This window comes from Adiantum capillus-veneris, chromosome 2, assembly GCF_014529385.1.
Source record: "Adiantum capillus-veneris isolate H3 chromosome 2, ASM1452938v2, whole genome shotgun sequence".
NCBI lineage: Eukaryota > Viridiplantae > Streptophyta > Polypodiopsida > Polypodiales > Pteridaceae > Adiantum > Adiantum capillus-veneris.
This window is the reverse complement of record NC_140932.1, coordinates 19,732,553-19,804,641: the sequence shown is the minus strand read 5'-3', so window position 1 is coordinate 19,804,641 and position 72,089 is coordinate 19,732,553.

The following is a 72,089-nucleotide window of genomic DNA, read 5'->3' as shown; positions in this document are numbered from 1 at the left end:
TTTAGAAAAGTAGACAAGTCTAACTCTTCTTGATTCCTATCATTTTCATTTGATGAAACATTATTAGCTTTTAAAGACTCTTTGACATAAATCATGTACGCAGAAACTGAGCTCTTCATTGATTTATCAAAATAAAGAGGATTTACAAGTGGAATAGTGCGACCACGCTCACTAGCATCTATATACATTTTCTTTCCCATGTAGGTGAAGTAAATTCTCTGTTTAGGGAACTTCATGTTGGCAGCCATGCGATCAAACCATGGTGCCCCTAGGATAACATCCTGATGTTGGAGAGGAGAGATGAAGAAGTCTTCTTTGTCGACATAGCTTTGGACATGAAGCCTCAACTTACCAATCAAGGGAGTAACGGAGGCTTGTTGTCCCTTGAAAGCTGCATCAGCTGTTTCTATATCCCCCATCTCAAAAGCTTGAATGCCCAACTTGGTGGCCAACTCTATTGATACAAAGTTGAGAGTAGAGCCAGGGTCAAACAAGATAAAGGCATCATTCTCTCTTACCTTTCCCCAAGCATAGGAGAGTGATGATCCTTTGCAATGAGCATCCTCTTTTGGAGCTTCGATGGTGGAAGCCCTAGGAGTCTCATTGCGAGTATTCTTCTTGGGGCAAGAACAATAGCCATGTCCTTGCTCCCCACACTTGAAACATTTATGGTCCTTGCGAAAAGCTTCAAGCTCTTCAGGAGAGAGTTTGTTTTTACCTTTGTAAACTCCCTTCTCCTTGGACCGATTGTTGTTGTTGTTATTGTTGTTGTTGGAAGTGCCTTGGGAATTATTTTGAGAATTGGATTTCCCCTTTGCATCATTTTTATCTTTGTTTTCCATGGGCTTGACATTATGTCTAGCCCCTTGATGGAAATTGATGTGTGAAGCAACCATGGTGTGATGGATTACTTCGGTAATAGTACCAGGCCGTTGAGAGTTGATGTATTCGGCCATCTCTTCAAGTAATCCCGCACAAAATTGTTGTCTTTGCTCGGCAAAGTCTATCTTTTGAAAGATAGTAGCTTTGAGATGTAAATCCCAAAACTTGTCTACATACTTGTTGATAGACTCATGAGAGAGAAGCTTCAAGCCGCGCCATTCGGTAAGAACTTTATCTTTAGTATCGCTTGGAAGAAATTGCTTCATGATGGAAACTCGTAGAGTTTTCCATGTCTTTGGGGCTTCTCCATTGCCACGAAGGCTAGCCCACCATTGACGAGCTGATTTTTGGAACTACATAGCTACATGGCGTAGCTTGGAGGACTCTGTGAAGCCCTCGTCCCCAAAGGTCGCATCAAATTTCTGGATGAAGGCCAACACTTTGTCGGTAGCACCAAAGGTGCCATCGTAGGTGAGAAAAGAGATACTCTTTCCTCCCTCCTTGAACTTCTTTAGCTTTTGTGACCTTCGCCATGCAGGAAATGATTTGCGATGTCCTCCCCTCTTGTAATCTCTAGGAGAATAGCCATAACTTTCATCGGAAGAGGAGGAAGGTGAAGAAGAAGGAGAAGAGGGTGACCTCTTCCTAGCCCTTTTCTTCCTTTGTTCCTTCTCTTGCCTTTCAGAGTGATGAGGAGAAGGACTATAGGTTGCTCTTTTCCTCTTGGGAGGAGTAGGCGATCGTCTAGACCGCCGTCTTCGTGGAGCCACCTCTTCAGAAGAACTTACACTTTCATTGCTTTCTTTCTCTTTGGATTCCTCCTCTCGAATGGGAGAGAGTCTTCTTTTGGGGGTCTCTTCAAGAGGCCTCCTAAGCTCTCTCTCCTCTGGGAGAGGAAGGGAAATTCCATAAGCACGAAGTTGTTGAGTAACTTCGGCTTGCAAAGAAGGGTTGCCCATAGCTTGCTGCAACCTAGCGAGGAGATAATTCACAAACATGGGAGCATCATCATTAGCACCTTCATGTGCAAAATCAAAGCTATCAATGTTCATTCTACTCTCTTGATTATTGTCAGCCATGTTAACAAAATTTATGTTTATACTTAGTGTATGCTTTGGCAGTTCAAAACCTTAGTTGCCACTCCTCTTAGCCTTTGAAAATCGGCTCTTAAGTATCTACACCCACGGCTCAAAGTGGTTAATTATAGAGAGTAGAGGAGTAGGTCTAACATAGCAGAGTTGCCAAGGGCTAGCTCCTTTCGGACTTCTTATGGCTCAATAATGGTAAAGCCGTAGGCATGTCTAAAAAGACTCCATTATTAAGTCCAAAGCTCCCGAGGTGTGCACCATCTCCCACATAGTGGGCTTAACAAAACCGATATTAGATCCCAGTTCCACTTACTCTATTATAATTAACAACATCAACCATTTATAGGCTACTTAAGGACCTCTCTTCTTAAGCAAGAAAAGAGAAACCAAATGCTCTGATACCAATGTAATGGAATTTTCCTATTCAATTTGAGAGTAGCGGAATTTAATGAGAATACTTTCAAGAAATGATTTTGTGAGAATAGCGGGTAGACATAATTGAAGATAGCAACATAATTATAGCAATTAGTTAACTTGGCATGGACAATACTTTTGCAAGAGAGAGAATTTAGAGAACATGACAACAGTTGAGGACCGGATTTATGTGGAGCCGGTCCCCCCTCCAATAGGCATTTGTATTATGATTTCTCCCATAAAGAGAGACTTGTTACAATACATTTTTTGTGTTCCTTGTGACCTAGGTGAAGCAATGAAGATGGAAAGCTTCATGCATCACCATCATAGCATAACCTAAACTTGAAGAAAGCTTTAACTATACCAAGCCTCAGTCCCAAGACCTCAAACACCTTCGAAGGTGGAGAGAGCTAGCAGGGAATGAGGATAGGGAAGAGGAAGAAGAAACATTTCATACGAGAAAGAGCTAGTTCCTCACTTATCATAACTCTTGTGCTAGCATACATAATAGCATAGTAATGAAGAAGAAATAGATGGCAAGCTCAAGCATTGAAGCATGGCTCTTGGATGGATTTGCACTCCATAGCCAAGAGTGTTGGTGTAGGCTCTCAACCTCTACTTGCTTGGAGAAGGAGAGGGAGTTCTTGCACTTTGCATAGTACACAATGAGAGTGTTTGTGAGTGTGTGTGGGTGAGTATACCCCCTAAGCACCCCCCTAGCTTGCTTGGGTCGACCCCCCCTTGTAGCTCATGCTTGAAGCTCATTGGACCCCTCCAGGCCTAGCCAATCACAAGCAGGAGCCATTACAAGCAACATGGGTAGCCTTGGGACAAGTGTCCCTCTTTCCCCTTTGAGAGAGAGGACTTGATAAATGCAAAATCAATTAATTAAATATCCTAAATTATCATTCCCTTGAGTGGCCAACCAATAGGCTTCAGGCACACCATGAGGGCAACATGGGGAGGAACTTGACAAGTGTCCTTGCTACCTCTTCAAGCCGGGGCTTCCCTTGTGTGTGTGTGTGTGTGTGTGTGTGTGTGTGTGTGTGTGTGTGTGTGTGTGTTCTCTCTCATCCCCCCCCCCCCCCCCTTGTAGGCTCGCCCCCCTCCTTGTAGGGATATTTTTGACTTTGGATGAGCAAGCCCCTTAGTCATCAAGCATGACTAAGCACTTGAAGTAGGGGGTGTTCCCACAAGCATCTCAGGCAAGCTTCTCAAGGCACCTCAAGCACCTTAATCATGAACCAAGTCAAGCACCTCAAGCATGGATCCAGTCAAGCACCTCAAGCATCTTAATCAAGCACCTCAAGTACGACAATCACCTTGAGCTTGGGCCGGGTTCCCACCTCAAGCTCAGCCCTAGCTTACCTAAGGTCAAAGGACTTTTACACACATTATTGGAGGTCTTCAATGAAGCTAACCCTAAGGTCTTATGCTCCATTGGTTAGCCTTGCTCTTGATAGACCATGTCCCATTTGGGCCCCTTTACTATTGGCCCCATGTTGAGATAGATCTATAAGCACATATCTATATCTTAACACTTGTTCCCATTTATTCTCCCACATTAAGTGATCAATTTAATATGAGAAAATCATTTGGGTTGGTTAGATATTATATTTTATGACACTACACCTATCCAATGCACTCTTACCTTGGGAGAACTGTTAAACTCAGACCATACTTATGGAATGATTTACAAAAAACCCTAGAGAAGGTGGGGATAACGGGGTTAATCTCAAAAAAATTGGAAATTTTGAAAAATGAACTGGACAACAAAGAGATTTGATTAGTTCCCATGAACAAAGTCGGAGAATATTATGAAGGAGAAGAAGGAACCACCCTCCCAATTAAATATAATGACATTGAAACCATGGCAATACTGGGATAGTAGAGCAGGCATAGCCATAGCCACTAAAGCAGTGAGGGAATCCTGGGGTTAGCCAACCATTAGACAAACTTGAATGAAATTGCAATTTGCTGACGGACACATTGAGAGTCCATTAGGGCTGCTTGAAAAGGTGATAGTCAATTCCTGTGGAATTGAATATCAACACACTTTTGCCATAGTAGACTTTGGGAAAAAATTCAACTTTGAAATCATATTGGGAAGACCTTTCATGCGACAGGTACAGCTTATCCAAGATTGGGGAAACAATTATCTGTACTTGAAGCAAGTGTGATCTATAACAAGAGTCAATCTAAAATATCACACTTATAGAGATGTTTTGAAAACACCCATCCAAGAGTTTGATTCAGTCTCTTCGGCTGACACTATCGGCTGACACTAAACTTCCATCCTGGTTAAACAAAGACACTCCTATTTGGATGTGTGGAGCTTTAGAAAACGGAAGCTTAAGATGAGAAGAATGTATCATAGAAAGGGACTGCACATACGAAGCCTATGTACCTGAGCCCGCATTTGTTTGAACCCTTTGAGTGGACTCAAATTTTAGCGACAATGGATGTATGTGTGAATATGTCTATGCCTACTCAATTTTGCAATGAGGATGGCTACGCCATAATTCTTATCCAAATGATTTCAATCCTCAACATTGAAGACGAAGATGAGGAACCCAAGGACTTAATAAAAGCTCAACAAGTCTTTTCAGACCTCTATTACGATTCAATTGATGAGTTAGATGAACACTCAACTAGCTCAGAACGTTCGGGGTCAAAAAAAGAGCATATGAGAGCTAAGCTACTCTTAAAAGGATGGGAGGAAAAGTTTTTTGACTTTCCAAACCACAAATCAAGAAGACAAAAGTGGTATAGACAAAAAAAAGACGCTAGAAACGCAAAAACACGACCTATGCCATTATTCTCCAGTAAAACATAATTCCTGATGCAGATAGATGCTAATGATTGTGTCAAGTACAAAATAATTGGCCAATATCCTTCAAACAAAAATTTAAGAATGTCTCAAGCATCAAGAAAGACAAGGAAGGGTACTCAAGCAAAACCACAAGATAAGAAACCACTCAACCAAAGTCAGCGGAAAAAGAAATATCAAGAGTTGAAAAAAGCTCTAAAGGAGATATATACAACCAAAATAGAAACCACGAAAGAGGATGGTAAGGATCTAATTAGTGTTCCATCCCATTACAAAAAGTATACTCTCCAAGATCGGAAAATCATAGTCGAACAACCTGTTAGGGAACTACGGAAACAGGGCAAATCTTACGAAGGGCCTGAAAACACTAAAAAAATAGACTTGGCTGGACCGGGAGAAGAGCCTAGACCTGCTTACATTGCGAATGACGTAACAGAAGAAGAGGAATAGCTCTTGCTGATATTGTTAAAGGAATACTGAGATATCTTTGCTTGGTCTTACAAGGATCTCAAGGGTGTTGATCCAGAAATCTGTCAACATACCATACCCATGAGAGATGATGCGAAACAAAGTAGACAAAGGCCATACACGTACAATGAAACATTTTCCAAGAAGATAAAAGAAGAGACTGAAAAACTAAAGGAAGCCGAATTCATTTACGAATTGAACACACAGATTAAGTGTCTCCAATTGTGGTAGTACCCAAGAAGAATGGAAAATTATGAGTGTGTGTTAACCTCAAAAAGGTGAATGCAGCTACCATTAAAGACAACTTTCCTCTTCCGATTAACTGAGCATGTTTTAGAAAGAGTTGCAGGAAAAGAAGCTTACAGCTTCTTACATGGATTTTCGAGATACAATCAACTTTTGGTTGACCCAAAAGATCAGCATAAAACTACTTTTGCAACAGAATGGGGTATATTTGCCTATCGGGTTATGCCGTTTGGGTTAACTAATGCTCCAACCACATTTCAAAGGTTGATGAGCCATGCTTTCAAAGAATATCTTAGCAAATTCTTAGAAGTATATATGGATGATCTATGCGTACATTCATCAACCCAGGCTGATCATTTTGAACACCTCAAAAAGGTATTCAAAAAATGTAGACTTTATAGGATTTGCTTAAATCCTGAAAAGTGCACATTCATGGGTAGACAAGGAAAAATTCTTAGATATATAGTGTCTAAAAATGACATAGCTACTGATATTGAGAAGATTCATGTCATTGTTGATTTGCCTAGATTAACAACAGTAAAGGGGGTACAAGCCTTCATGGGGCATTGTGGATATTACCGACGGTTCATCTACATGTACGCTATTATAGAAAAACCCATGTATAGCTTGATTACACACTTTGAGTGGACTAAGGCATGTGAAGAATCCTTCATGAAGCTTAAGCAAGCTCTCACCTCAGCTCCAATATTGAAAGCTCCAGATTGGAATAAGGTATTCCACGTACATGTAGATGCTTCCAATTTTGCTATCGGTTGTATACTAGCTCAACCAAGAGACGGGAAAATTGACTTTCCTATTTCTTATGCTAGCCGACAATTGAACATGGAGGAAAATAATCACACCACCACCGAAAGGGAAGGATTAGGAATGATCTATGCCGTTAAAAAGTATAGACATTACCTATTAGCCAACAAGTTTATGTTCTTTGTGGACCACCAAGCTTTGTTGTATTTGGTCAACAAGCCATGCAACACAGGGAGAATAGGGAGATGGTTCATCATTCTTCTGAAATTTGATTTCACTGTGGTTGTAAAAAAAAGCACTACATATCAACGAGCAGATCATTTGTCAAGGATTGTTTCAGGAGAACCACCTAAAGGGATAGACGATGATCTACCAGATGCCTATTTGTTCTCCATGGAGATGATATCTCGATGGTCGGAAACATTGTGTCATTGATGACAATAGCTCAAGTGGATTCACAAATACCACTTCCTATCACAATCGGATTAATCAAGCAATCGGCTATGTATCAATTACTAGCTATTAGGCTATACAAAAGAAATCGGGACGGGATATTGCTTTTATGCATTAATCCTAAAGAAAAAGAACAGTACCTAAGTCAAGCACATGTTAACATAGTAGGACTTCACTTTGCGGAAGACCAAACTATGCAACGAATCTTGAGACTTGGAGTATTTTGGCCGACTATGAGGAGAGATGTTCGATCTTTTGTAAAGGATTGCCCTCAATGTCAAAAACAAACACCCATACCTCATGTAACATTGTTTCAAATGTCACCTGTTCCTAAGTGGAGTAACTATCTAGTTACTTACTTATCAAGCCAAACATTTCCTGAGGATATGAGTAAACACCGTCAAAGAGCAAGTGAAGCTGAAGCAAGAGACTATGCTCTTATTGGGAACCAATTGTATCGGAAAGGTAAAGATCAACATTTGCGTCTTTGTGCAAATGAAAACGGGTATATTCCGATTGTAGAACAAGTACATGCTGGATTAGCTGGATGTCACTTTTCTAGTGAGACCACCACAAGAGCAATCTTGATGGCAGGCATATGGTGGCCAACACTTTTTGCAGATGCCAACGAATATGTTTGAATGTGTGATGCTTGTCAACGAGAAAAAATGCCAAGACGAGTAGATAGCATGCCCTTAAGACCAATGATGGGGGCTAGAGCTTTCGCAAAATGGGGTATAGATTTGATTGGACCAATACAGCCACCTGCTTATAGAACCCAAGCTCAATATATCATTGTAGCTATGGACTATTTGACCAAGTGGGCCGAAGCTAAAGCAACTCAAAAGAATGATGCCAGAACCACTGTTGCATTCTTATATGATTATGTATTCACGAGATATGGACTACCAATGGAAATTGTCAGTGATCGGGGAACTCATTTTCTCAATGAGGTAATCGAGTATTTGCTTAATGAGTTTATGGTCATCCATAACAAATCAACTCCCTATCACCCACAAGCAAACGGACAAGCTGAGCATATGAATAAAATTCTCAGTTCGGTGCTGACTAAAGTGGTTAGTTCAAGAAGGACAGACTGGGAAATGAATCTCCAATGGGCTTATCGAGTCTCATTCAAAACAGCTTTAAATGCTACACCCTTTAACCTTGTTTATGGTGTTGATGCCATACTTCCAATAGAATTTCTATTTCCAACATTAAGGGTAGAATCTTGAGTGGACTGGACATGAATTGTCAAAAAGACTTGAAGATTTGGAAAAGCTATATGAGCAAAGACTAACTGTTGTAGCTCATATCTATGCACAAAAGCAGAAACAAAAACAGTTTTTTGATTCCTACTTAATCACAAAAATCTTCAAGAAAGGGGACTTAGTTTTAGTCTATTCCCTTAAGCAACACATTCCCAAGTTTAATAAAAATGAAAACGGACCGTTTATCATTGAAGATGTATCTCCAAGTGGTGAGTAAAATTGTCCACCCTAGATGGTGGACCAATGGCTAATTGGATTAGTGGATGTCGTTTAAAGAAATATGATTTGCCACTAACCAATGAATTGCTAGAAAGAATGCATGCAGCCAAGCAAAGAAAGATTAAACAACAGCAGGTTATTGATGAATCCCAAGAGGAAGCTCGGCTTCGGGTACTCAAGCAGAAAGCTGCTCTCAAGAATCAAGAGATACCGATTTCCATCAACACTCTGGAAATAGATGACCGACAATGGGAATTACCTAAAGATGTAATCTCAACAGATGATGATTGGTTAGACGGAATGGACATGTGCATCAAAGTACAACTGAACAATCATAGCACCAATGCTTTGGTCGACACAGAAGCTAGAGTAAATGCAGTAAGTTATTCCACGTACAAGAAGGCAACAAGTCAAGCATTGACAGCAGGAATACCGACAATGAAAGGATGCAACAAGAACCCAACTCGAACATTGGGAGTAGTCAACTTGAACGTGATAGTACATGGATGTTCATGTCCTCATCAATTTGTATGCTTACCAGATGAACACATGAATGAGATGATGATTCTTGGAGTTTCCTGGAAGAGAACATACAAAGTAGTACCAGATTGGGATATAAATCAGCTAAGCTATCACCTAAAGGAGGGCAACTCATTGTTTCAATTGCACCAAGCAAGGAGGAATGGAAAAGAAGCAATTAGCAGACCAAACCACGAAGTAGTCAATCTTCTCCATCCCCTCAACAATCAAATGCTACAAGTAGCATGCAAGGAGTCAGGTAAATTTGGGTACCAAAAGCACAGCTTAAGGATAAACCGATTCAGGTCTGGGTGCCTAAAACTTCACCGACAAAACAAAAGAAGGTTCCAAGGGTTAAAACACAGAGACGAGCATCTCCAAGCAAGGAACCTAACATGGAAATGGTTTGGAAGAAAAAGGAGCACTTATCTTCTCCACAAACCGTAAAACCAATCAAGCAAGGGTGAGTTAAGTCTCAAAAGACTCCACCACACCATACAGCACCAAGCAGACCAAGCTACCAATGGCGATAAAAAGCTCGACAATAGTCAAAAGTGCTACCAACAGCTCAAGCAATCAGTGTGCTAAAGCATCCTGATGGTACAATTAAACAAAGAGCACACAATCTAGATGATTTTCTCTTTGAAAGACATCATCAGCAAACCTCGACATCGAAAACCCTTGAGTTAATTACTCAAGACCCAGCTCTTGCATAGCATATTGATTTGAATTGCATTGATCTTCATAGCATGGTAGAGCCAACCACGGCTATGCATAGACACAATTGTTCAACCCATGCACACAGTCGTCCAGGAGTACACCATCTAGGAGGGGTGGAAGGGCACTAAGTACTAAGTATCTAAGGACAATGTTTGAAGAGGGAGGAAAAAGTTTGATGTTAACGTGTGATTTTTTGCAAAATTACCTAGTAATGCCCTTATAATTCATCATCAAGGACAAATTCACTGATAATATCTTCCTGATGAGTGTAAATATTGTATATACTATCAGAAAATCATCAAAAATAGTCCTTTTTTGTATATTTTTCATCAATTTTATTGATAATGAGGCTTAAAAATAGAAAAATCCAACAAAAAACAATAAATCTATGTTTTTCAATGGATTCTCTTAATTATTGGATTTTCAAGTTATGTTTTTAGAGCATTTTGCTATTTTCTTTGATTTTTTCAAATAAACAGGTCAAAAATTAATAATACATAGTAGGGAAGCTCGGATGGAAAAACAAAAGACACGATGGTGATTAAAAAGACAAGACGAACAAGCACAAAAAATTTCAATGAAATCAGAAGATGGAAGCGGGAAACCTAAATTAGGCGGCTAGGCCTACTTTTGCAAAATTCTTGCAGAATGAGCTACAGGAATCCGATCAGGGAAATTTTTGAGTCTAACATAGGTTTCACGGCCTAGTAGGACTAACAGGGGAATCTAGGAAAAAATTGGTTCGGGAAGTCCGGGTATAGATATCCAAGGTAGGCTAAAACCACCTCATTTCCACTTGCAGCCTTTGCAGAGAAAGATTTCGACCTCTTTCACGCGACTTTCCCGGAGCCCACAGTTGACCATTTTCAGCACCGTCTCATAGGAGACATGAGGGGTCGTCTAAAGCCCTAGAAAAAACTCTAGAAACTCAGCAGTGCACGAAGACCTACGACCAAAAACTGACCATAGCGGCTTGTCAGCTTGACCAAATCAGATGGGATTTGAACCATAGCATGCCCTAACATAATAGAACCTTTCTATATCATCAGTTGACCATTTGGCAGGGGTCGAGAGGGTCCCAGTAGAAAAACTAGGTTTTTAGCAAATGCCAGAATTCCGATCTGACTCCACAGATAGCTTACCTACGAGGTTCATATACAATGTATATGATTGATTTGGTGAAATCAATCAAGCAAATCCCTCGAAAAGCAAAAAACGGTTCGAAGGCTACAAAGCGTCATATTCGACATACGGGGTCAAACTGACTCCAAATGAGCCAGAATTGGACAGGTTGGTTCACGACTATGTTGCAGACAAGTCCAAAGCCTCAAAGTTGACTGACCAATCCAACAAGCAGTGTAGTCACAAAAAATAGTGATTTCAGAGTCGACAAAGCACAAAGTGATGCCGGCATGACCAAACTTGACCAAATTCAATTTAGGACTTGTTTTAGGTGTATAGGATATGTCTAGGTCAAAAGTTGTAAGTTTTGCAAAGAAATTTGTCATTGTTGTAAATAATCATGATTATTTACTTTTGCATCATTTTTGCTTGGAAATTGTCCCATCTCCTCACCTATCATGTGTACACACCTATTACATGCCAAAAATCAAGTATGAGCCTAAATGAGTACTTATTACTTGGAAAATTGACAAAAAACGCAAAGAAGTCTTTGTAAGCCAATTTTTGGGTTATGGACAACATTTCTTGATCCAAATCACCTTATATCTTATATACATGGTATGTACAATGCCTAGAACCAGTTTGTACCAAAAAATGTTAAGTTTGGAAGAAAAGTAAATAATCGCGATTATTTACTTTCTAGCCAAAATTGGAAATTTTGGATATTTTGCCATCATACATCCAAAGTACATGATGTGTTAAGCTCACTAGCCAAGTTTGAACCAATTTGAAGCTCAATATCTCAAATTTCCTTTATATCTACTGTTTCAGAGACCTAAAGCCCAAATATGGTACCATTTTCACCCTATGCATCCAAATTAGCTCATACTCCATTCAGAGCATGTATTTGGTATATACTTCAAGCCTATGAAGCCAAGTTTGCAAAAAGGTGAAAATTTTGCTCTACTGGCGATTATTTACTTTGGTTGCAAAAAAAAAAAATTGACTTTACAGTTTTATTCCTTGCATGTTTTTATGCATCTATGCTTGTTCAAAAATTGATTTGAAGCAAATTGCACCAAAATTGTCAGCATTTCAGACTAAAGGACATTTCATAGAAAATTCCGACGTCAACAACCAGGCAACCAGTGGACCACGCTGAGTATGTCCTGACCACCTTGAAGGGACCAAGAAAGAAGGCAAGATCACTTACTTAGGTGCGCCAGAAGTTTTGACAAGGATAGCATACTATGCCATTGGCATGGCTGACAATCTACCACCTGCCCCTGACCAAAACACCTGGATATTGGTAGCACAACCATCTCCGAGAGCTACAAGGTTAGGAAAAAGATCTTATAAATCCGATGAAGAATCAGTTGAAAGCTCGCCAAAAAGGCACAGCATCGAGAGCTCTCATAACGAGGAGAAGAGAGCGAGAAGAGAAGAAATGAAGAGAAAAGTTGTGGCCACCCACCAAGAAGAGCCCGCACAGAAACAAGCTCGTTTTGAAAGAGAAAAACACGCCTACCAATGCGGTCGACAAGCACAAGGGAAGGACCCAGTGAAATGGGTGATGAGCGGACTTAAAGGCCCAAGAACAAAGCATCACACAAGAAAAGAGGTTGAGGACCCCACAGAGACTTTGGAGAAAATGTACCAAGAAGCCAAAGCCCTCAAGTTGAAAGAAGCTGAAGAAGCGGCTAGAAAAGCCAAAGAGGTAGAGGAACAGAGACGAGCTAAAGAAATGGCAAGGGAAGAAGCTCAAGAACAAAGGCTACGAGTCTCCCAAACCCACCTCACCGCCTACAGAACAATAGGACCATCCCATGCCAAGCCCACCACCATCACCTGAAGAAGAGAAAGCCAAAGAATCTGAGTCCACCAAAGAAATGAAATCTGCACAAGAGGCTGACCAGCCAGAGAAACAAAAAGATAAAGAAGCAGAGCCAAAACAAGAGACTACCACTGCACAAGAGGCCACTGCTACACAGGAGCAGCAACAACATAAAGAACCTGAGCCAGAGAAGGAAGTGAGCCATGCACCTGAAGAGACTACACAATCTGGGCCAGCACCCTCTACTTCCACACAGCAAGAAACAGCGAGGCATCCACAAGGCCTCAGGATGACAAATAAAAAGACCAACCCTCTACCTCCACGCAAGAAGAACCAGCAGCTACGACGCAGCAAAAAGACACACATGAGGCTACAGGCACATCCACTCAACTGGCAAGACAGGAGGATTGGCAGTCAAATGATGAGGTCATATTGCAAGTAAACGAATATGCAAGGCAGATGCAATATATGATGGAGAGACTCCGATCAGAAGCACTTAGCCGTAGTACCAAGGCTAAAGAGCTCGAGATGGTGATTGACGCTCTCCAAGGAGAGTTAGGAGACAGGTGACTGTCATCACCGATCTTCAAAGGCAAGTGCAGGAGATGAAAGCAGAAGCTGAACAGCATCAGCTAGCTAGAGATAGACAGTAGAAAGAAACGGAGGAGTTAGGTGATCTGCTCACCAAGTTATCTGATGCTTGCAAAGCAAAAGACGAGCAGCTGACAGAAGTTACAAATGAACTTCTTACGACATCTCTGTTAGCTCAAAAAATTCAAGTGCAATTGGATGTTGCAAATGCCTCTTTACAGTACTCTGGACAGCGAATCAATGATCAGGTAATCTTCTTACGGCAAATAAGAGAAAATCCAGTCATGGCCTCGATCAAGGGGACTGATGAAGTATACAAGGCACTAGAAAAAAAAAGAACAAGGACCTTGAGTTAGAATTAAAGCTAGAGCAATCACAACGCAGAGACCTGGCTTTGATGCGGGTCTAGAGAGAAGAAGAGCTCCTTAAAGAAATAGCTGAGCTCAAGAGAGTTAATCAGCTCCTGAGGGAAGGAAGGCCGGATACGCAAGAAGAGGCAGGCACTTCAGAGCCACCGCAAATAGACATACCCTTGGTCTCATTTACTGAGTTGGAAACGCATTCCACAGCAGAGCCGAGTGGTGAAGAGGATTTTCAGATTAACATCACAGATGCAGACACAGTGCCTATGGTCCAGCTATCAAAAGTTGAGGAGGACGCACTGAAAGAGAAAATCACCCAAGAGGTGGATGAGCAGTGGAAAGCCACAATGGATTGGGAGTTGAGAGTTCTACACTCTATCAATGTCACTCAACTCACTCCCAATCAGATCAATGTGCAATGGCATCAGCAATCCCTGCCATACTGTCTCATAAAAGTGGAACTACTACAGGTAAAAGAGAGGTTGTACAAAGACATGCAAGAAGATGGCGCAGATAAAGACCACCCAAAGTGGAGGTTAAGCTGGCTGAACAAGAATCCGTGGTATTTGATTCTGTTCACAAGAGAACCTGCAACCCTTCAAACAGATCCAACATTTTGTCTTGTACCTAGAGTAAGGACATGGCAAGAGCATGAGGCACTCACAAAGAAGCGGCCAACCTGACTGAATTACCCACGACTGCTAGGTCTAGAGAAAGGACAAGCAACAGAGGAATACATGGTGAAAACCCTAACGGGTGCCATGTCTTTCTTCAAGAGTCTACCAGATCTCTCCTGCACCATGTTATATAAAATAAACCGAATGCTGCTCACTTGTATTGAAGTATTTCATGAGCCAGAGCAAGCAGGCACCCCATGGATATCATTCCTCGAGGGAAATAAGGGGTTATGCTATGATCTAAGTAGTCAGCCTTCAGAAGAAGTACTCTATGGCTTCTACGCCCGGTGTATGTTCTTGCCATTGCATAATATGTTGGCGTTTGAGGAAGCTTTCTACACTGGATTCTTCACTTGGCGAATGAAGATCTTTGCACCAGTGATCAGCAACCTCACATCCAGATTTGTAGGCTACTCAGCGGTGGAGCTGAAGAGCAGAGTGACCATGCAATTTCTGCAAGTGCCAGACAAAGAAAAAAATCAGATACCAGAAGGCACTGAATGTGCTTAAAGATCACCTCGCCAGCCGTCAACCCGAAGACTATTTCAGCCCATAAAGCTGTGTCAAGGGACAACACAGGCAAGGAGGGGGGAATGTTAGTAGTAAGCTAACACGGACACCATTTTTCGGAGTTCTCTTTGTAAAACATTTATTATTTTGATAAATCAAGAATATTATAACTCCTATTTTCTCGGATAAACTTTGTAATTAATGAGCCGGGGCTACAAGCTTCCAGATTGTACAGCTAGTCATTTCCTAGCTTTGGTAGAACTCTAGATTATTAGTTTTGACCACCCAAAAACCTTGGCTTAGTTATAAAAGCCAATTTTTGTAAGTTTTTTGGATAAGAAATACACAGCGTGAGCTAACAGCGCTCACTTCTCTCCTTCTCGCGCTTCCTACTCCCTCCCCGGTTGTCACATTGTAGTCGTGTTTGTTGCATTGCAACCGTAGGTAAGAGCTCTACGCATTGACGTAAGCAGTTCACAGTATTTCGTAGCTTTTGGCGTCGCCGACCTGCGGCATTTCATCATAACTAGGAATTTACACTTTCAAATAAAAAACTAAGCATAGGCAGGGTATTGGGGCATCATTGCTAAGCATTTAGATGCATTCTGGGTCGAAAACGACTAGGTCAAAAATCCACTGTTGTTAAAAATCGCAATTTTGGAACTTGACCTAAAGTGGGTTTTGAGACCATAAGCATGTGTGCCTAGGTCATATAAACTTGTCCTAGAAGTTTCGTTACGTTTAGAGGTCATCTGATGCTGTAACTGTACATTACCGTACCAACTTCATCTATCTTGTACACTTGAAAATATCCAAATATCTACATGTTCTTATTAGTTCAAATATAGGTAACCCTAATTGTACTCCCATTATTAGAGTTCTAAAACCCATATCCTGGCTGAAATCTTTTGATTAAAGTCCATATAAATTGGAGTAACAACTTTGGAATAAGTTTAGCATAAAGTAAGTAAGTACGAACACCAATTCTTAGGGTATGAATACCCATATCCTGGCAGAAATCATTTGATTGAAGTCAGGATAGATTGGAGTAATTATATTATTATTTAATGTATTTAAATACCTTTGCTTATTATGGTACTAGTCCGACCAAAGACTAGTAGGGAGAGAGAGAGTGTGTGTTTATGTATGAAAATCCCCTCATAATTGAACCATACTCATTAGAGAAATATGAACCTTGCATGGGCCTTGTAAGGAATCCTAATTTTTAGGGATTAAGGCTAATGTTGTGTGGGGTTTAGGGGGCAAGGGCATTGAAGAAGGTAGTTTTGAGTAGGCTTTTCTAGCCTTTTTTTTAGACAAATGTAGGATGTGGACCTAAAGGGTTGCTTTCTCTCTCTAGCTTTTTTTAAAGTGAAGGAAGCATAGGGGTGTGTCCACATCAGCAATTCCGTGGGTCAAAAAGAGTCAAAATTTGACTTTTTTAAAAAATTTTCATTTTTATTTGTTTTTTACTTAAAACTCCCTCCCAACATATATACATATCCAAAAATCATTTTTTGACCCATTTTTTAACCCACAAGCTTAGAAAGTCCATTTTTTCAAAAATCTTTTCCCCCAAAAAGTAATAAACATTTTGTTCTCTCATCCTCCTCCCTCCTCCCTCCTCTCTCCCTCTCCCTCTCCTCTCCCTCTCTGCCCCTACCTTCCTCCTCCTCCCCAATCTCTCCCTCCCCTCCCTCCCTCCTTCTCTCCTCCCATCCTGCTCGGCCTCTCTACCCTTCCCTCTCTATCTTTTCATCATTTGCTTCCTCACGCAACAGCTTCCATGGTGCTCACGGACATCTCAAATGGTTTGCTTCCACCACCACGTACTCCGCACACCAAAAGCATACATATTCGCTTACCCACGGCATTTGCATCGAAGACCACTAGTGAAGGTGATCAAAGGTCATCACAGGAACGTCGCACCGCTTGTGAGACCAATGTTGACATTTGGGTAGATGGCCATTTGTACCCTTACGATCCTATAAGCCGCTTCCATCCACCGTTTAATAGCCTTTCCACATTTCTTCAATTTCTTGGGAGGGGAGAAGCAGGCTTGTTAGGCTATTGCAAGCGGCTGTGTATGGGTGCAGGTGCTTCTTTGCATATGTGGATGCACGAATGTCAAGCTCTTCACCTCAAGACGACGGCATTACAAGAGAGTGTTGCCTCTTCGGAGAGGGTAGTTAAAAGTCTTGAACAACAAATGCAAGAAAAGGAGTCCCACATCCAGAAGCTTACCAACACCATCACATACTTGAAAGAAACACCCCTTGGTGCAAGGGAACGCAAACGCCCGTATTCATCCATTGAAACTCTTGCACATTCCGGAGGAGCACGCAAACGACGAGTTACAGCCACAAGGTGATTTGGTCTTTACTTGCATGTTGCATTCTTACTTCACACTATTTTCTAACATTTATGTTTATTTGTTGCTAGAAACTTCATCCAGGAGGCATGCGGTGGAAAAGCCAAGATAATCGAGTCAACCTTCTCACTAGTTGTCTCAATACCGAGGACGTTATTTCTATCTTACAATCACCTGGAGGTAAGCACATTAAGGATGCAGTCACCAAGGACCTTATGCGTAAATTAAGAAATGTGGTTAATGATGATGACGTTCAACAAGCTTGTGATGAGGCTGGAATCAGCACCAAAGCCTATCAGGCTCTTTTTCAACTCCTAAAGGATGCCCTCAAAGAACATGGCATTGTGGAAAACCTATTTCCCGTTCCTCACAAGGTCAAGCTCGCAAAGAAGGCCACAAACGAAGATGTGTTCTCCCGCATTGGGACATACCTACACATTGAGGACACAATGCCAACTTCCCTTTATGCTTCGTGTGCAACAAAGACAAGGGGAAAAGGTAAGAAACAATCCATAAGACCTTCGAATAAGGGCTTTCCTTACACAATGTGGAACAATATTTTCGTGGATCTTAGAAGGCTTCAAGAAGCCATGCTTAGATTTTACGAGTTACCTGAAGAAGGTGACACACTTTACTTTTTTCTTTGGTATTATTCTTTTCATAGAAGCTGAAGTTTAAGGTCTTAGCACTATTTATTTTGTAGTGCTTGGCACAAAAGTCGCTTTTGTGCTGAAACTCGATGAGTGTCAAATAGTGAAAGGCCGAAGGTTAGAGAGGCTAAGTGTCACTCTAATGAACGAGGCCCTTCTGCAAACCAAGCGAAGGGATTCAGTCGAGCCATATCCCACCCTATCTTTTAGCATGCAATCAGAGAAAGACATTTGGTGGTTGGGTGCTATTGAGGTGCCCAAAGAGACCAATGGAGTACTTTCGTGGATTTTTGAGAGGACTCCATGGATCACAGAAGTAATACACTCCCAAATTGCAAGTCAGAAGTTGGAGATTGAGGGCTTTGCTAGTTATGATGTGGAGTGGCACTTAGGTGGGGATTTGAAGACCATAAAGTGTTTGCTTGGCTGCAAACAAGGGGCTTCTTCTCTCATGCCTTGTCCATTTTGCACTCGAGGGTACAAACCTAATGGACAAAAATCACATAAGAGCACTGCAAAGGCCAGTTACATGCTTCCATGGCAAGGGCATGGAGAACAAGGGTTAGATTGTCATGATGTCGGAGATGAAGGTAGAGAATGGGAAGCATCTATTCTGAGATGTCCCATGCTCAATGCCCTAGACCGTGATCAAAAGGACCACACTTGGAATCCAATCTTTCGATTTCCTCTATCGAATGTACATTTTTGTACATTACACGCATTCATGCGTATTTTTGATAGGCTATTGAAGCTCCACATTGACTATGCTTTCACAATGAAACCGTTGGAAAAGTCCCAGGAAGCGATCGAAAGAGTGGAGGTACTCTTGAATTCCATTGGCTGTCATGGTGGAAATGTGTCTATAGTTGCTGCAAAGAACACAGGGGAGGCCCATGAAATTGCTCAACAAGTGTCAATGAGTGGACAAAAAGCTAGACACTTTTTGAAGAAAGTTTCCCAAGGAAAGCCAAGTCGATATGATGCTCAAAGCAGCTCCAACCAGCAGGCAGGTAACCTTTGGGAGCTTTGGAAGGAGTTATGCAAAGCTACTACTGACAATGATTCAAATGGTGAGCTTGCAAACAAGCGCAAGCAAGTTTGGGCCCATTTTGATAAAATGGTCAAGCTTATGAGCCTTAACAGCACAACAGAAGAACAACGGCAATCATTTCAAGAAGCTTTGGCGGATTTTACCAAGGTCTTCACCCTTTCTTGGGGTGAAAATAACATCACACATTACATGGTAAGTCATTCATGGTGTATTCATTACAAGGGATTGTTTTTATTTACTAATGTGGATCGTTTGCTCATGTGAACAGCATATCTTGTTTGCGCATGGTGCATTTTTTATGCACAAGTATGGATCGCTTGAAATTTTTAGCACTCAAGGCATGGAGAAGTCCCATTATCGAGCAAGGGGAGTGTACTTCAAAAATACTCGACATGGTGGTGGAATGGTACAATCCAATTATTTGGAGGAGATGTTCAACTGGTTTTTTTGCACAACATTTGCTCGTAAGCTCACAATGGAGCGTGCGCGACAATCCAAGATTGCTATTGAAGTGCGCAAATGGAGTCGTCAAGAGCATAGCAACAAGTGGCAAATGTCGCAAGGTCCCACCAAGCATGCTGCATGGCGGCGATGCAGAGTGCGACAAGGATCAAAGTGGATACTGCGCGAGTCACTAAACGTGAACGCAGGGTCCAACTCTTAGTGACATATTTATTTAAAAAATAATACTTCTTCTAAAAAAATTAGTGTGAACAGGGCCCTTTTTAAATGGGCCCTTATAAATATTGCATGCTCTCATAAATCACTCATTTCTTAAGAACAGGTGAGCTCTTACCAACGAAATGGCGCGCACCAAACAAACCGCGAAAGAGCATCCGCCTGCCAACAAAAACACCCTCCAAGGATGTGAGAAGCCGTCATGGCTTAAAGGCACAAGAAAACGGCCACGAACACCTGGCCGTTCCAGGAACTCTTCTGGTAGTGGGCATGGTGGTAGGGCACGAGAGTCATCAAGGACTGTTGAATCTCCACCTCCTCAAGATATAACACCTAGAAAGAGAATGAAGTAACGTGCCCAGCGCTGGAGAGAAGCAGAGGGCCAGCAAACATCAGAGTCCGATAGGGAGCAGCCGTCGCGCCCCCAATCACAAGCAGGACCATCCAGGACTCGGGTGGTCAATACAGACACCGAATCAGAGAGTGAGCCACCATGGCTGCGAGAAAACATACCGCACACACACCGGGTGGCCGTTGGGGGGAAGACATTGCCTCAAGGCAAGGGAGCCCTCCCCACACGACAAGATTGGCAACCAAGGGAAGAGGAAGAATCAGAACAGGCTGCAGAACCAGCCCCTAAGCATGTAAACAGACGCAAGTCTAAGTTTTTCAAGAAGCCTTCACGCCGCCCGCCAGCAAATGTGCAAGTGCCCCCAAGACAACCGCAGCGGCGCCGAAAAATAGCAAGGGCATTTGCAGAAATCCGCCACTACCAGAAGACGACGGAGCTCTTGATTCGACGAGCCCCCTTTGCTCGCACTGTGAAGGAAGTGCTTCAAAGCTATGGAAATCAATATAGAATGCAAGCAATAGCGCTAGAGGATATTCAAGAAGCTGCAGAGGCCCACATCATTTCAGTGTTGGAAGATACCAACCTATGTGCCATTCATGCAAAGCGAGTGACAATACAGCCAAAAGATATGCAGCTTGCACGATGATTGCGACGAGACTTCGAGCATTAGCCGAAGTTACCCCTCTTTTTGTATTGCACACCCTTATCTTTGTAATGATTTGACTTTCCAATGACAATATGATCAACAGTTGTGTCTACTCTGTCTATTATCTTTGTAATTTCAAGTTCTGTATGTAATTGTAGTCAATTTCAGTAAATTTGTGCATTTTAAGTAACCTTAGGGGTAGATAAGCCTACAAGGGGTAGAAAAAGGCCTGGCCACAAGGGCGCGCAAATGGCCCATCCAAAACTGATGGATGGGCCATTTGCGCGCCCTTGTGGCCAGGCCTTTTTCTGCCCCTTGTAGGCTTATCTACCCCCAAGGGTACTTAAAATAACCAAATTTACTAAAACCTATTGGTTTCGCATCAATATTTTATATAGATCCTTATGGACACCTTTTTTTGGTCATTTCAAGCTTTGAATTCCTTATAGGATATCAAAACAAATAACATATTGTGAAACCAAGTGTCCAATGTAATTTGACTTTTTGGTGCAAGGGTGTAGTAGGTAGAGCTAAAGCAAGTGATAGTTTGCTGGAAACTTCATTTCATAATTGATTTGAGCTTTTCTAGTGTCCTTGAGTGTGAACATATACTGGAATTGCCATAAAAAGGTTGCATTTAAATGAATGATGCAAAACCAATCCATTGCAATAAATTTGTGCTTTTTAAGTACCCTAGGGGGTAGATTGGCCTATAAGGGGCAAAAAAATGCCTGGCCACAAGGGCGCGCAAATGGCCCATCCAAAACTGATGGATGGGCCATTTGCGCGCCCTTGTGGCCAAGCATTTTTTGCCCCTTATAGGCTAATCTAACCCCCTAGGGTACTTAAAAATCACAATTATACTCAAATTGACTGCAATTACATACCTTGAAATAACAAAGTCAAAAAACAATTCATATCACCAATTGAAACAATTTTCAAGATTGACAAATCAGATTGAAAAGAATTTGCAATATAGAGAGACAATTTCAAATATTTTTTATTCCTTCTAGCACGGTGATTTTACATCATGTATCTGAGGAGTTCAGAATTTTTTTGACCATTTCCTGGCGCCTATTTTGCGCGTAAGGCAACTCCCCAGTCAAGAGGGACTGCGCTATGGCATTTGGGTCAGTTGAGCCAATGGAAGCATGTATCCCTATCTAGGCAAGCACTTTACCACAAAAGCGAGTGCCAAACACTGTGCATACAAGGGATCTACGCACTAGGAACACTTGATGCGCAGTTTGAGCAATGGTACTCAAACACAAAAACTTGTTCAAAGCTTTTAACGACCAAGTCATAAAATGGGCTTGGGGAGTAAATTCATTATGGATAATGGCCACATCGCCAGGGGGGAGTTGTCCGAGGTAATGCGCAAGGAAAGCTTGAGGTCCAAAGCCCGTCCGCTTGCCACCCGTCCTTGCAGCAAAATCATCAACCTCCACAACATCCTGTCATAAACCGATGAAGGTTGAGAAAAAAGACAACGAAGGATAAAATAGTAACATGAAAATTAGGATACAGTTTACCTCCTACTCCTTGTCATCCTCCTCCCTGTTGCCCTTTGCATCCAAGTCAATGGTCCCATGCACCACAGATACAAGCTTTGGATCATCAGATGGGAGGTTGCATAATGGCATGGGCATCCTAGCAGCCTCAACCTTGGCTTGCGTAGCTTGGAAATCTTCATCAGCCACGTGCAACTGCTCTACTGCCAGGACCTCCGCACATACAACTGCAATAGTGTCAACAACAGAGTCCCCATCTGGCAAGAGCTTGCTTTCTAGGGCATCTGGCGTATTGTCTAAGGGACATTTGCTGCTGTTGCATAGCACGCTCAAGCATTCATCCATGCGCAGGCCAAATGCTTTTTCCAAATCATGCAGGAACACAAACTCCTCCCCATCCACTAACACTGAGGAGAAGCGGCTAATTTCTACCTCTGGGATAGCCACATCCGTCAATGGTAGTGGCACTGGAGTGTCACTAGGGCCAGCCGCAACTATGGATTTCTCAACCACTTCCTCAAGACCCCTAGGGTACTCGAGCTGGTGTGCTTTTCCTTCCGCTGCAGGGTTCATGGGGATAACCTGCTGCTCCTTGGTGTCCTTGATAAAGGACCCAACTTGAAGGTGTGGTAAGCGGAGCTCCTCCAAATCAGGTTCCTCACTCACCAAGAAGATAAATGTTGCGAGCCGAGAAAGGTACTCCACCCCCAACTTGCGCTTCTTGAGCGCTGACACCCCAGGGGCTTGCTCGTCCAAGTAATGGCCTGCATTGGTTGCAATTTCTTGGAATCGTTGCAACCGCTTGGCGAATGGGCGATCACCTTTGTGTATATAGGGCAAAAGATCGCAAGGCACCCAGATCTTTGCATGTGGGGGGATAGATACAGAATATTTTATGATGTGATCCTCCATGAACGCAGAAATCTCCTCAAATGCATCCATGTGAAGGGCAACTGTGGCGTCAAGGTCAGGGAGACGAGTAAAAAAGGTGTGGAGGTCCAACTTCCCTTTGTATTTGGTGTCCTCGAGGAAGAGGATGAAGCGTGACAAAGGGATAGAGAGTGGAGGAGCTCAGGAGTTGCAAAAGTGAAAATAGTGAATGAGTTAGGTGCCCCCCCTTTTATAATGTACCCTTTTTTTAAGACATTAAAAAAAAAAGGCACTTTCACCAAAAAATGATTTCTCATCCCAATGCAAAAAATTATATTCAAAGGCATGATTTGCCGAAGCAAATCATGTTGATTACAGCGGGGATCAATATGAAAATTGCAAGAGTTACAAAGTTATAAGATCGATAGCATAGTTCCATCTATCCCCCAGTCCTCCTCGACCTTCAATTTGTCTTCCATTCTCTTCCCAATCTGCGGACATTCATTACAATAAGCATCTAACGATCGACAAACCATGATGTATTGAAAATGTGGTGGAAGGATTCTCACCTTGTGACCTTGTAAACGAAATTGTGCTTGTTGAAGGGCCTCAAAACCCATAATAACCAAATGTTCTCGAACATTACTGAGAGTCCTATGCTTGCTCACTTGGACTGCCTCCAAAGCATCGTTGGGCATCTTCACTGCAATGTCAAAGCTTGCAATAGCACCGTCTACACTCTGTAAGGGAGTCCACACTCCAAGCTTGCACATCCAACGATCATAGTGAAATCGTATGTACAAGGAGGTGCGGGATTTCAAATAGCGCATTCCAATACCTGAAGCTCCAACCTTAGAACGGTACCGGTCCCCGTTGTGCATGCCCTCCACAAAACCCCAGTCCTCTTCTAAAAGCCTTCCTAATTCCTCGTAATGCGCATCTTTACATACAAGCATTGTGGTAGTCTCCACAAATCCAAACTCTTTAAAAATGTGCACAAAACAATGAATAGGCAAACACCAGCTCAAGCCCACAGACCTAGAAGCTTTAGAGTATTTCAAAGAGTTTTGGACATCCATTATCACCTTTTGCTTGAAAGATGCTACCGACCACAAATCTGGGACCGGCCACTCCATACTTAATAAGGAAGTTACTTTGATGGGTTCAAGCGTTCCAAATGCTTGTGTAGAAGTAGGGACAATATAGGAGTGAGAATAGAAGAAAATCCTTCTTTGAACCAGTTTGGTTGGGCAAAGATGCGGGAACATTATTGCTCCAATATCCGCATGTATAGCATTGAATGTGCCGGAGAGACTATGTAGTGGCTGCTCCTCCACCAACGTGGATGGAAATATGACTATAAATGCATGACAAATGTTAAGTATGAATCCATAATAACATTACACTGTGATTTCACACCTAGCTTTGTATTCTCAAAACATGTACTTACAATGTGTTGGAAATCGAGGTGGTTGTTGCAAGTGCATGGTTGACATTGAGAAAACATGTTGCACAATGGCTATGGTCCCCTTGTCTTTGCGGTTCTTGAAGCCAAGGAGCTTTCCTTTCCAATGAAGATCCAAGTTTGCACGATTCCGCACACGATGAGGGCCAGCAGCATATGGTTGCATGTATACTCAAGCACCTTTGGTGAACTCTTGTGGCACCCACTCATCATCTACACCTCTAGTGTTGTGGCATGCAAGTGCTGTGACCTCATCCTTTGGTCGCCTTTGCGAAGTAGAGTCGGCCATGGTTGAGCAAAGCAAACTAGGAGGAGGAGAAGAACCTTGCTTGTTGCTACAATGTAGGTGTGATAAAGTGATATGAGAAAATGGTCAACCCTTGTGGCAATGGGAGGAGAAGGTGGACAACCCTTGCTTGGTGTGGCACTGGGAGGAGAAGGTGGATAAGCCTTGCTTGGTGTGGCAATGGAAGGTGGTAGGGGAGGAGAGAGGAGCTTCCTTGCTGCAGCAATGGAGATGGTGTAAAGAGAGAGAGTGTTGGAGTAGAGGATGAGTGTGATGGTTGCAACCAAGGAGGGGTTGGAAAAGGGGTTCTAGAGAGAGAAAATCTCTTTTTGCCTAATAACTAATTTTGGGGGAGCTTTGGATAGCAAAAAAAGATTTTTTTTAAGTTTTTTAAAAATTTTGAATTTTAGGGTTTTTGGATGCACATTTTGACTTTTTGAGATCAAAAAATGCTTTTTTGACCATAAAATAGTTTTAGGGGGGGGTTTTCAGAAGATGAAATTTGAGTTTTGAAATTTTTGAAAAATTTCAAATTTTTGGGATTTTTTCAAAACCGGATCAAAAAGGAGGGAAGTTGGAGGTTCCATATAGCCCACCCCCCCCCACGCCACCCCACCTTCTCACTAGGTAAGAGCCCATTTAAAAAGTGTAAGACTACTTTGTCCCCCTACATTTTTGAGGGCATAGAGTGTGTCCACCACCCTCTTCTCATTGGCTGGCCTCTAATTAACCTTAATCCCAAAGGGCCCCTAGAGGGTTCATATTTTTCCTAATGTTAAACAATTGCATTAAATAGTACATTAAAAACAATACATTAAAACAAGATCATAACAATGATTATACATTTCATGTATAGAATACGTTCTTTTTTTGTCATATACACACTCTGAATCTGATAGTCAATACGATCTTTGATCATAGCAAATTGGCATCTCGTTGTTGTATCTGTATGCGTCCACTTCTTGGGATAAGCCTCCACTGAATCTACAAGGAAAAGGATCCAGTTGTTACCTGCATCCATACAAACACATTCAGTTAGAACTGGCTATATTTGTGCAAGTTGCAGGTGTCGACATTGGATCCAATTGTCATCCATGTCACACCTATAGACCTAGTTTACAACTTACCCTTAGAATTGACTACTAAGCTGAGATTTCAAGTAAGATAACCTTTGAGTGTAGAGTCATGTGTACACTACAAAGGTATTTATTATCCCTTACCTTGGATAGTAACTTATCCCTTAAGAATAAAAAAATTAGAACATTCTCAAGGCTTCTGTAGTGAATAGACCATCATCTAAGACACTCATGAAATAAAAACTACACAAAAAATAATAATGTGACAAGTGAATTTTTGAAAAGTAGCAACATGTCTGGTAGACGCAAACACGAGAAGTCTCCTAAAACCTATCTGTCGGCAATCATCTATTCATATGTTAGCTAGGCATATGTCCTAGTAACTCACACACTTAAAGCTCTTATTTTACTTAGATTTTCAAAATTTTGGCAGCATCTCCCATGTATTTTGAATTAAATTTCAAAAGAAACTCAAAAATGTATGCCATCTCACGTAGAGACCCTCACAGGAGGATTAAGGTCACACCATACAAAAAAACAAAAAACAAAAAAACAAAAAACTTTTGCAACATATAAGCAATTACTTTGCAATAGTCTCATATAAGTATGGTGTATCCTTATACCCGAGGCCTGCTTATATCCTCTGTTCCGATGTTCCTGTTCTATATACTCAATTTTATTTTAAAAGTGGATAACACCACCTTCATGAATCCAAAAACATACTTAACTCAGTCTAACTTTGATTGTTTAAGAGCAAAATTACCATTTAGGTTTATACAAAGAACAAGGAATCGAGATTTTCACCAATGCACACCATTTTCTCTTAACTATTTCTTCCAAAGTCAAGAAGGTTGGAAACACAACATTGTATATTCCAAATGTTTGTTGTGCATGAGCATCTGTTTGCCAACCATCACAGGGTTTGAGACATGGCTTATGAAATCTTATCATCACTCGTACAATATCAATCTCAAAGTCCATGAGGTGTATATTGATAGGTAGCAAAAACCATACTTATTTTAAAGAGTGCATTATATGTATGTTCACTTCTAATTAAACCATTGTTTCTTTAAAAAATGATCAAAGTTACAAATTAACACAAAAATTCTAAGTAGGTGAAACCACCTACCATGACTACCTGTGTGAATGTTATGCCGATGACCATGATGATACTCCAATAAGATCCATGATGCCTTAGGTGTATTAGCCCAAGCAAGGGTGGAATTTCTTGATGATCATGCCTGCCAGTGTGAGGAGCAGGGGTGGGCTCGACATGAACAAAATGTGAAAAATATAGAAGACCTGCACTATACCATCCAAGCCAGATCCGTGCTTCAACAATCAAAGTGTACATGTGTATGTTTGTAGCATCCTCAAGAGATATAGCAGTGGTGCATCGACCAAGTATAGAAAAATAGTTTATATACGATTAAATACCTACATATGTGGTAGTTGAAAACCACAAGGGGAGTAGATCTCATACTGCTAGAGCTTCACCAAGCCAGACATCATCTTATTTGATAGGGTAGTTTGCCCTTAGGTCCTCAGTATGTATATGCCAAGCAGCTAATCTACAATCCAAGAGGGGCCTCCCTTGCAATTGTGTGTGTGTGTGTGTGTGTGTGTGTGTGTGTGTGTGTGTGTGTGTGTGTGTGTGTGTGAGAGAGAGAGAGAGAGAGAGAGAGTGAAAGAGAGAGAGAGAGCAACATAATATGGTATCTTCCATAAGTGCCAAGGATCCCCCTTACGCATGGCACACAGTTGGGAGTGCAGAGCGTGGAGCAACGAGCAAAACATGAGTTGTGAATTAAAAGTAAGATTTTGGTAAATGTGTGCAAGTCAGAATAGCTCACCTAACCTTAAGACATTAAAGCTGGTAGTTGAGACAGTTTAGGTGCTTTAACGGCCAAGCCTTTGTTCATGGAGGCCTTCATGAGAAGAAGTATAGACATCTCCGATGTCTTTATTCATGATATTTTGTAAAAGAGTCGTCTAACATCATACTAGCTCTCAAGAACCTCATCCTATATATAGATATATAAACTTGTCTTGACCTTAAGACATTAAAGCTGGTAGTTGAGACAGTTTAGGTGCTTTAACGGCCAAGCCTTTGTTCATGGAGGCCTTCATGAGAAGAAGTATAGACATCTCCGATGTCTTTATTCATGATATTTTGTAAAAGAGTCGTCTAACATCATACTAGCTCTCAAGAACCTCATCCTATATATAGATATATAAACTTGTCTTGATATTCTTCTTGACATTTACCTATAATGCGATCAGAATTATCTTATAATTATGATTGCTGATCGAGAATTTATCGTAAAAAAGACTGGGGAAATTTTATATTGCTAATTTTTACCAATATGATGAAAGCTCTTAGAATTGAAGAAAGGTGGGATGAGTACCATGCATAGCAAATCTATGTGGCAGTCTATGTATATAAGCTAGGTGTATCTGTATGTGTGTGTGTGTGTGTGTGTGTGTGTGTGTGTGTGTGTGTGTGTGTGTGTGTGTGTGTGTGTGTGTGTGTGTGCGCACATATCCTAGATTAAGATGTAAAATATGTCAGCTTGTACAAGGAATCCTAAGCAAGTTGATATCGTTTTGTGATTGATATGTGCTTAAGCCTCCTTGGACCATATATTGGGATCCCACGTGGGTTATTAGGGATTGTGTCTCATGAGCGAGCAAAAAAAACCGTTTCTAGTGCGTGAACAAAAAGAAAGGCAAAGATAGATACACAAAAGGAATGGCCTTAAGCCCAAGATAAGGTAAATTTATCTAAAAAGGTGTATAGTCAAGGAGGTGTGTAAGTCATCCGCATCTTAGGACTTCCTATGTAAGTCTAAGGGTGGGTGGGTGTGTGTGTGTGTGTGTGTGTGTGTGTGTGTGTGTGTGTGTGTGTGTGTGTGTGCACATCTAGCTTTATTAAAGACTTTTGAGCATCTTGACATCCTTTATCAAACCACGTTTTCTGTGATCTATCTTTTTTGATACCATGAAGATGCTTTATTGAAAAGCATTCTTTGGTACAAGAACAAATAACTTTCTTGAAAGATTGGTGCCCATTTGAAATCCATATGAAGAGATAACTTCTCTTCCCTTTGACTAAGATTTTCATGCTTAGTTGTTTCTCCACATGTAAGGTCAATACATAAGGTCGGATGGTCTAATTCTGAGGTCCATTGGCCAAGCATAAAACTCTTCATGCAATACATGATGGATTTGGAGAGTAGCATATAGTTAATCACACTATCCCCATTGTGTTTTCTACATGTAAATCCATCAGGTCCAATCCACAAAGATACACCATTAGCAGTAAGCATACCCATGCTATTGCACATATGTAAAAGTAAATTTCCATAGTGATCCATCTCTTTCTCATCCATTGAAGTACGATCATACAAGTGAAGTTCCTCCAACTCCCTTGAAATGTATGGCATATCAAATTGTTGAGTATCATGTTGCAATGTTTTTGTGTGAGCATTCATATCCTCAAAGACAATGATATGACCTTTGCCTTTAAAATAAGCAATGTCCTCCTCTAAATCAAAAAATGCTTGATCTGTATCCATGCAAGCATAAAAGGGGGAATCATGATGAGGAATGTAGCAACCAGCTACACAAATGGGTGCGGTGCTCTTTTTGGTGTCATAATTTTCAGCCATGCATAACATTTGTGCTTGCATCTTCCACAATTGATACAAAATATTCAAATCCTCTCTTAATCATACATGCTACCCCTCCTTGCCCTCTTCATTGCTTGAGATTCTCTGACCATATCAATGAATGTACATAGAAGTCCTCCAACCTGTTAGTCCTTTGTATATCATGCTTCCAACTTTCAACAAGAAGTACAACATCAGCTTTTCTTGTTAGTTCATCCATCTATGCCAAACCCCACATTCCATGGGTATTCGTTGGAATTCCAAAACCATACTTTCAATTGTAACTCACTTTCATATGTCATGCATTCATGTTTGCTCGAGGGACTTGCATCCTCCTTGGGCACCTTTTCTTCATGAGAGACAAAGATAGATAGAGAAAGAGAGAGGGGGGGAGAGAGTTTATATTTGAAGTCCCTTCATTTAAGAACCATATATTGAAACATGACAAACTATAATTGAATGTCAAGAGACAAGAGACATTTTTTTATATATAAAATGAAATTATTTTGGTACATCCGTTTCTGGAAGGAGACTGAACGAGCTCCAGAAGCTATGAAAGAATAGGTTTATACCTGCCACCATCCAAAAAAAGCATCCAATTAGAACTTGAACAACCTTGTTGGGAAGACAAGTATCCAAACAACCCATTTTGCTTGTTATTGTTGTCCCACGGCCATAGACCGCCTCACTCTCCTTGTATATGCTAGGAGGTAGGTCTTTTACTTTCCATTTTGGCATAATCCTTTTCACAATGGTTTTCTTTCCTGCAATGGTATGGTCAGAGTTTTTGGGGACTTCAGGTTTGTTGAGAAACCCTGGTCTACATCCTTCTGGGAAATCCATTATGGCCGACAGTCGAAGTTTTTCACTGGGTAAGTACTTAAACTTATGCATGTTCAGATTAGCCGCCACCAAGGAAATCCCATGCTCTGGGAACGGAATACATGTATTGTCCTTCAAATAATAAGTACAATCAGTTTCATGATAAAAGGGATGGGGAAGGTAGCTGAAGATCCTATCAGCTTCCCTAACTAGGATAGCATACGTGAAAAGAACATTGCTTTTTGTTTTTTGTTTTTTTATTGTAAGTACCAGCTTTAAGAATGAACTTTTACGCATGTAAGATCTTCTTTATAAAAAAACTAAAGGTTTTCTAGATTTTTCAAAGAATTTGGCAGAGTTTCCTCTATTTTTTTATGGTTTTGTAAAAAATACCACCATTTTTTGAGCCATATCTAGCTCCCTCACTTCGAGGATTTCTTATACCATCATTCTTTTATTTATCTATGAATTTTATCCCTACTGTCGCTCTCTTGAAAATTGCTACCGTGTATTGAAACTCTCTATTTTAGTGCTGCTACATGATTGTACTTAAGCTATGTACATGCGTCTTATTTTTCATATGAATTTGTTAATGTAAACCATCGTGTATTCTACAACAAGGCTTTTAGCAGTAAAGACCTAAAAAATACGGACATAGTACAAAACTGGTGAACCAACGTTGTATAAAAATCAGTTACAGGTTAACTTATACGACACTGATATTTTAAAAGACCACAATCCAATCTTTATTTTGTATGAAAGCTTATGTATGTCATGCATTTAAAAACCATTATTTAAAATGTACAAACCCCATCTCAGTAGACTAGGAGTCTACCTGGCTTGAAGTTCTCGCCATAACAGAGGTGTCGAGGGCTGCTTTCGCAAGCGTGTACCGTTTTATCAAAGCTTGCCACAACGTGTATGGTTAGAGAAATACCTTCAGTTGGTTTTTGCAGATTCGAGTGGTGCTAGCCGCAATTTGCGTATCACTGTGTGCGTGTATGAGTCTCACTTCTCGTAGTGTGTAGCTCTCAATTTCGTTTTTTGAGAATAACTCAAAAACGAGGGATTGTGTGTGTGTGTAACCTGGCTTGTGTTCTCCTCTAGGTAGGTTTCATTCTCTGGGACTCACCCCAAGCCCTATGGATTGTCTATGCATGTGTGCGTGCGTGCGTGCGTGTGTGTGTGTGTGTGTGTGTGTGTGTGTGTGTGTGTGTGTGTGTGTGTGTGTGTGTGTGTGTGTGTGTGTGTGTGTGTGTGTGTGTGTGTGTGTGTGTGTGTGTGTGTGTAATCTTGGTGTGCCCTATGGATTGTCTATGCGTGCGTGCGTGCGTACGTGCACGCGCACGCACGTGTGTGTGTGTGTGTGTGTGTGTGTGTGTGTGTGTGTGTGTGTGTGTGTGTGTGTGTGTGTGTGTGTGTGTGTGTGTGTGTGTGTGTGTGTGTGTGTGTGTGTGTGTGTGTGTGTGTGTGTGTGTGTGTGTGTGTGTGTGTGTGTGTAATCTTGGTGTGTGAATGTATGAAGCTGTAAGTAAGAGGATTGAATGTATCCTGAGCAGGAGAGGAGGTCGGTGAGTGTACTGCAGTAGGTATAATTATGCCTGAGAGGAGAGTGCCTCAAACCACTCCTAATTGCAGGCTTAGAGAGTAACGCAGAGCGAAATTGCTCGTACGCCGTGCTCTTGGGTACGTTTCTCAGATAGCACTGCAGCTTCTTATAGTTTTGATCAATGATTTTAATAGGTTATTTTAGTAAATGTTTTTGATGGCTTATGGTTGGCACCGCTTTGCATTAGGTAGGGGGATAAGAGAGCACAATAGGGACAGTCCACGTAGGTTGGAAAAACCTACAGGTCCTTTTTTGATAGAGAGAGAGAGAGAGAGAGAGAGAGAGAGAGAGAGAGAGAAGAAGAAGAAGAAGAAGAAGAAGAAGAGGATGATGAGAGTTTTAAACATCGTAGAAAACCATCCCAAGAGTCTTTAAAAATCTAGCTGAGGAGAGTTTGAACTCAAGAGAGTGAACACAAAATTAAAAAACCCCCCATCCCATATTACTGTGTTTTAACCACTCCAAGGATTTACATATGGAAAAAAATAAAATAATTTTTTTTTAATGCATTTGCATTTGTTCCGGTGTTACTTAGCAGGTGAGCTAGTAAGTGCGAGAGAACGCAAGGGATTTTTAGACCTACCTAATATTCTTGCTCATAGGGAGAGACCAAAAGAGAGAGAAAAGGAGAGTGGGAGTGATCAAGTTTAATTGTAGTGTTCTTTTCTTTTTTTTCTATAAAGTCGTTTTTTTGGATGTATACAAATGATTCAAAAATTATTATTAAAATGCGGGGAAATTATCCCAAGGTAAGTAAAAAATGTTTCTACTGTATCTTGGTTTATATAAAAATAAACAACCGAGACAATTATTATGGGTTTTTTTTTCTATGTTTTTATAATTAGGTAGGTTCAAGGGTCTTGTTTTAAGGGAAATATCTTGGAGGTAGACCTTTGTGGAGAAACTATCCAGTATTTTAGCTAGAGAGAGAGAGGAAGTGAGAAAATAATTTTGGAAGGAAACATGCAGTAAAATGAGTTTCTTTTTGCAACCTTTTGGGCATGAGAGAGAGACCCACCCCCAACCCTGGGGATATGTGCACTTGGTGCGGGATAGTCCACCAAGTGGACATATCCCCACCATTTATAAAATATGTCTTTGCATTGTGTTTTTAGAGGAAAAAGAGCTATTTACTCGAAGAAAGGAAGGAGAGAGAGAGAGAGAGAGAGAGATACCATTATTGTTTTTTGGGGAAGCATATGAATCCAACCTATGAACATCAATCATGAAAATAGGACAAACTGGGAGGTTTTTTTATCCATACAAAGGATAGCATACAACTATAACTCAAGATCAAATGTATAGATACATTTTTCCTACTCATCATCAATAGAAGAGCAGAGTTGGTAGTAGATGGTTGTCCTTATTGAAATCCGGCATAAAAAGCATAGACACAGAAACACCTTTGTATTTTTTTGACTACATATTTTGCTCTTTACTGTAGTTCATCTTCGTGTTGGTTACTGCCCTGCACATAAACCAGCAATGAGATGGTTGTTTATTAGTGTTTCTATTATTCTTCTCAAAAAATGGTTTACTTATGTGTGTTTATTAAGGATTGAATATCAAACCTTATGCCTGGAAAGTTTCCATTAGATAAAAAGTGTATGATTAATGATTTGATTCGGGTTTGTGTAAACCCGTTAGACATTGTTGGGAAACAAGCAAACTGAAACACCTCTATAGCGATGTCACCCAAGAGCGTTGAAAGAGAACTACAAGACACCAAAAGCTTTGCAAAATCCCTTTGAAACACCACAAGTACATTAGGAGTAGACCCTTGGGAATTTACTAGCCGTCGCCCACCCAAGAGACTATGTCACATAGGAGCAAAACCCTGTCAAAGCACGGATTTACAGCACACGCCGACCAATGCATATGAAGATAAGGGCCTCCCCTTTCACCATTGGACATCACAAAACCACAACTTCAACATCAATTCCACAATTCATAGATACATGCCCTCCGAATCTGTCTACACACAATTTGCCACTAGTCTGCCATAGCCATAACCCTGCAGAGAACTAGTCGTAACCTGATGAGCACAACTCCAATTGGGGCACTTTAAAGCTTGAGAGAAAGCTTGAAAAATGAATGGCGAGAAAGATGAAGATGACTAAAATTGATTCCATACGCCCCCATGAGCAAAATTGACGCGAACAGAGAGCTGTCCCAGCACGACTACACGTAGAGAAGGCTAGTCGGGGCAAAAAACTGCATCCAAGAGCACCAAGGAGACAAAACGAGCTAAAACCTGCAAATTTCTGATCTTTGGCTGAACGTTTTTTAGTTTGTACATGAGTTTTAGTTATATACAAGGCTCACTTCAAAAAACTCACTCACGGGCACTTACAGTAGCCCGACAGCTGTCACTAGACTAGCGACTTGCAGTGCATGTACATGTGCTTGCTAAATCAAGATAAAAACCTCACAAAACCAAAGCCCACACACCCTTTTGACATCGGGCGTCATGTTCCTATGTACAAATTTACAAAAAACGGGGTGTCAGAAATGCGTCCAACATAGTTTGCCAACCCCCCAGTCTGCTAGAGCATTCATGCTCAGCAGTAGCATAAGCATATTGTCCACCCGGATCAAAGGGCCATACAATATAAGCACAAAACGCATGAAGAAACACCAGCCATATCAATTGTCCATCTTCCAATATCAAAGCATAAACCATATGAAGAATCCAAATCCTCATTAAGCATAAAGTACTCTCAACAAATACAACAAAGAAACACCCTTTCATCATTATAGCATGCAAGGAATCCTTTAGCATCTCATCCAAAAAGTCTTCAACTTTAACATCAGCCATTTTCATATCCTCATGCATATCCATCTCATTCTCCCCACTCTTCATGAAGCTTCTATCCAATTCAACGGTATCATGCTTGATAGGGAAGACATCTTCTACACATAACTTCCTTTGCTCATCATAAGGATCAAGAAAGGAAGCATCAACCATCTCATCATTAGGTATCCATATTAAATTTTTATGGATTTCCACATGCTCAAAAACCTCCAAATTCTCCTTCTTGATCAAGGCATGGCTACATACATCATCATAGATGCAAACACAAGAGTCCTCATGGAAAATCTCCTCATTAGCAAGTTCCACAACATGCTCAATAGCATCATAATTTAGTGGAAAAGACTCAACAATATCATGCATTTGAGAGATCTCTTCATTCACATCATTTACTTCTATATAAGTATCCTCATTGACTTGCAAATCATTCTCAACTACTTCACATAAAGGAGAAGGATACTCAACATCCACTTTTGCATCACCCACATGCTCATCTTTCACAATGGACACATCAACAATGGCATCTACAACTTGATTCTCATCATGATCCTGCTTTAAGACTTCACTAATTGCATCCTTTTCCCTCTCATTAACTTTCACATTGGTAGAAACATCACCTTTGGCATGTAAAGCACCATTAAGTGGCATAAACAACCAAGATGGCATGGTGGGTACATTCATCTTAGCATCTTTCTCCTCATTATATGATTTCTCCTCTTTCCCAAGAGAACCATCATGATACAATGTTACATTAGAGGCACTCTTTTTACCTACATCAATGCATAGAGAAACCTTCGGCTCCATATCACCCTGCAATCCAAGCTCTTGCATTCTCTCTAATTTCCATTCCTTATGCTTTGCAATCCGTACTGCATCCTCAAATGTAAGTGGCCTTTTAAGCTCAACCTTTAACTTCAAATCAGCCCTCAAACTTTGCATAAATATACACTTTTTAAGCATAAGAGGAGGAACATCATCGCCCAGAGAAACACACCATCTCTTCCACAAAGCATTGAACTCCTTGACAAAGGCATCTACACTTTGACCATCACCCTGCTTAAGTTCTTCAATGGAGTGCCATACATATGTTGGGTCCTCTACCTTCCTAAACCTCTCAAGGAAAGCCTTCTTGACCTCATGGTAAGTCATCACTTGTAAAGGTTGAGATGATTTCAACCAAGACTCATACTCATCATACCATATCCTTGCATCATCTTTCAAGCAAAAAACCAAAATCTTCAGCATAAGCATCGGATCTTCCTTATTGGCAATCAAACAAGAAAACTCCATCTTTTAAATGAATGCATCAGCATCCTCACCTACATGACCATAGAACCTTGGAAACTCTGTCACCATAGCCATCAAAGCTGTCAATTGAAGGTCACTTGAAGAAGATCCTCGGTGGCGGGCACCAAAACACTGTTGGGAAACAAGCAAACTGAAACACCTCTATAGCGATGTCACCCAAGAGCGTTGAAAGAGAACTACAAGACACCAAAATCTTTGCAAAATCCCTTTGAAACACCACAAGTCCATTAGGAGTAGACCCTTGGGAATTTACTAGCCGTCGCCCACCCAAAAGACTATGTCACATAGGAGCAAAACCCTGTCAAAGCACGGATTTACAGCACACGCCGACCAATGCATATGAAGATAAGGGCCTCCCCTTTCACCATTGGACATCACAAAACCACAACTTCAACATCAATTCCACAATTCATAGATACATGCCCTCCGAATCTGTCTACACACAATTTGCCACTAGGCTTCCATAGCCATAACCCTGCAGAGAACTAGTCGTAACCTGATGAGCACAACTCCAATTGGGGCACTTTAAAGCTTGAGAGAAAGCTTCAAAAATGAATGGCGAGAAAGATGAAGATGACTAAAATTGATTCCATACGCCCCCATGAGCAAAATTGACGCGAACAGAGAGCTGTCCCAGCACGACTACACGTAGAGAAGGCTAGTCGGGGCAAAAAACTGCATCCAAGAGCACCAAGGAGACAAAACGAGCTAAAACCTGCGAATTTCTGATCTTTGGCTGAACGTTTTTTAGTTTGTACATGAGTTTTAGTTATATACAAGGCTCACTTCAAAAAACTCACTCACGGGCACTTACAGTAGCCCGACAGCTGTCACTAGACTAGCGACTTGCAATGCATGTACATGTGCTTGCTAAATCAAGATAAAAACCTCACAAAACCAAAGCCCACACACCCTTTTGACATCGGGCGTCATGTTTCTATGTACAAATTTACAAAAAACGGGGTGTCAGAAATGCGCCCAACAACGTGAACATAAAACTTAATCTTTGTAGATCATTATAGGCAACACTCATACTTGAGGCGTTATAAATGAGAGGAAGAACATGTGATACACATACTTTGTAAGACATATTTTTTGGACGATTGCTAGCTGCTTGTATAAATGATGCTTGATGTCCTGGCAAAGTATCCTTCTTCCAAGCAGTTTCTGTGGTGTATACCTCGATAAAAGGTCTTTGTAGAATTATTCTTGTGTTTAGATATATACAGCCACCATCTGTGTGTGTTTTCTTTACAGAAATGATATCCAATAGATTGTAAAGGGGTCCTCATGAGACAAGGGTTTATTGTGGTTCATGCATTGAGTAATGAACGGTTGAACAATAGATCCTCCATATACCTATTTGAATGGTAAAAGGCTAAAAGCATACCTTTTTTCTCAAGACGTGATAATTTTCTAATGTATTCAAGTTCAAACCAAGCTAAGTATAGGTTACACCATAACGAGAGTATGAGTATCCCATAGGAATACCTTTAGTTTGTCGAAATATGGCTGCCCCTAGTTTTAAGAAACAATTGTCTAAAACAAAGGTATTTAAAGTTTCGAAGATCTTCAAGGTCCATTTTACTTCGGATTTTTTCTTTGTAAGTGTTAAACCTCATGCACATTCCTATCACCTACGACGGACACTGTATTATTTATTTGGTAGAGTCAGGTATCAAGCTTGTCAGTCCAATAGGAAAAGGGTAAGAGTGATCGCCGATGAGAGGAGCGCTCTAACTGGAACATTCAAGGGATTAGTTGGCTAAGCATGGGCGCCCAAGTTTGAATGGAGCGAGCTCATATAAAAGTCAACTAAACTTAAAATTCACTCATTCTCTCATTTTTGCAATTGAAGAGTGTTCTTGCTCCATCTCCATCTTCCTCTTCTTCATCTCCTTGTGTCTGTGTGTATGCGTGAGAGAGAGAGAGAGAGAGTGTGTGTGATCGAGCATTGCGACAGCGGTGAGGCTGGTTTTGAACACGGCGTAGCGGCGTCCCCTTCTTCTTCGCGGAGAGGAATCATCCACGATAGCAAGCATAGAGCGGTGAGTGACACACCATCACCATCTTTGAGCTTACTAGTTTAGGCTTGTTGTGTGCTTGGAGCCATTTGTGGCTCGCACACAGTGTATTGGCAAGTTCCTTGCATTGACACGTGCGATAGACGCGCACAGTAAGCATAATTTTGTTTCTAGAGGGTTTAAACTCTTTATATCCGCAATTCAAAACTATTTTTTTGATGTTGTTAAGTGCTTTTGTAAGGCTGTGGTTTCCATGATGAGGAATTGCTTCATAGCATGTTTTTATGTCATAAGTATGAATAGAATATATCTTATCAAGAAGGTTAATTATTGCATCATACTGGTTGTTTATGATCCAATATGCATTAGTGTTTTTGTAAAGGTTTTTAGATCTTTTTGGAGGTTTTTTGTGCATTCCATAAACCCGTGTGTAATCCCCATTAGGAATTTTGTTATCATATTTGTTATAGGTGAAAATACACAATCATGGGCATTTGTTATCCAACGAAATGTACCTTTATGAATCTTGTAGTTTCCCATGATGATGGGAGACCTTTGTCTTTTGATGGGGTAATACCAAGTTCTTGACAACGCGTGTTAATGAGTGAGATGATTGTATGATTGTCCGCTTGTATAGTTGAGAATTTAGGGGATTCTAATCTCTCTTTTGCATGTGGTCTAGTGACTTTTCTACATATAAAGATCGGAGTCCGTGCTGATTTATCCAACCCACATATGAACATATGTTTTTGGATAAATTCTATTTCATATGTGATGTCTTTTTCCATGAACCACGGTTTTTGATTGTGTCTATAGTTTGGGAAAGTATCATGAAAAAAATTTTCAATCCTTTTCTCAACTAGGTGCAGGTGAAAGGGTGTACATTTTATGTCGAGCATGTGGCAAAGTTTTTTCCACCCAAGTTTGAATTCGGCTTTGACTGACTGTAAATATATGGGAACAAGGGGAATGTGATTGAGACCTTTGGTTATAATATCTCTAAGTAGGTAATGGCGTATAAAGTTAGACTGAATAGTTAAAACATTCTTACCATATTTATCAAAATCTCTTAAAAAGCCACTAAACCTTTTTTGGTTTTGCATACACAAGGTTCTGTGATATCAAATGGATCTGCAAAAGTGCTAAAAGGTATACAAAGATATTGTCCAATACTACTGTGTATTTCCAGCAGAAACTAATATGAAAATCACCTAAATTTTTTATGAATCCAAGATCTTCTAGCAGTTTCTCAAAGCACATACATGGGTGTATGAATTCCACAAACCTATTGCAAAAAGTTAAATGAATGAATCTGTTATTTATCTTATTAGCTTGTTTTAAACAAAGTAAACCATTTGTTTGTGTGGATAGATGTCGTACCTGGTTTTTTGTGATGTATTTCAACATCCTAAGAGTATCTCCAAGACCTTCCAAACCACGGAACTGCCTTGGTTGTTTTAATGATGAGGTTGTATTACCTGGAGTGCTTGCAATCCTTTTTAATTGCTCTTTACTCTTTGAAGGCTTGAAAATTGTCATAAAATCTAATATCTAATATCTAACCAACCCAAATGATTTTCTCATATTAAATTGATCACTTAATGTGGGAGAATAAACGGGAACAAGTTTAAGATATAGACATGTGCTTATAGATCTATCTCAACATGGGGCCAATGGTAAAGGGGCCCAAATGTGAGATGGTCTATCAAAGAGCAAGGCTAACCAATGGAGCATAAGGCCTTAGGGTTAGCTTCATTGAAGACCTCCAATAATGTGTGTAAAAGTCCTTTGACCTTAGGTAAGCTACGGCTGAGCTTGAGGTGCTTGATGATTGAGGTGCTTGAGGTGCTAATGATTGAGATGCTTGAGGTGCTTCACATGCTTGAGATACTAGGGTTGCACTTGAGGTGAGAACCCAGCCCAAGCTTAAAGTGCTTAAGATCCAAGCTTGTGGTGGGAACTGGGCCTATGCATGAGGGGCTTGAGGTGTCAAAAAGTCAAAGATTCAATCCCTACAAGGAGGGGGCGAGCCCTACATGAGGGGGGATGAGAGAGAACACCCACACATCACACAAGGCATGCATGGTACAAAGAAAGCAAAAGGGACACTTGTCAAGTTCCTCCTCATGTTGCCCTCATGGTGTGTCTGAAGCCTATTGGTTGGCCACCCAAGGGGTCCAATAATAAATTAGGAGATTTAATTAATTGATTTAGCATTTTTCTAGCCCTCTCTCTCAAAGGGCAAAGGGGGACACTTGTCTCAAGGCTACCCTTGTTGCTTGTAATGCCTCCTGCTTATGATTCGCTTGGCCTGGAGGGGTCCAATGAGCTTCAAGCATGAGCTACAAGGGGGGGTCGACCCAAGCAATCTAGGGGGTTGCTTAGGGGGTATAGTCACCCACACACACTCACAAACACTCTCATTGTGTGCTATGCAAAGTGCAAGAGCTCCCTCTCCTTCTCCAAGCAAGTAGAGGTTGAGAGCCTACACCAACACTCTTGGCTATGGAGTGCAAATCCAACCAAGAGCCATGCTTCAATGCTTAAGCTTGCCATCTTCTTCTTCTTCATTACTATGCTATTATGTATGCTAGCAACAAGAGTTATGATAAGTGAGGAACTAATCCTTTCTCCTATGAAATGTTTCTTCTTCCTCTTCCCTACCCTCATTCCCTGCTATCTCTCTCCACCTTCGAAGGTGTTTGAGGTGTTGGGACTGAGGCTTGGGATAGTTAAAGCTTTCTTCAAGTTTATGTTATGCTTGTGATGCATCAAGCTTTCCATCTTCATTGAATCACCTAGGTCACAAGGAACACAAAGCTTGTATTGTAACAAGTCTCTCTTAATGGGAGAAATCATAATACGAATGCCTATTGGAGGGGGGGACCGGCTCCACATAATCCGGTCCTCAATTGTTGTCATGTTCTCTAAATTCTCTCTCTTGCAAAAGTATTGTTCATGCCAAGTTAACCAATTGCTATGATTATGTTGCTATCTTCAACTATGTTCACCCGCTATGCTCACAAAGTCATTTCTCAAAAGTATTCTCATTAATTTCCGCTACTCTCAAGTTAAATACGCCAATTCCATTACATTGGTATCAGAGCATTTGGTTTCTCTTTTCTTGCTTAAGAAGAGAGGTCCTTAAGTAGCCTATAAATGGTTGATGTTGTTAATTATATTAGGGTAAGTGGAACTGGGATCTATTATCGCCCACTATGTGGGGGATGGTGCACACCTCGGGAGCTTTGGACTTAATAATGGAGTCTTTTTAGACTTGCCTACGGCTTTACCATTATTGAGCCATAAGAAGTCCGAAAGGAGCTAGCCCTCGGCAACTCTGCTATGTTAGACCTACTCCTCTACTCTCTATAGTTAAACACTTTGAGCCGTGGGTGTAGATACTTAAGAGCCGGTTTTCAAAGGCTAAGAGGAGTGGCAACTAAGGTTTTGAATTGCCAAAGCATACACTAAGTACATACATAAATTTTGTTAACATGGCTGACAATAATCAAGAGAGTAGAATGAACATTGATAGCTTTGATTTTGCACATGAAGGTGCTAATGATGATGCTCCCATGTTTGTGAATTATCTCGTCACTAGGTTGCAGCAAGCTATGGGCAACCCTGCTTTGCAAGCCAAAGTTACTCAACAACTTCATGCTTATGGAATTTCCCTTCCTCTCCAAGAGGAGAGAGAGCTTAGGAGGCTCTTGAAGAGACCCCCAAAAGAAGACTCTCTCCCATTCGAGAGGAGGAATCCAAAGAGCAAGAAAGCAATGAAATTTTAAGTTCCTCTGAAGATGTGGCTCCACGAAGACGGCGGCCTAGACGATCACCCACTCCTCCCAAGAGGAAAAAATCAACACATAGTCCTTCTCCTCATCACTCTGAAAGGCAAGAGAGGAAACAAAGGAAGAAAAGGGCTAGGAAGAGATCACCCTCTTCTCCTTCTTCTTCACCTTCCTCCTCTTCCGATGAACTTATGGCTATTCTCCTAGAGAATACAAGAGGGGAGGACATCGCAAATCATTTCCTGCATGGCGAAGGTCACAAAAGCTAAAGAAGTTCAAGGAAGGAGGAAAGAGTATCTCTTTTCTCACCTATGATGGCACCTTTGGTGCTACCGACAAAGTGTTGGCCTTCATCCAGCAATTTGATGCAGCCTTTGGAGATGAGGGCTTCACAGAGTCCTCCAAGCTATGCCATGTAGCTATGCACTTCCAAAAATCAGCTCGTCAATGGTGGGCTAGCCTTCATGGCAATGGTGAAGCCCCAAAGACATGGAAAACTCTACGAGTTTCCATCATGAAGCAATTCCTTGCAAGCGATGCAAAGGACAAAGTTCTTACCAAATGGCGCAGCTTGAAGCTTCTTTCTCATGAGTCTATCCACAAGTACGTAGACAAGTTTTGGGATTTACATCTCAAAGCTACTGTCTTCCAAAAGATAGACTTTGCTGAGCAAAGGTAGCAATTTTGCGCGGGATTACCTGAAGAGATGGCCGAATACATGAACGGCCTGGTACTATTAGTGAAGTAATCCATCACACCATGGTTGCTTCACGCATCAATTTCCATCAAGGGGCTAGACATAATGTCAAGCCCATGGAAAACAAAGACAAAAATGATGCAAAGGGGAAAACCAATGTTCAAAATACTGCCCAAGTCACTTCCAACAACAACAACAACGAGAACAATTGGTCCAAGGAGAAGGGAGTTTACAAAGGTAAAAATAAACTCTCTCCTGAAGAGCTTGAAGCTTTTTGCAAGGACCATAAGTGTTTCTAGTGTGGAGAGCAGGACATGGCTATCGTTCTTGCCCCAAGAAGAATACTCGCAATGAGACTCCTAGGGCTTCCACCATCGAAGCTCCAAAAGGGGATACTCATTGCAAAGGATCATCACTTTCCTATGCTTGGGGAAAGGTAAGAGAGCATGATGCCTTCATCTTGTTTGACCCTGGCTCTACTCTGAACTTTATATCAATGGAGTTGGCCACCAAGTTGGGCATTCAAGCTTTTGGGATGGGAGATATGGTAATGGTTGATGCAGCTTTCAAGGGACAACAAGCCTCCGTTACTCCCTTGATTGGGAAGTTGAGGCTTCATGTCCAAAGCTATGTCGACAAAGAAGACTTCTTCATCTCTCCTCTCCAACATGAGGATGCTATCCTAGCGGCGCCATGGTTTGATCGCATGGCTGCCAACATGAAGTTCCCTGAAAGGAGAATCTACTTCACCTACACGGGAAAGAACATGTATATAGATGCTAGTGAGCGTGGTTGCACTATTCCACTTGTAAATCCTCTTTCTTTTGATAAGTCAATGAAGAGCTCAGTTTATGCGTACATGATTTTTGTCAAAGAGTCTCTAAAAGATACTAATGTTTCATCAAATGAAAATGGTAGGAATCAAGAAGAGTTAGACTTGTCTACTTTTCTAAAAGGATTCCAAGATGTGTTCATCGATGATATCCCTATGGACCTACCTCCAAAACGAGGAGATGATGACCATCGCGTTGAGCTCCTTCCAGGAAGCTCACCGCCTAACAAACCTCCTTATCGAGTCTCACAAGCTCAACAAGAGGAGATTATGAGGCAAGTACATGAATTGGTAGACAAAGGGATGGTGAGGCTTAGTTCCTCTCCCTTTTGTTCTCCAGTCCTTTTAGTGCAAAAGAAAGATGGTACATACCGTATGTGTGTGGACTATCGAGCACTAAACCATATCACTATCAAAAACAGATTTCTCGTGCCTCGGGTAGAAGATCTATTTGATAAGCTACAAGGCTCTACCTACTTCAATAGGATTGACCTTAAGAGTGGCTATCATTAAATAAGGATAGTGGATGAAGATATCCTAAAGACCGCGTTTCGCACAACATTTGGTCTTTATGAATATCTAGTCATGCCTTTTGGCTTGACTAATGCACCAGCTACTTTCAATTGTCTGATGGAGAAAATTTTTAGACCTTATCGCAAATTCACAAGAGTGTTCTTTGATCATATCATCATCTACTCCAAGTCTTTGGAGGAACATAAGCAACATCTCCAAGTGATTTTTCAAGCATTGAGGGAGAACAAACTTTTTCTCAACCAAAAGAAAAGCGAATTGTTCCTTCAAGAGATTCAATACCTAGGTCATATTATCTCTCACGATGGTATCCGTATGGATCCATAAAAGTTAGAGGTAATAAAATCATGGCCTGACCCAAGAAATCTACATTAGCTAAGAAGCTTTATTGGTATGTGTGCATACTATAGACGCTTCATAGCAAAATTCTCTCAAGTAGCAGGACCACTACACGACTTAACTAAGAAGAACGTTAACTATGTATGGACTGCTAAGGAGCAAAATGCTTTTGAAAAGCTCAAAGAGAAGCTTACTTCCCAACCAGTCCTCGTGCTTCCGGATCTCTCAAAACCATTTGAGGTCCAATGTGATGCTTGTGGTGATTGCCTTGGAGCAGTTTTGCTTCAAGAAGGGCATGCCATAGCATATGAGAGCCGAAGGCTCAATACTGATGAACGAGTCTTGGGCATTTATGAGAAAGAGCTTTTAGCTGTTTTACATGCCCTAGACACATGGAAGCACTACCTATTGGGGACTCCATTTATCCTATGAACCGACCACCAAAGTCTCAAGTATTTCATGACGCAAACCAAGCTTTCCGACAAACAAATGAGGTGGGAAAATTTTCTTTCGCAATTTAATTTCCATATTGCTCACATAGCTGGTAAGCACAATCAAGTGGCCGATGCACTTTCACGACGACCAAAAGTTAATGCGGTGTCTATAGCTACTCACAATGATCTATCCTTTATGATAGATGAGTATGCTACTGACCCTGACTTTAGAGACATAATGTCAGCCCTTGCTTTGGGGAAGAAAGAGGAACCATTCACCTTGCAGGATGGTTATCTTCTCCACGGCAATAGGCTATGTGTTACCCATTCCCTTCCTGAGAAAGTTATGTATGAATCCCATGCTCCTCCATATGCGGGGCATAGAGGTATTCAACCTACTCTCCGAGGAGTAGAGACGTACTTCTATTGGCCTACCATGAAAGTGGACATACAAGAGTATTTTGCAAAATGTGTAGTATGCCAAAAGACCAAGTATGATAGAGGGAAGAAACCTGGATTACTCCAGCCATTGCCTATCCCAAATTCACCATGGGAGAGTATATCCATGGATTTCATCTTTGGATTACCCAAGTCTATCCATGGGAATACAGGAATATGGACAATAGTCGACAGGTTTAGCAAGCAAGCACATTTTATTCCTGTCAAAAAGACTATTAAAGCACATCAAATGGCAACTCTCTTCATATCTCATATTTTCAAGCACCATGGATTACCCACATCCATTGTGTCAGATAGAGATCCTAGAATGACCATTAATTTCTGGAAAGGTCTCTTTGAAAATCTAGGAACAAGATTGAATTTCTCTTCGGCCTATCACCCACAAACGGATGGCCAAAGTGAGATAGCCAATCTTACGATACTCGATCTACTCAAGACTTATGTTACCGAAGTAGATCAACGCTCACAATGGGAAAAGTACCTACCTCTTGTAGAGTATGCCTACAATAATACTGTACATACTTCTACGGGAAAAGCACCTTTTGAGATCATTGAGGGAAGACCTAAAAGTCCCTTGCTACTCAAAATACATGGGAAGATCTTCGCTGCCGATGAGTATAGCCGTGACCTACAAGAATCTTTTCAAAAGATTAAGGAGGCTATATCCATCTCTCAACAAAGGTAGAAAGTTGTTTGGTGATAAGCACAGAAGAGCCTTAATGTTCAAATAAAATGATTGGGTCTTGCTCAAGTTTCCTAAGGCTCGATTAAGGCAAACGACGGGCAAAAATCCTACGGGCCATCAAAAGTATTATGCTAAACTAGCAAAAAGATACTATGGTCCTTTCCAAATCTTAAAGCCCATCAATGAGACGGCTTATCAGCTCAAGTTGCCCAACCATTGGCTCATACACAATGCCTTTCATGTAAGCCTACTTAAGCCCTACAAAGGAGAGCCACCAACAACTGAACCAATTATTGAAGACCCTCCCGAAGTTGAAAGGGCAAAGGGGGACACTTGTCTCAAGGCTACCCTTGTTGCTTGTAATGCCTCCTGCTTATGATTGGCTAGGCCTGGAGGGGTCCAATGAGCTTCAAGCATGAGCTACAAGGGGGGGTCGACCCAAGAAATCTAGGGGGTTGCTTAGGGGGTATAGTCACCCACACACACTCACAAACACTCTCATTGTGTGCTATGCAAAGTGCAAGAGCTCCCTCTCCTTCTCCAAGCAAGTAGAGGTTGAGAGCCTACACCAACACTCTTGGCTATGGAGTGCAATCCAACCAAGAGCCATGCTTCAATGCTTAAGCTTGCCATCTTCTTCTTCTTCATTACTATGCTATTATGTATGCTAGCAACAAGAGTTATGATAAGTGAGGAACTAATCCTTTCTCCTATGAAATGTTTCTTCTTCCTCTTCCCTACCCTCATTCCCTGCTAGCTCTCTCCACCTTCGAAGGTGTTTGAGGTGTTGGGACTGAGGCTTGGGATAGTTAAAGCTTTCTTCAAGTTTATGTTATGCTTGTGATGCATCAAGCTTTCCATCTTCATTGCATCACCTAGGTCACAAGGAACACAAAGCTTGTATTGTAACAAGTCTCTCTTAATGGGAGAAATCATTATACAAATGCCTATTGGAGGGGGGGACCGGCTCCACATAATCCGGTCCTCAATTGTTGTCATGTTCTCTAAATTCTCTCTCTTGCAAAAGTATTGTTCATGCCAAGTTAACCAATTGCTATGATTATGTTGCTATCTTCAACTATGTTCACCCGCTATGCTCACAAAGTCATTTCTCAAAAGTACTCTCATTAATTTCCGCTACTCTCAAGTTAAATAGGCCAATTCCATTACAAAAATAGTGTCGATGGTCTATCAAAGTAGGTGATGTTGTACTCTAGGAAGAAATGATGTCCCTGGTGTATATAATACCAAGCCTCTAGCTACATCTAATAAATGCTCAAGAATAGCATAAAAAACCACCACTGCATGGTGTTGAACCTCAATGGGAAATGAAGTTACCCAGCTGATAAAGGCATATACATGTGCAGGTCCAGAAGAGTAAGGAAAAAATCTTGGAAGATTTTGAAATACAAACCATAGCATGTGGTCAAACCATATGATTGTTGAGGGGCAGTTTGACCCTGGATTCCGTTTATAGTTGCACTTTATGAAGGGCCTGTATGTATTCCAATAGTTTTTTAGGAATTTTTGGATGTCGTTTTCTTTGTCGTTGAGAGATAAACCCTTTGTTCGGGCAACCGCTGATACATTTGCACACTTCTTATTGTCAATGTCTGACAGCTTGATCTGTTTTAAGGTAAAGCCTTATCTTGTGATATTAGGTGTTTAGCTTTTAAGGTTGAAGTTTTGCATTGTTCCACAACTTTAGGAAGAAGACTGCAGAGTAGAGCTAAGGATTCAAGAGTAAAGGGCGCACACTGATTCAAGATCTCAAAGTCCCAAAGTTTATTTTTTAGACGGATAGCATCTAGTTCAATTTGTATATGGGGAAGAAGTGGAATAATTTCAGAAAAATGCCTAGGCATAGATTTCTCTAATTTTTGGAAGGTGGGGTCATTTGATAAGCCTAGGGCATCCTTCTCATCTTTCTCTAATAGATCAAGATCTAAAAGAGGGTTTTTAACTTCACGAGATTGTCTGATTTTAATAGGAAGAATAGGGAGGTTGTTTATGAAATAGAGTTTGTTTACAATAGTGGGTAAGGAAGAAAAGTAGAATACCAAATCAGCAGATTCTTGGGCATCAATAAAGCATAAAGAGGCTAAGAAGGATCCTAAGGCAATATCTAATTGAGTAGGGTCTTTCCTTGCTATGCTAGGAGCTTTAACAAATCATTTACTGAGGCAATTTTTAAAGTCGAGAGTTGTTGTTCCTGCAATGCCTTTTTTTCATAATCTAGAAGACGCTTGTGAAATTATGTTCCTTTAAAGCAAGAAAATAAACATTGGGTACCGATAGGAGGGATAGGGATGTCTTTTTCTTCGGAATATCCAAGGTGTGTTAGAGATGTTATCCATCCACCCTGAAATAATTTTTATATATCCAAATAAGTAATAAATTTGAAGTCAAGTTCAGTATATGGTGGTTGTCCAACCCGGGAAACAAGGAAAGAGAGTTTATATTTGAAATCGCTTCATTTAAGAACCATATACTAAAACATGACAAACTATAATTGAATGACAAGAGACAAGAGATATTTTTTTTTATATAAAATGAAATTATTTTGGTACATCCGTTTTTTGGGAGACTGAACGAGCTCCAGAACCTATGAAAGAATAGGTTTATACCTGCCACCATCCAAAAAAAGCATCCAGTCAACCTTGTTGAGAAGACAGGTATCCAAACAACCCATTCTGCTTGTTACTGTTGTCCCACAGCTCTAGACCCCCTCACTCTCCTTGTATATGTTAGGAGGCAGGGGTTTTGCTTTCCGTTTTGGCATAATCCTTTTCACAATGGTTTTCTTTCGTGCAATGGTATGGTCGGGCTTTTTGGGGACTTCAGGTTTGTTGAGAAACCCTGGTCTACATCCTTCTGGGAGATCCCTTATGGCCGACGGTCAAAGTTTTCCACTAGGTAAGTACTTAAACTTATGCGTGTTCAAATTAGCTGCCGCGAAGGAAATTCCATGCTCTGGGAATGGAATACATGTATTGTCCTTCACATAATAAGTACAATCAGTTTCATGATAAAAGGGAGGGGGGAGGTAGCTGAAGATCCTATCAGCTTTCCTAACTAGGACAGCATACGTGAAAAGAGCATTGCTTTTTGTTTTTTGTTTTTTTATTGTAAGTAGCAGCTTTAAGAATAAATTTTTACACATATAAGAGCTTCTTTTTAAAAAAAAACCAAAGGTTTTCTAGATTTTTCAAAAAAAATGGCAGAGTTTCCTTTGTTTTTTGACGGTTTTGTAAAAAATACCACCATTTTTTGAGCCATATCTGGCTACCTCACTTCAAGGATTTCTTATACCATCATGCTTTTATTTATCTATGTGTTTTATCCCTACTGTCGTTCTCTTGAGAAATGCTACCGTGTATTGAAACTCTCTATTTTAGTCCTGCTACATGATTGTACTTAAGCTATGTACATGCGTCTTATTTTTCATCCGAATTTGTTAATGTAAACCATCGTGTATTCTACAACAACGCTTTTAGTAGTAAAGACCTTGAAAATACGGACATAGTACAAAACTGATGAAGCAACATCATATAAAAATCATTTACAAGTTAGCTTATACAATACTGATATTTTTAAAGACCACAATCCAATCTTTGTTTTTTATGAAAGCTTATGTTTGTCATGCGTTCAAAAACCATTATTTAAAATGTACAAACCCCATCTCAGTAGACTAGGAGTCTACCTGGCTTGAAGTTCCCGCCATAACTAAGGTGTCGAGGGCTACTTTCAGAAGCATGTACCATTTTGTCGAAGCTTGCCGCAATTGTGTATGGCTAGAGAAATACCTTCAACTGGTTTTTGCATATTCGAGTGGTGCTAGCCGCAATTTGTGTATCATTGTGTGCGTGTATGAGTCTCACTTCTCGTAGTGTGTAGCTCTCAATTTTGTTTTTTGAGAATAACTCAAAAACGAGGGATTGTGTGTGTGTGTGTGTGTGTGTGTGTGTGTGTGTGTGTGTATGTAACCTCGCTTGTGTTCTCCTCTAGGCAGGTTTCGTTCTCTGAGACTCATCCCAAGCCCTATGGATTGTGTGTGTGTGTGTGTGTGTGTGTGTGTGTGTGTGTGTGTGTGTGTGTGTGTGTGTGTGTGTGTGTGTGTGTGTGTGTGTGTGTGTGTGTGTGTGTGTGTGTGTGTGTGTGTGTGTGTGTGTGTGTGTGTGTGTGTGTGTGTGTGTGTGTCTGTGTCTGTGTGTGTAAGCTTGGTGTGTGAATGTACGAAGCTGTAAGTAAGAGGCTTCAAGCTCATTGAATATATCCTGAGCAGGGGAGGAGGTTGGTGAGTGTAATGCAGTAGGTATAATTATGCCTGAGAGAGAGTGCCTCAAACCACTCCTAATTGCAGGCTTAGAGAGTAACGTAGAGCCAAATTGCTCGTATGCCGTGCTCTCGGGTACGTTTCTCAAATAGCATTGTAGCTCCTTATAGTTTCGATCAATGCTATCAATGCCTTTAAGAGGTATTTTAGTAAATGTTTTCGTTGGCTTATGGTTGGCATCGCTTTGTATTAGGTAGGAGGTTAAGAGAGCGTAATAAGGAGAGCCTGCGTAGGTTGGAAAAACCTGCAAGTCCTTTTTTGATAGAGAGAGAGAGAGAGAGAGAGAGAGAAAGAAGAAGAAGAAGAGGACGAGGAGAGTTTTAAACGTCGTAGAAAACCATCCGGAGAGTCTTTAAAAATCTAGCTAACGAGGAGAGTTTGAACTAAGACAGTGAAGGCGAGATTAAAAAACCCCCCATCCCGTATTACTGTGCTTTAACCACTCAACGGATTTATAGATGGAAAAAAATAAAAGAAAATTTTGGGAATGCATTTGCATCTGTTTTGGTGTTACTTAGCAGGTGAGCTAGTAAGTGCGAGAGAACGCAAGGGATTTTTAGACCTACCTAGTATTCTTGCTCATAGGAAGAGAGACCAAAAGAGAGAGAAAAGGAGAGTGGGAGTGATCAAGTTTAATTGTAGTGTTCTTTTCAGTTTTTTCCATAAAGCCGTTTTTTGGATGTATACAAATGATTCAAAAACTATTATTAAAATGCGAGGAAATTATCCCAAGGTAAGTAAAAAATGTTCCTACTGTACCATGGTTTTATATAAAAATAAATAACCAAGCCAATTATTATGAGTATTTTTTGTATTTTTTTATAATCAGGTAGGTTCAAGGGTCTTGTTTTAAGGGAAATACCAGTATTTTAGCTAGAGAGAGAGAGAAGTGAGAAAATAACTTTGGAAGGAAACATGCAGTAAAAAAAGTTTCTTTTTGCCAGCTTTTGGCTATGAGAGAGAGAGAGAGAGAGAGAGAGAGAGAGAGAGAGAGAGATGGATCAAAGTGGCAAAAACATCTGTATAGAATCAAAGCAAGCTATCGGAGGGGCAGTGACTGAATGCCTATTTGATCTAGAGTCATTGCTACAAAGACTGCTAAAAGTGGTGTCACATCTAGGATCATCAAACCTTATAGACTTGAAGGCCTCTATTCAAGAAAACAAGGACCAACTATTGGTATATGAAGGTAAAGAGGGTGTGAACAAAAGTTTGATGGAGGACACTAATGCCATGGAAGTGTGCATTGTTCTGCTACGGCAGCAAATCCTAGTCCTTTGAAGAGATCAGAGAGGTTGAGGTCAAGTTGAAAGCAATTCAGTGTGTTATGATGACATTGGGTTTTCAAAAATGTCCAAAAGCTCCAAGTTGAGTTCAATAACAAGAGGTATTGTGATTCTAGCTTATTGCATTGTGTATGACTATGGAAAGTGTTTATTTTGCAAATCGTTTGGTGATTTGGCATGTTTGACTTCTTGATTGGTTTATTTGCTGACATTTTTAGGTGTTTTGGTACTTTCTTGAACTTTTTGGTTCTTTCTTTAACTGTTTTGGGGGAAAAAATTAAACACTAGCTGTTGTCTAGGTACTTTCATTGATACTTTATGGTGCTTCTTTATTTCATTTGGTATTCTCTTAAACTATTTTGGTACTTTCTTGTTACTATATTTTTGGTACTATTTTGAACTATTTTCGTAAATTGATACTTGTTTGGAATGTTTTTGTTACAAGTTATTGAGTCTCATTTGGTCTTGTGGGTCTTAGGAGTTTTGGGTTCTTTGTTGTACAAATATAGTGCTATTTAGAATATTTTTGATACAATTTGACTTCTTCTAGTACTGTTTTGTTACATATTTGGTACTATGTTGTTATTGTTTTGAAATTGTTTTGGTACTGCTTGGTTTTTCCTGGAAGTTTATGGTACTTCATTGTACCAATTGAGTGTTGTTTAGAACTATTTTGGTGCAGTTTTACCTATTTTGATATTGTCTTGGTCCCTATTTGGTACTATTTTGAATTTGATTTGGTACTGTTTTGGTACTATTTTAGTTCATATTTAGTACTGTTTCGGTACTACCTTGGTATGTATTGGGAGTTTGTGGTACTTTGTTCTACCAATTTAGTGTTGTATAGAATATTTTAGTCCAATTTGACCTTTTTTGGTATGTATTTGGTCCTATTTTAATAATGTTTTGGTATTGCCTATGTTCTTCCTTGCTAATTGTTTTTTGGGTAGATAACTTAATAGAGTATGTTTGTTTTGCAAATGGAGTATGCCAAGCTCTACAATGAGTACCTGGAAAAACCAAGACCATACGATTGTGTAAGCAAGTTGTGTGATGATGTGAAGAGGGGGATGAATACACATTGACTCCAAGGTTTCATGGTTGTTTGGTACTTGTGTTGCATGTGGGGAGGCTTTGGAGGCTTCTTACGTGGTTGTTGGTAACTTGCTTTCCTATTGGTATCAATACCATCCACTGTGTCTTGCAATTGTGTTGAGAAAGGAAAGATATTTGTGTGAAGGCACGTTACAACACCACAATCCCTTTAGAGGCAAAGGCCTGGGTGTAAGGGAGGTCATTATTGAAGAGTAAGTGGGGTGTTTATGTTGGACACTATGCTTATAATGATATATATCCAAATTGTACATATAGTTCAATTGAAGACTTCAAATAGGTATCGAGTGTTGGTTTGTTGAAGCAAGAGGGTGGGGAGCCTTGCCATGAGTAGCATTTGGAGGTGCATCTGGTTCCAGAGTTGGTATGTGTCCATGAAGAGGTTTCTCTAGTAGCAAACTTTGTGGAGATTGATTGGAGATACAGCTTTGGAGTGTGTGTCATCATGTGTTGAGGACAAGGAAATTTTCCCTCTATACGATTGTGATGCCAACTTGGAGTCTAAAAAGGCATGGGATGAGTTCATTTCTTGCTTGATTGATGATGTGATGGTTGAGTAGCATTTGGAGGTGCATCTGGTTCCAGAGTTGGTATGTGGCCATGAAGAGGTTTCTCTAGTAGCAAACTTTGTGGAGATTGATTGGAGATACAGATTTGGAGTGTGTGTCATCATGTGTTGAGGACAAGAAAATTTTCCCTCTATACGATTGTGATGCCAACTTGGAGTCTAAAAAGGCATGGGATGAGTTCATTTCTTGCTTGATTGATGATGTGATGGTTGAGTAGGTGCACTCAAAAGAGGAAGCAATGGTTTGCAAGTTCGTAGAAGATCTGTCAGAGCAAGGGGCTAGGTAATCATCCACCAATGGATTTGAAGAGCAAGTGGTTATAGAGATTGAGCCTGTAGTAGAAGAGATCTTTGCTAAAGAGGATGCAATTTATGTACATGAACTTGCAAATGGGGACTTTGTCATTCCTTTTGTAGATTTGGAAGTTTTGAATGTGCTTGATGGCAAGGAGAATGGGTCTATGGATGATAAATGGGGTTTTGATAAACATGATGTTCCAATATGTCGACAAGGAGTCCAACCGTACTATACCACTTGTAAATTCACCTGCTTTTGATAAGTCAATGAAAAGCTCAGTTTCTACGTACATGATTTTTGTCAAAGAATCTCTAAATGATGCTAATGTTTTAACAAAGCAAAGTGCTAGGAATCAAGAAGAATTAGACTTGTCTAATTTTCTAAATGGATTCCAAGATGTGTTTATCGATGATATCCCTATGGAATTACCTCCAAAACAAGGGGGTGATGACCATCAAATTGAGCTCCTACCAGGAAGCTCACCGCCTAACAAGCCTCCTTATCAAGTTTCCCAAGCTCAACAAGAAGAGATCATGTGGCAAGTACAAGAATTGGTAGACAAAGGGATGGTGAGAGGATAGTGAGGCCTAGCTCCTCTCCATTTTGTTCTCCAGTCCTTTTAGTGCAAAAGAAAGATGGCACATACCGCATGTGTGTGGACTATCGAGCACTAAACCATATCATTGTCAAAAATAGATCTCCCATACCACGGCTAGAAGATATGTTTGATAAGCTACAAGGCTCTAACTACTTTAGTAGGATTGACCTTAAAAATGGCTATCGCCAAATAAGGATACTTAATGAAGATATCCTAAAGACAGCATTCCGTACAACGTTTGGTCTTTATGAATATCTAGTCATGCCTCTTGGCTTGATTAATGCATCAGCCATGTTCAATCGTTTAATGGAGAAAATATTTAGACCTTACTGCAAATTCATTGGAGTGTTCTTTGATGATATCATCATCTACTCCAAGTCCTTGGAGGAACACAAGCAACATCTCCAGGTGATTTTTCAAGCAACAAGCTTTTTATCGATCAAAAGAAGAGTGAATTTTTCCTTCGAGAGTTCAATACTTAGGACATGTTATCTCTCAAGATGGCATCCGTATGGATCCATCAAAGTTGGAGGTAATAAAAGCATGGCCTAATCCAAGAAATCTACATGAGCTAAGAAGCTTTATTGGTATGTGTATACTATAGACGCTTCATAGCAAAATTCTCTCAAATAGCAGGACCATTACATGACTTAACAAAGAAGAATGTTAATTACACATGGACTGCTAAAGAGAAAAATTCTTTTGACAAGCTCAAAGAGAAGCTTGCCTCCCTACCAGTCCTTATGCTTCCAGGTCTCTCAAAGCCATTTGAGGTCCAATGTGATGCTTGTGGTGATTGCCTTGGATTAGTCTTGCTTCAAGAAGGGCATGCCATAGCATATGAGAGCTGAAGGCTCAATGCCGATGAACGGGTCTTGGGCATATATGAAAAAGAGCTTTTAGCTTTTCTACATGCCCTAGACACATGGAAGCACTACCTATTGGGGACTCCATTTATTTTACGAACGGACCACCAAAGTCTTGATGACACAAACCAAGCTTTTCGACAAACAAAGAGGTGGGCAAACTTTCTTTCGCAATTTTATTTTCATATTGCTCACATTGTTGGTAAGCACAATCAAGTGGCCGATGCACTTTCGCATCGATCGAGAGTCAATGCGGTGTCTATAGCATCTCAGAATGATCTATCTTCTATGATAGATGAGTATGCTACTGACCCTGACTTTAAAGATATAATGTCAGCCCTTGCCTTAGGGAAGAAAGAGGAACCATTGACATTGCAGGATTGTTATCTTCTCCATGGCAGCACGCTATGTGTTACTCACTCCCTTTGTGAGAAAGTTATGTATGAATCCCATGGTCCTCCATATGCGGGGCATCCAGGGATTCAACCTACTCTGAGGAGTAGAAACATACTTCTATTGGCCTACCATGAAAGTGGACATACCGTAGAGTATATATCCAAATGTGTGGTATGCCAAAAGACCAAATATGATAGAGGGAAGCAACCTGGATTACTCCTACCATTGCCAATCCCTAATTCACCATGGGAGACTATATCCATGGATTTTATCTTTGGATTACCAAGTCTATCCATGGGAATACAAGAATATGGACAATAGTAGACAGGTTTAGCAAGCAAGCACACTTTATTCTTATCAAAAAGAATATTAAGGCACACCAAATGGAAACTCTCTTCATATCTCAAATTTTCAAGCACGATGGATTGCCAACATCCATCGTGTCAAATAGAGATCCTAGAATGACCAGTAATTTTGGAAAAGTCTCTTTGAAATTCTAGGTACAAGATTGAATTTCTCTTTGGCCTATCAGCCACAAACGGATGGCCAAAGTGAGATAGCCAATCTTACAATTCTTGATCTACTAAATACTTATGTTACAAAAGTAGATCAATTCTCACAATGGGAGAAGTTTTTACCCCTTGTAGAGTATGCATATAATAATAATGTCCATACTACTACGGGAAAGGCACCTTTTGAGATCACAGAGGGAAGACCTAAATGTCCCTTGCTACTTAAAGTACATGGGAAGATCTTCGATGCTGATGAGTATAACCGTGACCTACAAGAATATTTTCAAAAGATTAAGGAGGCTATATCCATCTCTCAACAAAGGAAAAAAATTGCTTCTAACAAAAGCACATAAGGGCCTTAACATTCAAAGAAAATGATTGGGTCTTATTCAAGTTTCCCAAGGCTCGATTGAGGCAAACGACGCGCAAAAATCCAACGGGCCATCAAAAATTTTATGCTAAGCTACCAAAAAGATACTATGGTCCCTTTCAAATCTTGAATCCAATCAATGACATGGCTTATCAACTCAAGTTTCCCAACCATTGGCTCATACACAATGCTTTTCATGTGAGCCTACTTAAGCCCTACAAAGGAGAGCCACCAAGAGCACCACCAAAGACCAAGAAGAGGTGCTACAACCTAAAGCTATCCTTTGGCATGAGGACAAGGTACTACGACGTGGTAAGATTATCCGACGGTATCTTATTAAGTTCAAAAAATTATCCTTTTGAAGATGCTAGATGGATGCAAGGAATACAGCTTAAGGATAGTATGAACCTTGTCAATGCTTACAATGCATACATTAGAGTAAGCAAAATGTACATGTTTCTTTTAAATGATCAATGTTTTTGTCCTATAAGACTAATTCTCTTTTTATTGTGCACAAATTCAAGTAGTATGCATGCTTAGAATCATGTTTGTGATGACGACATCTCTCAAACACCAAGTAGAATTTTTCACTCTACTTTGGGAGAATGAAGTGGACTAAAGAGCAGGCATGCTTGCAGCAGCTAAGTCTCCCAAGCCCCGAATGGATTGGTCCTCCATCTTAGAATGATTTTTGTAGGGTAAAAAGGGATCCTCTACCTGCTAAGAAACATCAACTAATGACTAAGTCTTTATCTCTTCTACCTCATAGTCGAGGACAACAATGATTTCAAGAGAGAGGTAATGTCATTAAATATAATATCTAACCAATCAAATGATTTTTTCATATTAAACTGATCATTTAATGTGGGAGAATAAACAAGAACAAGGGTTAGAATATAGACATGTGCTTATGGATCTATTTCAATATGGGGCCAAGGTTAAAGGTCCAAATGAGACATGGTCTGCCAAAGTGCAAGGCTAGATAATGGAGCTTAAAAACCTTAGGGTTAGCTTCACTAAATACCTCCAAAGGTTAGTGTTAAAAGTCCTTTGACCTTAGGTAAGCTAGGGTTGTGCTTGAGGTGGTAACCCGACCCAAGCTTGAGGTCCTTGTCGTGCTTGCTGACTAAGGTGCTTGTGGTGCTTGAGGTGCTTGAGGTGCTTAATGACTAAGGTGCTAAGTTGCTCCACGACTAAGGTGCTTAAGGGGTTCAAGGTGTTCCCAAAATTCAACAAGATCCCTACTCAAGGGAGGCAAGCCCTCATTGTAGGAGCATGAGAGAGAACACACACGCCCTCGCACAAGGCAAGCTTGGTCTAAAGAAGTAACAAGGACACTTGTCAAGTTCCTCTCCATGTTGCCCTCATGGTGTGCCTAACGCCTACTGGTTGGCCTCTCAAGGGGTCCAATGATAATTTAGCTAATTTAATTGATTGTTTATGCATTTACAAAGTCCTCTCTCTCAAAGGGGAAAGGGGGACACTTGTCCCAAGGCTAGCATGGTTGCTTGATATGCATTCTACATGTGATTTTCTAGGCTTTTAAGGGTCCAATCATCTTCTAGCATGAGCTACAAGGGGGGTACTCTCTCTCTCTCTCTCTCTCTCTCTCTCTCTCTCTCTCTCACTCACACACACACACACACACACACACACATATTGTGTGAGGTGCAAAGTGCAAGAGCTCCATCTCCTTCTCCAAGCTTGTTGAGAAGTTGAGAACCTACACCAACACTCTTGGCTATGGAATGAAAATCCAACCAAGAGCCATGCTTCAATGCTTAATCTTGCCATCTTCTCCACCTTCATTACTGCTATTATGTATGCTAAGCAAGAAGAGTGATGATAAGTGAGGAAATATTTCTTTCTCCTATGAATGTTTCTTATTCCTCTTCCCTAGCCTTATTCCTTGCTAGCTCTCTCCACCTTCGAAGGTGTTTGAGGCCTTGGGACCAAGACTGGAGATGGTTAATGCTTTTACCAAGGATTATGTTATGCTTGTGATGCATGAAGTTTCCCATCTTCACTGCATCACCTAGGTCACAAGGAACACAAATATTGTATTGTACCAAGTCTCGTTTTATGGGAGAATCTATAATAAAAAGCCTATTGGAGAGGACCGGCTCCACATAAATCCGGTCCTCAACTGTTGTCACGTTCTCTTATTCTCTCTCTTGCAAAAGTATTGTTCATGCCAAGTTAATTAAGTATAATGGTAATGTTGCTATCACTCATTAAGTTCACCCTCTATGTTTTCAAAGTAGTCTCATAAAAATGCTCACTCGAGTTCTTTTAATTCCGTTATTCTCAAAGTTCATAGGCCATTTCCATTACATGCAAAAAATTCTTTTAAATGAAAAATGCTTAATCAGGTAAAACAGACGGATTGGGTTCATACAATGTCTGATTTTGGAGCATAACATAAACTTTGAAGAAAGCATTAACTATCCCAAGCCTCAGTCCCAAGACCTCAAACACCTTCGAAGGTGGAGAGAGCTAGCAGGGAATGAGGGTAGGGAAGAGGAAGAAGAAACGTTTCATAGGAGAAAGAACTAGTTCCTCACTTATCATCACTCTTCTTGCTAGCATACATAATAGGATAGTAATGAAGATGGAGAAGATGGCAAGCTTAAGCATTGAAGCATGGCTCTTGGTTGGATTTGCACTCCATAGCCAAGAGTGTTGGTGTAGGCTCTCAACCTCTCTACTTGCTTGGAGAAGGAGAGGCAGCTCATGCACTTTCCACTTCACACACCTCAAGCACCTTAGTCATCAAGCATGTCAAGCACCTCAAGCACCTTAAGCTTGGGTCGGGTTCCCACCTCAAGCTCAGCCCTAGCTTATTTAAGGTCAAAGGACTTTTACACTAACTATTGGAGGTCTTCAATGAAGCTAACCCTAAGGTCTTATGCTCCATTGGTTAGCCTTGCTCTTTGATAGACCATCTCTCATTTGGGCCCCTTTACCATTGGCCCCGTTTTGAGATAGATCCATAAGCACATGTCTATATCTTAACCCTTGTTCCCATTTATTCTCCCACATTAAAAAATCAATTTAATATGAGAAAATCATTTGGGTTTTTTAGATATTAGATTTTATGACACCCCTAACCTCAAACTTCAATTTTGAGATACGAGAAAATCCCTGCAACAAAAGATCGGTTTTTCCCTAGTTTCTAGAATGAAGCAGAACTTGACCAACAGCTTCAAAACATCAAATCAATGAACTTTTGTGAAGGAACTTCCACAGTGGGGTGAACAAGAGGGTTTTATAATAAGAAAACTCTCATAACCCAAGAAACCATCATCTCTATGTAAATCAGGAATAGATTGGAAAAAGAACTTGCAGAGAGATTCTAAAGACTATTCCAAGCCAAACGAAAATGATGCATTGCACAAGAGAAGGGTAGATGATTAGTTTTCAAAGCCAAATAATCCTTTTTGTGGACACAATGGCACTTTGGTCCACCTGACTACATGATAAATGAAGTGTACCTTGAAAATGTTCAAAAGAAGTGTATAAGTGTGTATGAATCAATGTATACATGATAATTGAAGTGGTACCTGGAAAATGTTCAAAAGAATTGTATAAGTGTGTATGAATCAATGTATGATTGAAAAAGTTTATGTTATTCAAGAAAAAATTGTGTTTTTTTCTCACAACTTTGCATTATTGAGTAGTTGGGATTGTGAATATGTCATCCATGTCCTCCTTAAGTAGAATATAAATTCTAAGAAGAGATCCTATGAGTGGGAAGTCACCATACCCCTTTATGATGGAAGCCTCTCAGAATCAAGGTCTGAAACTAGTCCCAAGCTAATGAAAGTAGTAACACCATATTCTAGAGTTTGAGACTTTCGAGCAAATTTGGGAATCACCAATGTCTTGAAGATTAAGCCATATAGACAAATCTCAAACTAACTTTGGAAACCCAAGCCTTCCAAAAGAAGAATGGAACTTGGGCTTAGATTCACATCCAAAGATGATAAAGATTAACAAACACCTGAGGCTAGAGATTAAACAAAAGGCAAGGTAGATTTTTCAAAAATATCAAGATGTCTTTGCTTGGGGGCACACAGATCTCAAAGGAGTCAACCTTGAGGTCCGTCAACATAATGATGATGCTAGGCCATCCAGATTGTAAAGATATTTAATGGATTCAAACTACCATAAGAAGGTCAAAGAAGAGATAAACAACCTTCTGAACACAAAGTTCATCATAGAGGTGGCTAGCAACAATAGGCTATTTCCCATAGTGGTGGTTCCAAAGAAAAATGGAAAACTTAAAGCCTATGTGGATTGTAGAAAGTTCAATGCAACCCCTTTCCATTAACATTCATAGATATGATGCTTGATAGGATAGCTAGACACAAGATGTACAACATTTTGGATGGTTATAGTGGATTTAGTTAGTTGTAGATTGCATGAGAAAATAGATTTAAAATAACTTTAATCACTGAATGGGGAGCATTCATGTATCCGATTATGCCTTTTGGCTTATGCAATGCTCCAATAAATTTCCAAAGATGTATGATGGAAATATTTGATGAGCTCTTGCATAAGTTTTTAGCAATCTTCATGGATGATTTCACCATGTATGCCTTTGAAGAGATGCATCTATTCATCCTAGAGGTGGTGGTTTAGAGATGCAGGGAAAAGATTATCTATTTGAATTCCTTCAAAGTAGTATTCATGGTTTGCAAAGGATAGATTCTTGGTCATGTGGTGTTTCCAAAAGTGTTCAACAAGCTAGAGCACCAACAAATGTATTTGAGTTTAGCTCATTTCTGGGCAATATCAATTTTTATTAAAGATTCATTCGTATGTTTATAGCTAAGGCTCTTCTGTTATATGAACTCACTGTGAGCTCCCAATCCAGAAGATTGGATGACTTATATATGGCCTTCCTTTATTCCCAAGAATTAGGAAGAGAATGGAGTCTAGCAGGGCCTCTTTATTTGGCAGTTTAAGGGAGTCAAACCTCTAGTATTACAAAACAATCAAAGGACAGCTTTTGAATTCAAACATGCAAAATGGCTAGTTTATTTGAATTCAAAGTTTTCCCCCAAAATGAAATTTAAAATCTAGCATGCAAAATCATATCGTGTAACATATCTACCCAATGAGCTCGGCGTGTATATTACAAATCTATAATCTCCGCTCAAATTGAAGATCGTATGTAGGAGTTATAGAAGGTAAAAATCATGAAGTCGTCCATCCCCTTTTTTGGGGCGAGAAGTGCATCCTTTGACCACTCTTACATACCCATCATTGTTGCACACATGTCATGCATCTATTTGTAATAATGTTAATCACCTCCATAATCTCATGGAAAATAAAGAGGCCCTCATAGACCCATCATCTTCCTAGTGGCTCCATTGACGACACCCTACTCCAATTCCACAAAGCAAGGATTTGAGCAACAGAAGAGAAGAAGTCATCTATCCACCATCATGATCGTGGTTGTAAGGGTCATACACCACAAGCCAAGTCAAAAATCAAAAGATTCTAATGGAAACTAATTACTATTAAAAAGATAAAATCTCATTGACATACCTAAGATCCATAAACAATTCTTTTTCTCCCACGTTGAAGAGGCACGACCGCCATTTGTAAGTCCTAAATGTGATATGAGGCTTGTTCTTATCTAGCTAGTAGTCTTGTAAAAAATACCCGATTAATTGGGTCCATCCATCCATAGACATAGATCCATTTGGATACTAGTCTCCCACTTTCCATACTGCACTCACCCGTTCCTCTTGTTTTTTAATTACTATCACATTGTTTGACATGTACAAACAGGGTTCCTTCATTAATTTCTAGCGCAAGCTCTTTCATACAACCCTTCAAACATCACCAAAACAATTCTTTCCCAAACAGGGTCTAATGATGAAGACAATCCTATATTTCAACAAAAAGAATTATCCAATTTTTCTTAGGATTTTTTTGCTACCCTCAAACTTTCTTTGTCTAACCAACAGAGCCTTTGCAAAGGATTTACTTATACCGCAAAATGTACAAACTTACCCAATCACTAACTGCAAGGGAGCATCTTGCTACCGCAAGGGACAAAAAGAGAGTTGATAACCTAAGATTATTCTTCACTAACCATGGGGTCGTATCATTAATAGCAAGTTCCAACAAGATATTCCTTCAACAATTATTCTCTTTAAGTGATTTTTCAAACATGACCAACCAACTCGTAATGTCAAACAACTAACTCCTAAATAAGAAACAATACCACTTTATCAAATATTTACAATTTATCAAACAAATCCTTCACAGTGCTACAAAATCATATGCTTTTTTCTTATAATATAATCATGTTTCTTAGACCGTTTAAGGGAATTCATTGACTTACTAGGTCAGCATGTATAACAATGTAGAATTATAAATTACCATATTAGCAATGTGTTTGACTACCTTTTGCATTGGAGGTTGGATGCCTTCAACTTCTTTTGCAGATGATGCCTTCACCTAAGTTACGATTAGAGTAGTTGTGATACCTTCTTTGGAGGGGGAACGGTGAGTGTCTTTAGAGCCTTGTGTCACTCGCTTTGGGGCCATTATGTTGATATGGACAAGAGGAAGAGCTTCGCCTCGTGAAAATCAAAGTTATGGCTTCCTTGCTTGCAGAGAAGATGGCAAGAGAAAAAGAAAGAGGGTTCCACAATCCGAGGGATAGCACGATGGCGGTAGAGGTGGCGTTGGACATGGAGATGGAGGTGGAGATGAAGATGGGTTGAAGGTGAGAGGTAAGGAAGAGAGGTTAAAGGAGAGAGGGTACCTCCAACGTCAAGGCAAGAGACCTTTTGATTCTGAGAACTTCGGTGTGTGTGTTGAAACTAAGGGAAGAGGTCTTTTATATAGGCTCTCAAAGGCAAAAGCAAAAGCTAAGAATAGTGAAAAGTAGGAAGATAAGTTCGCGTGTATTCGCGGTTTTTTCTTTTGTACACATGTGTTTTGATGCACAATTTGGAGACTCTGATTTTAGGAGAAGTTTGTTTAATTTGAGGAAAAAGAAGAAAAAGAAGCTCTAATCTTGACTTACTTCTTTTGCTTCTCTAAAAATACTCTTTCCTTGCTAATAATACTCCTTTGCTAAAAATACTCTTTCTTTCCTAAAATTACTCATCCTACACTCTCCTTTTATTTAAAACATCCTTCCCTCCCTAAAAATACTATCCCTTTGCTAAAAACACTCTTTCTTGTTTAAAACAATCTTCCTTTTCTAATAATATTTTTCTTTTTCTAAAACTTAGCCAAAAGTTTCTCCTTTCTTCTTAAGGGTCAACTCTTATCTTCAACTTCCAACTTTTGAACCGATTGTTCTGTTAAAACTCTCTATGACTTAACAAAAATACAAACCTCAAATACTTTTGCAAAGTAATTGAAATACTTTCTATTGATAAATCTTGGGTAGGTTACACTCACCCGTAAAGGAGTTAAGTTCATCTGGTCCCTTGAATATGAAACAACCTTTTAGAATTTAAAGATAGCTATTAGCACCTAGAGAGTACTTCACTAGCCGAATTGGGATGTTATCTTTCATGTACATTTTGATGCCTCATGCATGGAAATGTGCGTTATTTTGGCTCAACTAGATGGTGGATTGCTTTTCTAGTATATGTTTCCAATAGAAGATTTAATAAGGCTAAACAAAGATATTCAACTACTAAAAGGGCTACATTGGGTATGGTGTCCAACGTCACAAAGTTCAAACATTATTTGCTAGGAAAGCTCTTTCACTTCTATGTTGTTTAACATGCTTTCCTTTATTTGATTAAGAAGTTTGTCATCAAGGAAAATTAATCAGATGGATGATATTCCTTCTAGAATTTGATTTTAAGATCTTTCATAAGCATGGAAAGACTCACTATGGTGCACACTTCCTATCCAAAAGCATGGAAGGTATCTCATCGACACCCTTAAGAGATGAGCAAGTGGATGCTATGGAGGAGACAAATCTAGAGTGGCAGGATGTGTGTAGTACTAGATGATTAGTCACAATCCAATAAGAAGACCCTAGTTCTTAAAACTTTGAAATTTATAATTATAGCATGATCTTTATATAGATTGGGTATTTATGGAGTTTTAAAAAGATGTATACCTATTTAAGAAAGGATGCAAATTATTAGTGAAGTTTACACTGGGAGATCAGGAGGTTGCTTTTCTACTTAAATCACTTACAAGAAAATCTTTCAAGCTGGTTTATGGTGGCACAATATGATATCAAATGTTAGATCTTTTTGCAAGACATGTCATATTTGCTAGAGAATGGGTAAACCTATAGTATCAAACATGACACCTCTCACCACTATTCAACCCTTGGGAAGTGGGTTTGAATTTCATGGGGACTTTCAAGAAAGTCACACCTAAAAAGAGTAAGTGTATAGTCATGGAAACATGCTATGTCAATAAATGGGTGGAAGCTAAGGCACTCTCCTACAATACAACCAATTCTACAACTTGGTACCTATATGAGTATATTATCTATTGATATGGTTGCCCCTTGGAGATAGTTTCAAATCAAGCAACTCATTTCATAAGTGATACTATCGAGATATTCATTAAAATATTCTCTATCATGCACTAGAAATCCACACTGTGTTATCGCAATTGCAATGGACAAGACAAAAGTAGCAACAAGACCATCAAAACTATCTTGAATAAGATGTGCAAAAGGAACCCCACAGCTGGGTGAGAAGCTTCAAAAAACATTGTGGTGGGCATACCAATTAGTATACAAGATTACCATTGGCATGACACCGTTCAAAATGGTGTATGGAACAAAAGCCTTCATACCAACAAAATTTATTGTTCCTAGTCTCATATTTGCATAGAATATGATTTGGATTACATTTTAAAACTAAAGAAGAGAATGGATAAACCTCTAAAGCTAGGTAGAGAGTGATACTGAAATAGGAGAAAGTCTAGCAAATAAGGAAATACTGGCATGCCATCAAGTTGAAGGTGAAGAGTTCTTGAAACGAGATTTGGGTGTGCTATATTATTCTAAGTTAGGACCCAAGAAAGCCAAACCTAAAAATAGCACGGCCAAGATCCTATGAAGTGGATTGCATGTTCTCCAATGGATCAATTAGACTGAAGGATTTATCTGGATTGGTTCTACCTAGTGTGTATAATAGAGCCAAGATAAAGATTTACTATTCAACACCAAAAGAACCCTCAACACAACCGACTCAATTATCATATTCATCAAATTCAAAAATTGAGGTTATGAATATATTCCTCATAGGATCTTATTTGAACAAAGGTAGCAATGATTTTTAGAGTAGTGCTGACTTGGAGCTCATCAGACATGTGACTCAAATAGTTCACCAATATTTGAAGTAACTAGAGCGCCATAGTATAATGTGTCTAATAGTAATTGGGAGAGCATTAGAAACCAAATCTTTTTAGATATTAGGCTGAGAATGATTATAGAAACCAATGAATGCATGTGTGACACTTCAATAACGATTGTTCTTTCCTTGAGGCAGCAGAGGAATGGGTCATTTATGGCCTGAATTAGAGCTATCATGCAACTAGTGCACCTTCCTAAGACAATTTCATTGCCTCTTGTACACACTAATCCCTCTACACAAGAGCCTTTGCTACAACCACTACATAAGTGAGCAACCCTATCCCCACTTGGTTTTCACCACCAATTTTCTCTAACAAGTTCTTGGTCTCAACCCAAGGTACTTCTCAGACTTCAGGTATGTTGAAAAAGTATCCCAAGAGTTATTGTTGGGGGGTTGTAGCATAGCTCAATCCACCAGCATAATGACAATCCAATGGATCAAAACCCAACTAGTGCAGGGAGGCATGGAGTCAAGAGCATGTGCAAGAAGAGGATCCTAATCAAGAGAGAGAAGAGGAAGGAAATGAAATGAGCTCACAAGTCAAGTGAAAGAGGAGAAATGAGAGCATAAAGTAATAATTAGAGACAAATTAACACTTAACCACACACCATTAACACAAATGACAAAGAGATAGATGAATAAGAGCACTTAGCTTTCCATTGCATGCCATAAAAAGAGTGAAAGCACAAAAGGAAGCTCCACAACAAGCATCACCATCTCCACCTTCTTTACAAGATTTACATGAAAGCTGTACTCTTAAAAGGATAAGTGAAAAATGGCCTAAATTTTACTTTTGTACCTAGGGCATCAAAAATATGTCCGACTATCCTTGAGATGCATACAAGTGTGTTCATCTCTATAGCGCCTAGGCATCATGGTAGCATCAAATATACAATTTGGAACTCATGTAGGGCCTGTAAATACATCAAAAGTGCATATACAAATGATGTGTTTGCCAAAAATAAAGCGCTATAAGCTAAGAATAGCATCATTGAAGGTGTTTTACTGCATGCTGCTAACATTTCTCCCTTCCTAAGCTTTGTCATCCCTGACAAATCCATGTCATGGTAGACGCTTGAGAAAGAATGTGTCTGCAAAAGAAAGACACTGATGCGATAGCAAGATCAAGCATATGACAAGAAAGCATAAGGGGAAGGGAAAGCACATGTGGTAATGAGTAAATGCAATTAATTATAAAATGTTGCACTGCCATTAAGGACAAATAAATTACACTTACCCAAATTGATTAATCAAGAGTTTTGGTTTATGGATAAGTCTATCAATTAGTTAGCTACAACTAAGGATTAAAACAGCCACTCTAGTACTAGCTAAGTTAGGAAAATTATCTAAATGCAAGATTCCCTAAGTGTGTTTCTCAACTTTGATTAGCTAACTAACTCTCATAACTCTAAGCAAAAGCTTGAATTTTTCACTTGAAGCTCAATGAAAGTCTTTTCATTTAATTTTTCTTGCTTTTTAAAAAAAAAATCTCACATTGATTCAAATTCATTTAATGTATGTGCTTATTTTGTACGCCCGGGCCTTTTTGCTTCTTAAAGAAAAACACCCACACTAGGGACCTCTAGGGCTCTAGTACCATAGGCAATACATGTGAGTGAAGTACCAAAATCAGTCAGGACTTCTCTTCCAGCTTAAGCTTTTACACTTGTGGCACTTTTGTTTTTTGTTTCCATTTCCTTTGTATTCTTGCTAGTGTTCTTTGTTGTTTAAGTGAGCAAGCCTCTCTATGTCTAAAACACTCCCAATGTCTCAAACACTCAAATAATTTTAACAACTAGGACTAGCAATCAAGTAAATGAGTTAACCTAAAGTCACGGTCTACTAACCTCAAGGCTCATCTATAAGACTAAACTCTAGGTCAATTAACCAAATCAAAGACAAATTTATACATCTATAATGGAAGGTAACAAAACATAGCTAAATGCATCCACAATCAATAAATATAAATGTCCACAAACATGAAGCATAGAAGTAGTATACCTAGAGGTATGTGGTGTGTCTCCTCAAAAGCGGAAGAAGCAAACATGCGATGTCGAAGCTTGAGATATACATGCTGCATGAAAGTTGAAGTCTATCTATGCTACGAAATCATAAACAAAACACTACCATTTAGAAAGGTGGGACAACATAGAAATGAGAGTTTTATTACCTAAATACAAATAAAAAGAGATCCTATACTACGGTCTCAAACTTGATTGTCTAGAGGGGAAATACCCAATGGGAAAAAAGTGCCTCTAGTATACCTGCATGTGTCTAGTGTACCATACTCAATCTATAGAAGTCAGGGATCTAGGGCAACTAGATCCCTGACTTCTAGTATACCTGCATGTGTCTAGTGTACCATAGTCAATCTGTAGAAGTCAAGGATCTAGGGCAACATAGTCAATCTGTAGAAGTCAAGATCTAGGGCAACTAGGAGGGATAAGAGAACTCTCTTGAAAAAATAGAATCTTCAATCTCTTAGTTCTCTGCCTAATGGTCATCAATTGGCTATAACCTAGCTCCATATGGATAGTGGAATATATAGCACAATAGATGCATCTAGGGAGGACATCAGCCTGTGATTGTGTGGTCAATGAATTGTATGGCTCAAGATCCCTTAATGGGTTGACTATTATCTAGCTCTAAGTCAATGGCATGGTCACTGGAAATCTTAGGTGAGCTATGGCTAGTGTCAACATGTGGTATGATAGGTGTCAGCTCTTTGATAGCCAGATATTTAATGTCCATGGTGTCTCAATGAATGTTTGTCAATCTCTCCTCATATGCAATTGTGAATGTCTAGCTCATCTTACTCTAGGTCTAGACTATCTCGTAGTAGATGGCCACTATCATAGTCATTGTGAACATCTTGTATAATGTCCTGGCCCCTCTATTGGACATCTCTGATGTAATGTATCTGCTCTAGGAATTGTAAAAGAACCATGAGTGCTCATTGTGGGGTGTGCTACTATGCAACCTCTAGGAACCCAAACATGTCTATGTCCCTCATAAAATCCCTATGCCTCTAGTCGTCTAGAAGCTAGCCATCCCTATGATGCACCATCATTTTCTCTATGGTTGCTATCCACACAAGGGTGTCATCACTAGACAAACATCTATCATGAATCTCTCTACATGGAACATAAACCTATCTAGCCTTATGGTAAGCTCTAGAGTCAAGCTATGGCTAGAATCCCTCATGTGCCCTGCTAAAGAAGCACCAATGGGGTGTAGAGGCCAAACTAGGCTCCAATGGCTCTGCTATCTATGATATGGCCTCTAATAAGGTCCCATAAACGTGGTATATAGTAACCTGATGTGACAATGTCTCACAAGTCATATCTGCCCATTCTATGATCGAGGAATGTGGTCATGTTAATGCAAGAACAAATGGCTCTATGGCAGCATCTATACGGTGTGGGTCCATGCCCCCCAAAACCTTCCAAAATATGGTGCCAAGTGGCCCAATTAGAGGGAAAATTACAAAGTTGTAAAGGCCCCTTATAAAAGTGACTCTTTTATCATTTATAGGGGCCTTTTTGAGCCGTTTTGAAGCCTATAGAGAGAGTTCATTAGGAAAGAAATGGACTCATTTTTGGGCCTTTTAGCTCTAGTGAGAGAATGTTCCTTAGCCAATAGGAAGAAGGCTAACGCTACGCAGAAAAAACCTTTTTTCTCATTTTGAAAATGTCCATGAAAACCGTTTTGGTGAAATTGTCACTATCATCAGAAAAGTAAGGCGCTTGATAATGACATTTTGCACAAGCGTTGAACGCCTTTTTATGACCCGTTGTTGCTATCGTATAAAGTGAAGTACTTGTACTTGTGCATCTCGCACAAACATCAATCAACTTTTTATGAAGTACTCGCAATTTAAATTCGAACAGATCGTGATTGATAGGTACTATTTAAGACTATAAAGGAGTCAGAACCAAGCGAATAGAGGCCCTTGAGGGGTCTCTGGGTCCTCTATTTGCTTGGTTCTGACCTCATGAGACCCTAGGATTAAGATATAGCATTTTTTTAAGTCCACAAATGCATCTGGAACGTCCAAAAACCTTATGATAGCTCTTTAAAACGCTCAAATCTGACGTCTCTAGCTCAAGATATAGCATTTTTAAGCCTAGGTACTGACCTCATGAGGCCCTAGGCTTAAAAATGCTATATCTTGAGCTAGAGACGTCCAAAGGTTAAAACCTTAGGATAGCTGAGTTTTAACCTTTGGACGTCTCTAGCTCAAGATATAGCATTTTTAAGCCTAAGGCCTCATGAGGTCAGTACCTAGGCTTAAAAATGCTATATCTTGAGCTAGAGACGTCAGATTTGAGCGTTTTAAAGAGCTATCCTAAGGTTTTTGGACGTTTCGGATGCATCCGTGGTATTATTTTTGTATTTTGAAAACAACTCTTATGTGTTTTCTCTCATCGCACATTGTTGACCGCTGGGTCAACAACACAACATAACTCAAGTTTCGTACCAAAGTCTTATCTTTTGCGAGTTATGAAATGCTGCGGATTATGGCTATAAACATCATTTGTAATGAGTAGTTATTCTAGTTTCAGAAGCCGGGGTGCAATGGCACTTCCAGATTGTAAATACAAAGCCATTTGACCCTTTCAACCCCATTTTTGGTTAAACCTAAGGTAGCCTTAGTATATAAGGTACCTAGGTCATTTTGTAAAAAAAAGACTTTAATCATAATCAAAACTTAGCGCTGCCGTCTACTGTGTGTGAGAGAGAAAGAGAGTGAGCGTGAGCTTCATCCTCTCGCTACGCCCGGCTCGCTCAACACATTGGAGATCCGACTGCACCATTGCTGTAGGCTCGAGGAGAGCTATGCGACAACGCCAACCCTTCCACGCGAGACGAAGCGCACACGCCGACGCATCTACGAGCTATTTGTGGCCGTAAGTGTATCAAACGATGTATGTTTTCTGCGTGCTAGTAGTCTATAGAATCGTGGCGACATAAGCTACGCATAGGTACTCATAAATTTTAGTTTTGGGCACTTTCAAAATTCTGCTCTGTCATCCTACGCGTTTTCCGTAGATGGGTTTAGAGTGAGGGTTTTGAGTGTAGAAGCTTAGGGATAGGTGTATCCTAGTGAGGGGATGGTGTTCCTTAAGTTTCATATGAATCTGGCATGATTAGGTGAGTTACCTTCCTTATGTGTGTATGTGGCTATGTGGTGTAGTTGAGGGCAGTGAGGTTCTTGATTGTGTTATAGTTGGCCTTCCAGAGTGTTGTATGTGTAGGATGGTCTCAGCCTGACAAGCTAAAGAGATTTCCTATGTGTGCCTATCGTGTTATCTGTGTCCTCGATTGACATTATGTTGATCTAGGTAGTGTTTGCATGCACTTCATGGGTGTGTGAGTCGCGCCCATCCAACATTGGCGCCGCTGCCGGGGACACAAGGACCTAAGTAGGTTTCCTAGTAACACTCATGTGATGGTTGCTTGATTTAGTTTCGGCTAAAGAAAGCGTTTTTCTTAAGTGGATCCGAAAGAGGATATTCCGTGATCAAGTGGATAGTCAGGAAGCGTGTGTCTTGCCGAGGATTTGCGACTAGATATGTTTAGTTAGGATCTGTGGATTAGAGTAGTTGTTGGTGGTCGAGTGATTTGTGAGGTGATAAAGGCGTTTACTATTCCGTGTGTGACAGTGAAACATTTTTCTACTCATAGATGCAAAACCCCATATGATTTGTAGGAGTAGCTTTAGGTAAGTGATCCGATTCTGATCTAGAGCTATTCAACATTGAATTATTTGCTAAAGTGCTTGATTGCATTTGAAATCACGGAAAAGTGTGCTTTTGAGGGTAAAAATCCATTAAACAAGCTTTTGTGGATATTTTTGTATGACTGACTGATGTTGTGCATATAAAAGAGCAATTGCAAGGGTTCTGTGAAGAAAACCTGCAATTATGTAAACATAGACATCCACGCGTAGGATGTCTCAAGGGGGTTCTGGAGACCAAATTTGAAAATTCTGACTGCACCAGTGGGTTTAGAGGGTAGGTTTTACCCTAGTAACATATTGACTTGAGTGTTTTTCCCTATTTTTGTTGACCAAAAGCCAAAAGGAGGAGTCAGAAAACGTAAACTTTCAGAAAAGGCTTAAATTGAGTGATTTTTGCATGTTTTTGCAATTGTGAAGCATACTTGCACTTGCTGAGAGCATAAGGAAGCATCAGGGACACTTCAGTCTCAAAAAATCAGCAGTAGACATCCTACGCGTAGCATGTCTACACGGTGATCTGGGCATTTTTTTTGAAAATCTGAGGTTACCAGTGTGTTTAGAAGGTAGGTTTTACCCTATTTTCACCTGGAAAGTGGAAATTTGACCAAATTTTGACAGATCAAAGCCAAAAGACGAGAAGTTTCAGACATCCTACCCAAATTGTGCCCAAGGCATAATTTTTGAGACCAAA